Raw genomic sequence first — 60,948 nt, 5'->3', positions numbered from 1 at the left:
TTATCCAGGTAACTCATTTTAGAGGTTAAAATAAATACAAATAAAATATGTGTAAAATAAACGCGATAATTTAAAATATAATTAAATATAACTAACGACATGCTTTCCAAATACGGTTGACTGGAAGAGATGTCAAACAGAGATAAGTCCACCCTTGCTGACAACATTCATAAATGCATTAACAATGTAATTTACAAATATATACAATATAAGTAACATTATGTGGTAGTTCGAGTCATATTTTTTTATTTATTTCTTTTTTTTTTTAAAAAAAAATATGAATACATGGTATCAACCTGGTTGTCGCAATGCCAAACGCCTATATCAGTGGGTAAAGATGAGCCCGATGAATTAACAAGACAAATCTAACATACAGACATTCCCTATGAGGCTGGCATAGTCACCCAGATGTGTTTACTGACGCCTCAGCAAAAATTAGATTAAAAAAATAAGTACTTTGTAAAACACTAGCTTTTACCTGCTACTTCGTCTGTGTGACTGGGATACGTTATTGACCGAGATAAAAAGTAGCCTATGTTCTGCTCCATCCCATATAGTATGTGTGTACCAAATTTAATACAATGATTTTAAGTAGTTAAGGCGATATCAGGTGACAAACAAACTCACTTTTACATTTATAATATTAGTAAAGATTCTAACCTATATTTAAAAAAAAAATAAAGATATTATAACTCAAATTAACACATAATGTTCCTTATAACACGAAATTTAGTAAGCCAATGTGAATACGAATGTGTTTAGACTTATTATTGTGTATCCTGAGTAAATCTCTAGATCCTAAAAAAAATCTGCCAAATTACAGGTTCATAGATAAATTCTGTTATGTTAATGGAAACTTAAATAAACGGACGGTATGCAGTCAGCTACAGTTAGCTTCATAATACAAATACGAAACAAATATTTAACAGGCAATAGGTGTCACGAAAGAAAATCATTGTGACAAAAAAAGAACATCATAATCAATTCAAAATTGGAAATTAAAAAAAAACACACACACACATAAGAAAAAAATACAGATGTTAAAATTCAAATTGAGAATGTCATAAAATATATTATTAAAATTCAAATAAAGAACAATTTAATTTTTTTTTTCACTGCAGAAGCAACTGTACCTTTACAGAGTAAGTTACCAAATCAACAATTAATTAAAAAAACTTATGACTAATTAACATTCATGCCTGTCACACAGTAATTACTTGTACACGTGCCAACATTGACAACACCGTTAATCCTATAAGTGGCTACACAATCTTTGCTGTTTCTCCTCCTCACTATCTCGTCTATACATTCCAAGAGATGCTCGAAGAAATTGGGGAAACTATCGTAACTGGGGAACACGTTTATATCTATGACCGCATGGTGACCAGTTTGATTGTCTATGACCACATCGAAACCGGCCAATAGGAGACCGATCTCTTTTCTTAAAACTCTGATTATGGTTTTAATGACATCTTCGTTTATGGACATTGTGACGTCGGCTTTGTCGTGCGGATCTAATATTGAGAGTGTGGACTGACTATCGGCTTTGCACACTTCACCAGTACTGTAGAATATTGGTTCCAATTCCTCTGAGGCGTAGAAGTTCTTGAGACTCGGTCGTTTGCAAATGTGGTATCTGGAAAACGAAAGAACACGGTACAGAGGCATAACATTGTCATCATCATTTTTTTATACAACTTAGAATGGCAAACAAGCTGACGGCCCACCTGATGGAAAGTGGCAATCGTCATCTATAGACATGAGCAGTACCATGGACATAATAGAGCACACCGTTTCGCCCATGATACCCCCCATGCATTGTCTTTCCTGAGGACTCAGGTGTTATTCTTGTGTACCCTGTAAATTCACGCCATATATCGCCCTTCAAACCGAAACACAGCCATGCAAACAACTGCTTCACGATTGAAACACAAATGGGTCAGAGGTGCCCAAGCAAACCACTTGTACAAAGTCACCACAGGGTGACAAAAAATACATAATATACATAAAAAACACCCAAACCGATACAAGCAGATATATTCATGAATACAAATGTTTATATTACGAGGGGATCGAACCCGGGACCGTCAAGGAAAGTGAAGCGAAGCGTTAAACCACTAAACGCCCAAGGTCAAAGCGAAACAACAAAGCCAACAATCAACCCAAGGTGCTATTCAAATCATTAAATGGAAATAATTACGAAGCAAAAATTGCTGTTTAATACTGATTTGCGTAAATAGGCTTTAAGTTGTACTTAGATTTTTTGCACTAAAAGAAACACCGTCTTCAATTGTGGCAAAAACCAGTTATTTCTGATGGAAAGTGGTAACCGTCGCCTATAGACATGAGACCATGGACCTAACAGAGTATACTGTTTCGCGCATGATACCCCCCATGCGTTGCCATTCCTGAGGACTCGGGTGTTATTCCTCTGTACCCAATAAATTCACACCATATCCCAACCTTCAAATCGAAACACAGCCATGCAAACACAACTGTTTCACGGTTGAAACACGAATGGGGCAGAGGTACCCAAGCAATCGACTTTTGTACAAAGTCTCCCTCTGGTCTAGCTGATATGATGACAATGATGAAATAAATAAAGAAATTATGGTACACACCTGTTGCCTATTAAGAACACTTTATGCAACACTGCATTGTGGTTGACAAAGGTCTGAACAACACACGGCGGCTTGCTCGCCGACAGGCCTTTCTCGTTAAATATGACAACCATCTCGTGGGCCGACTTGGAGCCGTGTGCAATCGTCGGCTTACATATAACGGGGAACTTCACGCCCCTCGACTTCATGATTTCAATATTTACTTCTACATCGTTCGTTGTAAACTCCGCAAATGTTGGTGTGAATATGCCTTGATTTTGGAATGTCGCCTCGTTTTGCAGTATGGAGTAATAGCAGTATCTGAAATGGTAGAGCATTAATTTGTTTGATGTCATCTCGTGAACGCTAATCCGTCATACTCGTGAACGGGTGCTACTTGTAGGAAGTGATTTGTACTGTGATAAACACTATAATTAATTTTAGTCTTAATAATATGCAATTTCGGGGGAAAGGGATTGTTAGCAATGGAGTTTGACAGCCCCATTGCTAGCAATATGCCCTATTAGGTCGACCTCCACGCGGTTCACCTGGAAACCATCTTGAACAATTCTTGTTGAATTCGTCACGATGGGCTAACTGACCTGCTTCATCCTCACCTATCATCCTTCACTGGTGCCCCGCAGATGTATTATATACCAATAGCGTGGGTGTGTTTACCATTCCATTATCACCCATTAAAAAAATATGCAATTTCAAATAATCATTCTTTATTCTTTATCGTATACAAAAATTAATTGTATCTGAAAAACAACCATAATAGCGCACAAAGGCGAGCTTATCTCTTAAAAAGATTTCTTGCAGCAAACCCAATATAAGCTGACAGATTATTGTATTCAAGGTCACGTTATCAAATTTTTTATAACTTGTAAAACCGTTCTATTCCCAAATTTTGGCTATTTTAGTTATTTTGATAGACATTATCGCATCGAAACAGCTTTAGAATTAAAAATTTAAACTGTATAAAAACTTACCTATTCAATAACATTCTGACATTATCTAAGGGATCGATAACAGCTATGTTTGGGTGATTCGACAGGTACTGCTCCACGTGGCCGATAATGGTTGATGCCTGTAGGACAATATAAATGAGTACAAAGTAAATGAATATAAAATAACTGAGTACAAACTAAGTAAGTATAAAGAAAATAAGTACAAAGTAAATGAGTATAAAATAACTGAGTAAAAACTAAGTAAGTATAAAGAAAATAAGTACAAAGTAAATGAGTATAAAATAACTGAGTAAAAACTAAGTAAGTATAAAGAAAATAAGTACAAAGTAAATGAGTACAAAGTAAATAAGTATAAAATAACTGAATAGAATAGAATAGAAAATCATTTATTCAAATAAACTTACATTGAAGCACTTTTGAATAGTCATTACATTTTTTTTAATCTGAGTGAAAACTAAGTAAGTATAAAGAAAATAAGTACAAAGTAAAGAAGTACAAAGTAAATAAGTATAAAATAACTGAGTAAAAACTAAGTAAGTACAAAGTAAATGAGAATAAAATAAATAAAGAACATAAAACACATTGCCATCCATTTTCAAACGTAAATAACGAAAGACAGCAGAACGTGTATATAAATTATGTATAATTATCATAATCGATTCAGAAGTAACGATCGCTTACAAAAATATAAACATCAAAATCGGTTAAAGAATTGATGACGTAATTGTATAACATAGTCACACAAAAAATACAAGATGTGTTGAATAATTTATTTTGGAATTGTCTTAAGTTTTATAAAGATAAAACGAAATGCAACAAATTGAGCGTGGGGTCATAGAGTCGTATGCATTATGCCATTATCGCTTACCTTCGGGTCGCCTTGGTCAGCCGCCGCGATGATATCGGTCAACTTGTGAAGGAACACATCGATACGGGCCTGTTCCTCGAGTGGTCTTTCCAGATCTAACTGTAAAAAGATATTCCTTACACTCCACTAAAAGTGAAAAAACAATATAGGAATTATAAATAACTAGCTTTTATCCGCGACTTCGTCCGCGTGATCAAAATAATTGAAAAATATTTTCTTTCCTAGAAGGTCCAATAGAAAATCTGAGTTCCTTTCACCTCCTAACCTCATCTCTAAAATCTGTGAGGTAAAAAAACTTTAATAATAACAGTTTATAAAGCTATATGTGAATATTACAGGAAAAATAAAAACATATTTCTAACTACTGTACAGAGGAATAACATCCGAGTCCTCAGGAATGGCAACGCATAGGGCGTATCATAGGTAAAACAGTATACTCTGTTATATCCATGGTACTGCTTATATCTATAGGTGACGGTTATCACTTTCCATCAGGTGAGCCGTCAGCTTGTTTGCCATTCTAAGTTTCATAGCACCGTTTTTGAGGGATTATCAAAAAACCCTCCAAAAACAAACTCAATTATGTGGTCCAGTTTTTAACCACAATTACGGCCCAAAATAAGAAATCACGAATTGTAGTAACCACAATAGTAACTATCAAGTGTCTATTTCGTATGAGAAATGCAATTAAAGGTCATTTTTCTCATATTTAAGTATTTATGCATACATTCAGTGTGTGATTCAAATTGCACCTGACCAGTTTATTTCTTTTATTATAATATCATTCAACCAATGAGAAAGGAAGAGTGGCGACCCTGTACGGGCAAATGCAGTGTAGGACGATCCCGCACTAGATGGAGTGACAACCTCAAATGCATTGCAGTAAGTCAGTGGATGCAGGTGGCTCAGGACCGTTCCTTATGGTAGTCTATGGGGGAGGCCTATGTCCAGCAGTGGACAGATAATGGCTGAGACGATAATGATAAATATCATTAACATTATCACTGTAACAGGAGTCTTAAATAGTTTTTTTTAGTATCGATGGAACACTTGATGTGCAACTGTGATTCGTTAGCGAGCATGCGCATGAGGCTACTGGGAACGGCTTATCCAAAGCCAGAGGACTACAGAGATCTTAAACCGCGGGATATCGTTAAGGTAACACAAAGGATCTATGAAATTATGGTATAAGGCAGGGGGAAGTACAAAAGATCCCGATGGGTCGACATGCAACAGCTTAGCTGACCCCATATGCGAATATAAGATAAGGGACAGTGAGGGATGGGCAGTAGCGTCCCTCTTAAAACATCTCTAAAGTTTAAATGCGGTTTTGGTAACCGAATTTAGGCTTGCCTGCCAAGCATGACAACTACTAGCAAAATCTTCTAATGGGGAGACTTCTGTTCAGCAGTAAAAAATTAAAAGCTAATATGATGGTGTACACATGATGTTAGAGGAGGCCTATGTTCAACACTAAACAATTGGGGGGAAAGGGATTGTTAGTGATGGAGACTGAGAATCCCATTGCTAGCAATATACCCAACCAGGTCGACCTCCTTGCAGTTCCCCCTGGAAACTATCATGGTTGATTCCTGATGAATTCATCATGATGGGCTAACTGACCTGTTTTCATTCTCATCTATCATCCTTCACTGGTGCTCTGCCAGCGTATCCCGTTAGCGCAGGCAAGGCTACCATACCATTTTCACCCATCAAAAAAAAAAAAACGATTAACTATTAAAATAATGATAATTTAGCAAAAACACATCCATTATCTAAAATGAAACATTGTTGTTTGTAGGCACTCTGTATGCTTTTACAAATTAAAATTCATAATTGCTACATTAGTCTTGAAAGTTAATTATAACTACATACCTATGACTTGCACAAGAAAATCCATTTACTGATTATATCCAAATATAAATAATAATGAGTGATAGGCAACATGTTAAAGATAACACTGCATAAAAATATGTCAATATTTTTTATGTTATACAAGTATTTGCCTGCAACTTTGTATGTGGATTTTGGAAGTAGATAAACATTCTATATGATATGTAAAGACAAAACATACATCAGATTTTTAAGTCAGACCTTTACGAGCAGAACTATTGCTTGTATATATGTACAGTAGCTTCTGAGCGGAACTAGGTTGGCTGTACTAGCCACGACTCATACGTACAATGGCTCAAATGATAGGCTAAGCACGGAAAATAGAGACCTACTATACACATTACATATGTATAGTATTAATAATAATATATAAATAATTCTTTATGTAACATTATTACCAGGACCCACTTTATATTATAATTATAGTTAGGTTCTTTCAACATGCAAAGCAACACAATAGTTCATGTAGAAAGAATGCAGCCTATTTGCTAACATGGCCAGAATGCAGTTGGGGCTAGCCCGCACTCTGCAGAGCAATGATGCAATCATTTACAAATAATAATGTACATACAATCCACATGCATTTTTGCAAACATTCACTACTACTACACTAGTACTGCAAACATGAGTAAGAAAGCCTCTGTTTTCCGCACTTAGCTTCTCATTTGGGCCGTTGTGCATTGCAAACGTGAGTAAGAAAGACTCTGTTTTCCGCACTTAGCCTCTCATTTGGGCCGTTGTGCGTTGCAAACGTGAGTGTAGTGCAGTACTTTGTAGCTTTCCAAAACAAGTTCACCCTCACACTACCTACAGCCTAAATGGTTGCGTACAACGGAGTTTCAGAGATGTTTTCTCCCACGAACACTCAGGTTATGGAATGAGCTCCCTGCCGAGGTTTTCCCAAGAGACTACAGCATGGAGTTCTTCAAAGGGGGGTACAGAGGTTTCTTCAGGGTCGGCAACGCACAGGTAATACCTCTGGTATTGCAGGCGTTCATAGGCTATGGTAACCGCTTACAATCAGGTGGGCCGTATGCTTGTTTGCCACCTCAGTGGTATAAAAAAAAAACAAACATACAGACAGACAAATAAAAAATAATAAAATTGTAGTTTTAGCTACTATTTCTCTCATTGAGACTACTCAAATATTTTTTTCTTAAATATATCCCATGTACAACCATTGTTCAGTTACAATTTTATTATATTAATAAATTGAGATGCACTGGCTAATTGCTATGCAATTATATTTATAAGAAGCATTAAGTACAAAGTGTTATCTATAAATAAAATAATGAAATTTGTAAAGTGATGGTGATCATCCTAATCCTACCATAATGGCATATAACATTGTGTTGATATCTGTTATCTCATATTCTTCCATAATTTTTTTTTTTAAACAACTTAAATAGCAAATAGCAAACATTTAAGAGAGTTGACTGGCTGGCTGGCTTAACTGGTTTGCCTTAACAGGAGGGAACAACAAGCTCCTCCCATAAAGCCCATTTGGAGAGAGAGGTTACTAATGAGACCTGTGTTATAATATTCATTTCATTAATTTAAAAAAATACAAATTTTATTTTTAAGGAAACCTCATTTTTTTTCCATTCTATGTTTGACTTATGCATTTAAAAACAAAAAAAATAGGTAAATCAACATCTAATATTTAATTATTACCACATTTTTTTAATTATGAAAGTTTATAAAGATCTTTGGATATTTGAATGTTTATTGCTCAAAGAAATATGAAAATTTATACAAAGACATAAGACAAATTTTATATATTTTAACATAAATTCAAACAAACAAAACCGAAAAGGAAATAGCTTCTTTCTTAATAATATTAGCTTAATAAATAGGTTCTTCTTCTTCTTCTTCTTTTTTAAAATATGGCTTCCACCGTAGAAGCAACGGTGATTTTTAATAAATAGGTTTTTATATTTATATTAGTTAGTCACATTGTTTGAAAAATAAAATACAAAAACATTGCCTTACCTTAACAAGATTGTATCCATGTGAAGCGCATGTGTTAATTAATTCTTTCCAATTAAGTTTCTGACTTTTTTTATCCGACATCCAAATGCCAATAGTTTTACAAAGTCCGTCGTTCATTGTAAAATCTGTTGATTAGGCTGTTATTAGTATTAGTAGTCTCAAGAACGACTTCTCGAGCCGCGATCACACACAGAATGGCATTGGCTGTGAGTATATAGTGATTCATTTAATATTAGAATACAGAATATTGAACAATGGAATTCTTTAGACTGCGACTGGATACCTGCTTTAAAAAAGACTAATTAACGATAAGTTAAAAAGCTGCACTTGTAAGTAATTATTTAAATCACTTCACTTCATGTATACAGTGTTGTTTTAAAGGTATTCTTGTCAACACTTTGAAATCAAGAAACTCAACAGTCAAAAGTATTTACTTGACGGCATAGATAGACTACTCAGTGATCTATCCACAAACTACAGAAGTATTATATTTTCTATCTTACGCATTACCAATTTATATACTTAGTCTATGACACTAACCTAACAAAGAGGCCTCTTGCCTTCATAGGCGGTATCTATATACATTTTAAAATAATTATATTATTTCTTCGTTTTGTTTATTATTTACAAACGAATAGTGTAATCCTTTTTTTACAGAAATTATAATTAATTACTGAGATGTCGGACGATACTTTGATACATATCAAAAGCAGAATTTTGGAATTGTTTTCCGAATTGGACGAAGGCGAAATGGATTACATTGATAAATGGATTTCTAGTCATTCTTACAAAAAAGGTAAATATGGAAAACATTTTTTTAGGTTAAGAATAACTACTAATAATGTTTTGTCTTCTACAATTATAAATACTTATCTCACTTATAATTATGATAAATACAGCACCTACAACAAGAAAATAAGTAGTAACATTACTAACAATAGAATAAAATTAAAAATTGCTCCAAAAATATATTCATTCATTTCAGCCATTATCTGTCCACTGCTGGACATTAACTTCCATAAAGAACTTCTTTCCCATCGGTTGTAGGTTCTTCAAACTATGTGACCACTTCAGCTTGCTTATCCTTCTTCAGGCTATGTCAGTTATTTTAGTTCTTTTGCGGATATCCACTTTTCAGATTCTGTCATGCAAAGAAACTCTGAACCTCTCCATATACCAAAATACATATATTTAATAAAAATAATACTTTATTTAAATTATTTTTTTAACATTAACAATCATGTACACAATTCTTTATTCATAATATTGGACATTATTTACTTTTATGTTCTAATTTTAAATTAATATAATTTAATTATATATACACTTATTTTATAGATTTGCAAAATAAAGTAACACTTGATAGTGCTGAGAAATGTTTAATTAAAATTGCAAAGACTATTAAAAAATTAGTGCCTTTCGAAGCTGAAATGCCATCAGAGAATATTGTACCACCCACTGTTGGGAACCAGGCCGACTGTACAAAAGAATCCACCTGCCATATTGATGAGTTTCTTTATGACCATAAAGATCTAGAAGATCTCACTAAACAAGGGAAAATTAAAAGACATTATTGTTTGGATTGTAACTCACGTAATATTCAGGTATTTATAATGAAAATACTATTAGAATCTGTTTCAGTAGAACTTTAAAAAAGGGATTTGTTATCAGTCGTTAACTCTCTACTCCAGAACATAGACCTACTCCATAAGGGAGGTTTTGCCAGTAGTTGCCACGTTCGGCAAGCAGGTTGTCAACCACAGTTAGGCTTTGTTGATGTTTTAAAAGGAGCATTGCTTTTTCTCTCTCTCGACTATTGTTTCCTTAGTCATCTCTAATGACACCATCGGGAAAGGAAAAGCTGCCTAATTTTATGCCAGAAACACATGGCACAGAAAAGTATACAAACAAATAATTGACTTGATTAAAAGACAGTCTGATGTCCAATTGGAGTACAAACAAAAAATAATTTACTTAAGATAAAGAACATAGGCTACATTTTATATCAAACATGCTGATAAAGTCATAGGTAAAAAGGAGTGTGTATATATATACTTAATAAAATATTAAAATGTTTATCTGTTATCCTCAATTCAAACTCTGTTTAGTCATAGATAATGTAAAATACTGTATTAGAAGATAGATGGCGCTGTGTTATACTTATTATGACAAAATCTACAACTATTAAATATTAATAATTTATATATATTTTTTGTATTTATTTCAGGAATTAACTTTAATATCACATTCATTGTCTAGACAGACTTTATTGTATATTTTCAAATTTCTTCTGCCAAAAGACTTGGAAAACAAACAAATTCTGGATTTGGGGTCTAGACTAGGTGCAGTACTTTATGGGGTAAGTGTATTAATTTTTGTATCTTTTATAAGCACAGAATAGTAATTTCTATATCATCATCATCATATTAGCCTTGGGGGGGGGGGGTGCCAGTAGTTGTCACGCTTGTCTGTTTGTATGTACATTTGTACTAGTACCAGTAGCATGCAATAACTATTGCTCCAAATTGGATGTGGTTTACACAGTTATTCATGAAGTTAAATTTTGGTATATGTTTAATCTTGATACATCTTCTAAGGTTATATTTATTTACTTCCAAAATCTATGCATATAAAATTGTGGCAAAAAGCTAATTCCATTAAATAAGTAAACATATTACCTACTTAATTATAATTATTCTTTTGTTTCAGGCTTACTACTTTTCTAATGTGGGAAACATTGTGGGAGTTGAAATAAATAAAGAATGTTGTGATCTGCAAGAAACTATTATTGGCCAATATGCAATGGATACTGACAGGATAAAAGTTATCCACACAGACATTCTAGATAGAAGTGATGTAGTACAGAATTCCGACATCATAGTGGTCAACTGTCTAGATCATTTTGTGGATGTAGATAAACATAAACAAATATGGTATTTCCTTAAGAAACACATTAAAAAAGGAAGTTACTTGATCACAGTCAGAAGTATGGCTGATACATTGATTGCTCTGGATATGTTTGAAGAGCTGTCCAATTGGCTTAACATTTGTAAACCAAATCAATTGGAAAATGAAATATTTTTTGATATTGAAGATTGTAATGAAATATATTTATATACTGTGAATTAAATAATAAACCAGATTTTGTACTGTTCTGAATGTTTAATTCGAATGTAACAAAGCAACATAGTAGCTATATTTAGTAAATTTTTTATTAACTAAAAACTATGTTGAAACAGTTTTAAATGTGTGAGAATGAAATAATAATCTCTCCTATACTATTGATATACTCTGGTATTACAGGTGTTCATAGGCTACAGTAACCACTTACCATCAGGTGGGCCGTATGCTTGTTTGCCACCTCAGTAGTATAAAAAAAAATACCTGGCGAGGCACCATTGGGATATGACGGATGTGAATAAAAAACATGTCAGTTAGCCTGTCATGACGAATTGCACAATAAATAACAACACGTAGAGGTCGACTTGATATATTATGTTGCTAGCAATCGGTTTATTAGACCTCGTTACTAACCATAGATTGAGTATAACATATAAGTTACTAATAATCTCTTTCCTCCGCGTTCATGATATATAGTAATTTATGCTGCAATTATCATTTATATACTTTTTATAAACTACATGCCCGTAGCTAGGAGAGCGGGGGGAGGCATTGAGGGGCAATGCCTTAAAGGGTCCAATGCCCTACCTTAAAATGAAAAGCCTCAGGAAAATTAATAAGTTTCGCTTTTTCGAATTCAGTTATGGCTTCTGCTCTACCAAAACGTTCTTTTGCTCTATCTTAAATATGGGTCTAGCTACGGCCTGATCAACTACCATACATTCATACATACACATTGGATATAAGTGAGAACAGCACATGGCGCTAACATTTTGCAAACCATTACTTATTATTAAAAAAATAATATTACGTATTACGATCGCTTGTTAATCGCTAAATGTGTTTAATTATTTTTCTGCGATAGACAACACTATTTAGTATAATTTTACGATCAAAAGCTAAAACATGGAATTAATTCATTATACTAATTTTAATTCCTAAATCGTTCTGCAAAGGCAACAATATTGCCGTAGCAGTGTTCGTTCAATTATTAATAAATTTTATATGTATCTATATAATATAATAAGTACTTATTTTGAGTTACCTACAATCTACCTCGTACCTTAGGGTACGCGATTAGGGTATGCGCGAAATACATTTGTAAGGAAAGTAAAAGTACAGTAAGGAACGTAGACTTAGTATAAATACAAACATTTTTAAATCGTCATTTTTTTGTGAATGTAGGATTCGGAAAGTTGTTGTCTATCGAGAAGAGACCGCAAGTTACTCTTTTAAACCTTTGTTAACATTATGTATATTTATTTAAATGTACTATGTCTAAAATTATATCGTCATAGTCGTAGAATACTGACGGTTCTATATATGTAATATTTGTCAAATCCGTCAGTATTCTACGACTATGACGATATGGTCGTTAAAAGTCTGAGCATGATCGATTAACACCATGTACATTTGTAATTCAAGTAATCGTTTAGTGTGTAATAGTCTTTGTTCAATAAGTGTTATTTAATAAGAGTTTTAAATTAAAAGGCAGATCCAAAATATGCTTCGGTATCTTATTGTAACATTTAATGTCCATTCCCATAAAATATCTATGAACATTTTCTAAACGAGATTTATATATTGCGAACTGTGATTGCGAAATAAGTATTAGATACTTGACCGTCTACGAATCATTAACTACGCAACTGTAGTTATTCTAATCTTTAATTTATCTAACAATCGTCGTGTTGCCAACCTAAATAATTTTGGTTAGTATTTAGCTTTTTTTTATTTCGTCCAGTATTGCAAACTAAATAGTAGCATTACGCATTTTAATAACATTTAGTCCCCAATCTTACAATTTATTAGTATATATTGCTAATATATACTGATACATTTCATATATTCTCCTTGAAGAGCATCTTGATTAATTTTCAATGAATTAGCTACGATGGGCCAACTCACTTGTTATAATCAATATACAATTAACACATAAAAACAAAATAATGTTAAATTCATAATAAATTTGTGCCCTTTTTTATGAATATAAGAACGTCTATATTCATAAGAAATGGCACAAAAGACTTCGCTATTATTTAATAAATTATATTTCTTAGTTTTATTATAAATTATTGCTATTTGGAAAATTTTTTCACGTAAATATACATTAACGGTTCTGCATTTTATTTAATTAATAAGAGACAGCAATTTAATTTTTTTTTTTATTCTTAGACAAAGCTCTCTAAAATTCAATTTAGCCTGAAAGTTTGGTATTGAGTTGGCAATACCTCCATAGTCTTTTAATTTTATTCTTTCATTTAATTGTAATTTTGAGTTATTCTCATTTGTTTGTTAATTTTATCGGAAATCTTTTTAAATAAATGCGTAAAGAAAAGAATGTGAACGTTATTATTTGTTATTGATTTATCCAGTTTCTATTAAAAAGATGTGGCATGAAGCAAGAAAACAAGAGAGAATGATACGCGGTATGATAGTGGACTATCGACGTAGGGCCGAGCGTCGAAAGGATTTCTATGAAAGAATTGTAAGCACTAATTAAATAAATCGTTTTATATCTCATAAGCTATATTGCTGATTATTTGATTGATACAATATTGCTCAATTCTATTTGTGTTTCAGAAAACCGAGCCCACGCAGTTCTTGCAGTTACACGGGCGACCATGTAGAATTCACCTGGACCCTGCTATCGCCGCAGCTGGCGAAGGCCCTGCTATAATGTTAGTTTTAATTTATTTCATTCTAAGCAATTGATTATAAACAATAAGATCGATTCTAAAGTGCCGTTTCTCTAAACTTCTAAAAACACCAGATGGAGACTACAAAAGTCGTTTGCTTGGGCACCTCTGTCCCATTCGTTTTTCTAATGCGAAACTTTTTTGTTTGTATGGCTGTGTTTCCGTTTGAAAGGTTAGATATGGCAGTGAATTTATATGGTACAGAGGAATAACACCCTAATCCTCAGGAATTGCAATGCATGGGTGGTATTATGAGTGAAACAGTATACTCTGTTATGTGCATGTTACTGCTTATCTTTATAAACTACGGTTACCACTTTCCATCAAGTAAGCCGTCAGCTTGTTTACCATTCTAAGCTTTATAAAAAAAACTTGTCTTTAAAATATTCAAATAGACATCACAGCAGAATCTGTCTTGTAAGGCACAAATTGAACAAAATATTAAGTCAAAATTATTATAATTTTATGTTTATAGTGATCCATAAAACAGTAATTTTGTGAAATTTATAAATTAGATTATAATATTAAGGAATAAGTAAATGATTATTTGATTTACTAAGATAATTTTTTTTTTATATGCAACTTAGAATGCCAAACAAGCTGACGGCCCACCTGATGGAAAGTAATAACCGTCGCCTATAGACATGAGCAGTACCAGGGACATAACAGAGTATACTGTTTCACCCATGATACCCCCCATGTGTTGCCATTCCTGAGGACTCAGATGTTATTCCTCTGTACCCAGTAAATTCACACCATATCCCACCCTTCAAACCGAAACACAGTCATGCAAACACAACTGCTTCACAGTTGAAACACGAATGGGACAGAGGTACCCAAACAATCGATTACCATTTATGTCTGTGACTGCTAACATTTAAATATTGACCAACACTATTACTACCAGAGGCTCCAAAACTATCCATATTAGCCATCAACCTCAGACTGCTAATTTATGAAATATTACAGTTTGGATGTCAAATGATTAACATTGCACTTTGAGCAGCGATCTATTAATTCGTCTGAAGATGTCTCATATAGAGGTATAACATATTTTGCAAAACATACATGAACAAAATTGCAGTCGGAGATAGATAGCTAGAAGCTGGCCATCTCCGACTAGCTAGAAGGTTGTGGAACTTCTAGTAGTAATAGGGGTGATCAGTTTTCAAGTGTTGACATTCTAATGGTAGTAGAAGTAAATAAAATAATTCTAATCATATAACTATTGATATGGACTTCTGCAAGATAATATCTAATTCAGTAAAATCTTTGAAGAAATTAAACCTCAGAATTGCTCCAACATCTTTGGAAAAATTATATACCTACCATTAATATATGTACTTGCGTATTAGTAATATTTTATTAACAGAAGCACTTAAGTAAAATGTCTGACACCATATTAGACTTTAGGTGAAGCAGTGAAAGCATAGAGTATAAAACCATAAGACTCATAGTCCTCAGGAATGACAATACATGAGGTGTATTATGAGTATCACATATGTTCTGTGATGTCTGTTTGTTTACACTTACAATTTTCTAAGTTTCTAAGTTTATTTTATTTTCTAGTCATGTAAAAGAAGCTTAATATTAAAATAAAATATTTTTTATTTTCAATTAAACCTCATTATAGTCTTGATTACATTTTTATAAATAAAAAATCTATTTAAATAAAAGAATATCATCTAAACTAATATTATAAAGATTAAAAAAAAAACTAATATTATAAAAATATGTGATTTTTTGTTTCTTTAAAAATGTCTAAATGATTTTAAAAATAGAAAGTTACATTTTCAGCCAGTAACATTAGCTTTGTTTTATTACAAAAGAAAACCTACCTATTTACCCATGTGAAGCAGGGCTAAGTTATTAACTATAACCAGTCTGTTTTAAAATTAATGTTTGTTTAATTAATAATATTATAGGATGCAGTGGCAAGGTGACCCCAGCAATTTGATAGATCGTTTTGACGTGCGAGCACACTTAGACTACATCCCGGATGTGAAGAATCCAGATATACCACTAGAAGAGCTCAGCCCTGAAGAAAGGCAGTGTAACTATGAGAGGTATAGAATACTGGCACAAAATGCGTTTCTAGGAATAGGTGAGTTGCAACAAAATAATTATAATTTAATTATAATATTTGGAAGGATATTGGAGGAGACTCCAGACAGTTGTTGGATGCAAATGGTGCAAGATCATACTTTGTAGCGTAATATGGGACAAGGAGACACTAGATGGCTTGAAATAAATAAATGAATTTGGTATAATTCTACAATGTTAAGAAGAATAAAATAATTTTGTCATAGACAATATCAGAGGAAGATTTTGTACAAAATCATCTTTATGGATTCCTCTATTTCAAACCTGATGGGAAGTGGTAACCGTCGCCTATATACATGAACAGATCCTTAACTACTTGCGAAACTTAAAAAAGCTGTGCTTGTATGAAGAGTCATCTCGATTGATACACTTGCCTGTTTTGTTCCCAGGTGAAGACAAATTCCTCCAACAGCTGGCAATAGAAGAGCAATTTGGAGTAACAATCGAAGAGAAGGAAATGCAGAAGGAGAAGCTAAATGAAAAGAAAGGCACTGGTGCCGCGATAGGCTACAATTATAACGATCCAGGCGCGCAACCCTCTAGCTCTAACGGTAGATTCAGCATTACTGTTAAACTGCAAGTGATTGAAGGATAGTCGGGGTTATGGGGTAGTTTATGGGGACAATGGTTGGATAATTTCATGGCACTGAGTATTCAATTACAGGCCCGGAAGTTAAGAAAGTGGAGCAACAAAAAGATTCAGATGATGATTCCGATTTCGAAATCATTGATGTGGATTTAAGTATTGATGTCAACAAGATGGAGGCTTCACAGGTCAGTTTCAGTCTTTCTATTTGTTTTTTTTTGTTTGTTATTTTTTGTTAAGATTTTAATACACCTGGGTGATTATGCTAGTCTCATAGGAGACGTCTGCACATAAGGTGCTATTTAATTATAAACCAATATTCCTGATCTTTAATGTAGTCATACATCATCAGTAACACATAAGTTGTCAATTTATTATCTTAGATTCAATAAATAATCTCTTCATTATCTCAGCATTCTCAGCCTTTTTTTTACATTTTGGGGGGAAAGGAAAAGGAAATATACCCAACCAGGTCGACCTCCTCGCGGTTCCCCCTGGAAACTATCATGGTTAATTCCTGATGAATTCATCATGACGGGCTGACTGACCTGTTTTCATTCTCATCGATCACCCTTCACTGGTGCTCCGCCAGCGTATCCCGTTAGCGCAGGCGGGGTTACCATACCATTTTCACCCATAAAAAAAATACCGCATCAAGGTTGACCTAAACATGATTACATAAATCATGAGGGCAGAAGGGATTAGACCCATAAAAAAAGCCCTTATTTACAGATATAAAAAAATAAAGACATTTTATAGTTATAAAAATATAGTCTTTAACATTAAGTTTCTGAAGCGCTATTTCTCTAAACCAATCTCTTAACTTATAATTTTATTTTTCATAGTTTCACGAAATCACTATTTTACGAACCACCATATGTTTATAATAATCTTGACTTAAATTTGTTAGAAATTTAGTTCATATTGGTTCTTAGAATAAAGAATTAAATATCAAATTGATATTTTAATTTACAAATATTTTACCATATTATGTCCACCATGAACACAGAAGAACTAAAGTAACTAATTCAATTTCGATTTCAAAGCCAAATATTTGTTAACCAGAAATTATAAATAAACTATTACTAGTTACGTTGCACACCAGTCACTGGGTCAACATATCCTTTCTACATAAAGGCCTCCTCCAGCGTCTTTCATATTTTTCTATGTCTTACTTTTTTTTTATATTAATGGATAATAATGGAATACTAACTAACCCCACCCGCGCTATCGGTATACACCGGCGGGGCACCAGTGAAGGATGATAGATGAGGATGAAGCAGGTCAGTTAGCCCATCGTGATGTATTCAACAAGAATTGTTCACGATGGTTTCCAAAGGGAACCACGTGGAGGTCGACCTAATAAGGTATATTGCTAGCAATGGGGCTGTCAAACTCCATTGCTAACAATCCTTTTTCCCCCTCTATCTCTTACTGTCCTCAGCCATAATGTACTCGCAACACTTGATCTCATCCGATCATCAAGTCAAGTCAATCATTTATTTGCATAAACGTAGGTCACAAATTACATGATATTATATATAGAAACAGTTAAGATTGCTATGTTCCGTTATTGGGCATACAAATATAAATCCTTTACCATCTTTTATATTGGCGGCGTCTTTTCCTTTTAATTCTGTAACGAGGAATCCATTCTTTTACAGTATTAGTAAATTTTTTTTTATACAACTTAGAATGGCAAACAAGCTGACGGCCCACCTGATGGAAAGTGGTAACCGTCGCCATGCAAACACAACTGCTTCACGGTTGAAACACGAATGGGACAGAGGTACCCAAGCAAACGACTTTTGTACAGTCTTCCTCTTAATATATGACCTACCTATCTCAGCTTCAGTCTTTTGATTTTAGTTGTGGCCTCTTTTCATCTTGTTCTAGATCTTAGCTCTATAGCTCTTTTTTTTGTCTATTCTTGTGTAACTTAATATGCTCTTTTCAATGCTCCTTTGGCATGTTAAAAGTTTTTGAATATTTTCGAATGGTCAAGCATGTTTGACTGCCAATGTTAGTAACTAATAGGGGTGGGTAATTAATTAATAAATAGCAATATCAGATATATATTTTAGTTACAATATTTATATACTAATCCAATAAATTGAAAGTCTTATCTGAAAAAAATATTGGATAACAGACTTTTAACATATTCGAAAATAGATACCCGACCTATATGGGCGATATCAAAATGGGTAACCTTTTACCTGCTACTAATATCCAGAGAAAAGAGGATAGGTACCTATCCATATCACCCATATCTAATAACTAAAGTGGTATAGTCTAAAGCAGGGGTTACCAAACTTATTTTGTCTACTGCCCACTTTGAGAATAAATTATTTTTTAGCGCCCACATTTTTTCACCTACTTAAAAACCACTGTTACTTCAAAATCAACAAATCACCCCTCAAGCCTCTACACAATGCCCCCATTTTTTTTCTGGGTCCTTACCATTTAGGCCTGCAGCGCCCACATCGTCCTTCACTGACGTCAGCTATCATAAATCAGTGCAGGGTTAATTTTATATGGGAAATAATGAAATGCTGGTGGAACACCAGTGATGAATTCTGGTGAATTGGCCTTCGTGATGATTAACAATAATTAAGATTGTTTTCCACAAAAAAAAAATCGACTTCGAACTTGGCAAAACCCTCTATTTTTATATAAAACTAAAACTGAACCGATTTTAATAAAATTTCTATGGGACCAATTTAAAAGTACATACTTTCAGTTAAAAAAAAAAGAATTTTCCAAATCAGTTTGTAAATGGCGGAATTATGAGGTAACAACAGAATTGAGAACCTCCTTTTTTGATGTCGGTTGAAAATCAACCATATGATTTTTAGGGGATGTACATACCGATGGATTGTTATGTGGCCCCGATATAGAATGAGCCGCCCATTGCTTTTTTTTTTGGGATCGTAACAGGCGACTAACGTCGAGGGACAGGCAGGAGCGACCCTCTTAAAACATCATCGAGGCCTAACTGTGGTTGCTAATTCGTCTGCCAAGCGTGGCAACTACTGGCAAAATTTTTCTTTTGGATATCCTTGTGTCCAGCAGTGGACAGTTAACGGCTGATATAATGATTGTGATGAGAAAGAATACATATATTGAAGTAAACCTGATTTTTAACTGGTAACAATGAGGCTGCTAGATCCTTGTAGCAGCATCTCCTCCCCTCCTCCGCTAACGAGGTTATCATTCCATTATTTATTATTCATTAAACGAATGGTAGTAACATGTAAATAAGTACAGGCGCACGAGCTGAACGCGGTGGGCCCTCAATTCGGCATGGCGGGCTGCGACCTGTTCTCATTTCTGACCGGCGACGCGGACGACGCCGAGCACCAGAAGCAGTTGCTGCGCGAGGAGAAGGAGAAGGCAATGTTCTCTGGACGGAAGAGTAGGAGGGAGAGGCGAGCTCATCGGTGAGTGTACAGTTGTATGAGATTAGAGTTTTTTTTAATACTACTATGATGGCAAATAAGCATACGGCCCGTCTGATTGTAAACGGGGATACCCTAGCCTCTAGACGTCTGTAACCACCAGGAGTGTTATGCATGTGTTGGCGACCCTAAAGAGAACTTAATACGCCCTTTTTGAAGAACTCCATATTGTAATCAGAGTTCCACTCTGAGTTTGTTACACGCGTCCGTGTAGCCTAACTTCAGGCTGTAGCTGAAAATCAGTGCTTTGCTGTTAAGCAAAATTATCACTGAGCTATCAAAGTCGATGGCTTGGGTACCTCTGTCCCATTCGTGTTTCAACCGTGAAGCAGTTGTGTTTGCATGACTGTGTTTCGGTTTAAAGGGTGGGATATGGCGTGAATTTACTGGGTACAGAGGAATAACACCTGAGTCCTCAGGAATGGCAACGCATGGGGGGTATCATGGGTGAAACAGTATACTCTGTTATGTCCATGGTACTGCTCATGTCTATAGGCGACGGTCACCACTTTCCATAAGGTGGGCCGTCAGCTTGTTTGCCATTCTAAGTTGTAATAAAAAGTCAAATAGATGGGCCCAAAGAGTAGAAAACGATAAAGTATATATCACATTAAAATCAATACGATTGTCACTCTAAAATAAAGGAATACATTATAGAAGCTTGATTTTAAACGTTTTTTCATCTGTAAAGCTGTTAGTTGCCATGCGTATCCGGCATAAAATGGGCCACTTCTTCCTTTCCGGTAGGTGTCGAAAGAGGCGACTAAGGCTATTTAATAGTAGAGGGATGGTCAGTAGCGTTTCTCTTAAAACATCACCAAAATCTAACTGCGGTTACCAACTCACTTGCCAAACGTGGCAACTACTGGTAAAACCCCTCTTATTGAGAAGGCTTTTAGGCCCAATTATTAATAATCCCTTCATCCTTAGCGACAAGAAGTTAGCGACCCGCGTGGCTAGTCCGCCTCACTACGCGGCGCCGGGCGGCAGCGTGACGGGCGTGGCGAGCGTGGCGAGTGTGGCACACGGCGCTCGCAGCCGCAGCGCCAGCAGCGGCTCCCCAGAGCCACCCGGGGACATACAGTTCATCACCTCCTTCGGTGGAGATGATGAAGAAACCAAGCCAGGTGATAAACAACCCTTTGATAACATTGTATTTAGTGATTATAACAACCGTATTAATGTAGCGGTTTATAGCACCACATGTTACAAAGGTCGCAGGTTCGATTCCCATTTGTATTTGTGATTGTCTTTTATATATACATATATTCCTTATTGCACTAGAACAAAAGATACAGTGATTAGTTTAACAGTTTGTTAGCAAGGGTGGGTTATTATTATTTTTTTATGGATGACAAGAGAACGGTAACCCCGCCCGCATTAACGGTATACGCCGGCAGGGCACCAGTGAAGGGTAATAGATGAGAATGAAAACAGGCCAGTTAGCCCATCATGATGAATTCATCAGGAATTAACCATGATAGTTTCCAGGGGGAACCGCGAGGCGGTCGACCTGGTTGGGTATATTGCTAGCAATGGGATTCTCAGTCTCCAATACTAACAATCCCTTTATATGTACATTGGCGTATTTAATGATCTTATGGTTAATTAATAAAGGCGTCATATGTACTCTTAAGACATGTCTTTGGGAAGTTTCGCTTGTATCCTATAATCCAGTTGTGGGCACCAGACAATTCTAAGGTGGGCACGACCTATTCGGCCCCCATTTACATACACTATGATCGTAACTCTTGACAGCGATGTTGTAATTAAAAAAAAAAAAAGTGTATTGTGCTTTTTTTTCTACATAATCAAACAACTTCAAAAAGTAGCAGGTTTTGAAATCGGTTGTATTCTTTATTATGTTTGTTATCCAATAGTTCCATCAATTGTAAACTGATGGAAAAACAAATCTTTTTATATATGATATAACTGCTTTATATTATTCTCAATTTCGTGTATAATATAGTATATATCATATATGTGTAAGTATATTTGTTATTCATATATATTTATTCGTTTATATATGTAATTTTAGTATGTATGTATATCAATAATTAGTAGTGCCGCATTCGAGTATTCTGACACTTCCCTACGGTTGACTGGGAGAGAATGCTTTTAGCATTAAGTCCGCTATGTACATATACATGTACTAATGAATAAATAATAAATAATAATAATATTTTTAAGGATATAATATAAGATTGGTCTAATAGAAATTTTATCAAAATAAGCGATTTTGAGTAGTTTAGTTTTTAAAATAAAATAACTGGTGTGGCCACAATTTAAGTCGGTTTTTGTTTGTTCAATACAATTATAATATGACAAATACATAATATTATTAATACATTTATATGAACATTTTGATAGTTTTTTATATTTTTTCTTTTTGTCTTTATAGTCGCGCCACCAAAACCGCTGTACGCCGATAAATTGAAGCAAAATTTGAAGAAAGAAATGCTGTACTCTGAAGTTGCTCGGAGATCAAAACCGAGGTAAATACATATAATTATTACTAATATTTTTCCTTTCCTATTAATTCATATGTGTGTTAGCTTTCATTATCATCATCATCATCATCATATCAGCCTTTAACTGTCCTCTGCTGAGTATCAGCCTCTCCATTGGGGAGTTTTGCTAATAATTGCCACACTTTTTTATACAACTTAGAATGGCAAACAAGCTGACGGCCCACCTGATAGAAAGTGGTAACCGTAGCCTATAGACATGAGCAGTACCATGGACGTAACAGAGTATACTGTTTCGCCCATGATACCCCCCATGCGTTGCCATTCCTGAGGACTCGGGTGTTATTCCTATGCACCCTGTAAATTCACGCCATATCCCACCCTTCAAACCGAAACAGCCATGTAAACACAACTGCTTTGGCAGATGGATTGGCAAATGCAGTTAGGCTTTGGAGATATTTTAGGAGGCATGTTGCTGCCCATCCCTCGCTCTCCCTTAGTCACCTCTTACAATACCCACAAGAAAGGAAGGGATGGCCTATTCTATGCCGGAACCACACGGGGAAGCAATGCAAAGTGGCAACAAGACAAAGTGTAAACTATAATAAAGGAAAAAAAACAAATAAAATAGATATTTTATAAAAATTACACCAAATTTTAAATTAAAACTTAAGGAACACAACTGTAAATATGTAGCTATAGTAGTTTCTGGGACAAATATATAATAGATAAATGGAAAAATAACATTTCAAAAAAATATTGAATGTCTCAGAGAAAATGATTGTTGACCCCTTAAAGAAAGATAAAAATATGTACAGGAAGAAATCAGAAATCTTGTAATTGTGAATAATTAATTCAGCATAACAGACATCTGCCCGTTACTGAACATAGAACTCCTACAAATTGTTTTTTTTTTTTTTTTAATGGATGGTAATGGTAACTCCGCCTGCGCTAACGAGCATACATAAAGTATATGCTGGCGAGGCACCCGGTAGGAATGATAGGTGAGAATAAAAATCAAATCAAATCATATTTATTCGCTTGCTAAATGGTACAATAATAAGTTACATATACAGGTACATAACATGCAGCACCCCCCAGAGGTATGCAAATGTTAAACTGTATTTAGTCTACATTATATTACAATTATAAAAGTCCAAACATTTTCCAAATTACAATATTCTTTATGTCAGATTCTCATATAAAATTATGGTTTATATTTTAAGACAGATTAGTTAGCCCGTCGTGATGAATACACTTGGAATTCAGCACCAATTTCAAGGGGGACCATGCGAAGGTCGACCTGACTGAGTATATTGCTAGAATGGGACTAGTAGTCCGCATTACTAACAATCCCTTCCCCCCATATAATGTTAGATTAAGAGAAGTTTAGAGAAATAGCGTCTCAGAATCGGCCTCAAAATATGTAGATAATACCGTTCTATCTATAATAAATATATGGATTGATATGTATTGGTGTATGTAGGCAATCATCGTACGAAGAGAGATTCCAAGTTCGGCCGCAAATGGGACCGCACGGGCCGCCGGCGCGGTCGCGGTCACGCTCGAACACGCGCCTGCGATCGCGTTCTCGATCGCTGTCGCGTTCGCGGAGAAGGTCCCGTTCGCGCTCGCGGTCCCGGGCCATGTCGAGATCACGATCGCGGTCGTACACTCCGTACCGGTCGATGTCGAGGTCGAGATCAAGGTCAAGGTCGCGGACGACGTCAAGCTCAAGGTCACACAATCACAGGGACAAACGGTCTCGCAGCCCGCAAAAGTTTGTATTTTCAAATTAATAAAGGCTTAGAGAAAATGGCAATTTGCTCATTTCTAAAACGTTTCAAAATCTATAATAGTCTGTGAAATAATTTCTTTCAAAAGTGTATTTTAGAAATAATTTATTAAAAAACACAATTAAAAGTAACAACTATTTATTCTAATTATGACCTTGACACTTTTATTACATGCAATTTTTTTTATACAAAAATGTGTATTCTAAAAATTGTTGTGTCAGCCGTTGATTTTTTTTTTTTAATCTCGAAGTAAGCATACTCGTTATTACGAGTCATATCATATATTTATGATTTTCATATTTTAATATTTCAACCCCAATATTTTATTTTGACTTTTTTGAGTCATGATTTTTTATTAAAACGAAAATTGCTTATATATATTGAGTTTCTCTGGACATTAGTGCCGGAAAAAAGGAAATCACCCTTTTCGATATCGCCAATATCGGTCGGTTATCTATTTTCGAATATGTAAAAAGATTTTTAACATATTTGTTGTTGGACCAGCATGTTTTTTTTATTTTTTTACAACTTAGAATGGCAAACAAGCTGACGGCCCACCTGATGGAAAGTGGTAACCGTCGCCTATAGACATGAGCACTAGCATGGACATAACAGCGTATACTGTTTCGCCCATGATACCCCCCATGCGTTGCCATTACTGAGGACTCAGGATAGATATTGTAACTAAAATATAAAGATATTGCTATATATATATCTCACCCTTAATACATAAAACTTAAATATCTCTTTCTATAAATTATATTTATTATATTGAATTTTTTATTGTATTACAAGTGCTTAGTAAGTAACCCTGCGGAGTGAGACCCTGGTGACCTGTAATACAGGTATTCCTATACCTATCTCAGGCACCGGTCTCTCACAATTATATTTATAATTTGTTTAATACGAGGTTTGTCCGGAAAGTACGTATAAAAGTTTTTTAAAAATTTTATTTTACAATTATTCAGGTAAATCAATTTTATCCCCTTCAAAGTACTCCCCCTGTGACATAATGCACTTGTGCCAACGCCGTTTCCACTGTGAGAAGGCTCCTTGAAAGTCCTCTGGTTGTAGGTTTCTCAGCTGCCCCGTCGTAGCTTTTTTTATCTCATTTATGTCCCCCAAATGCCGCCCCCGAAGTACCAATTTGGTTTTTGGGAACAAGAAGAAGTCACACGGGGCCAAATCCGGCGAATAGGGGGGTGTTCGGTCACCGTAATGGAATTTTTACTCAAAAACTCACGGACAACAAGAGAGGTGTGGGCAGGGGCATTGTCGTGGTGAAGAATCCAACGCCCCTCTCGCGCCAATTCTGGACGAACTCGTGCCACACGAGCTTTGAGGCGTCTGAGCACATCGACGTAGAATTTTCCATCAACTGTCTGGCCTGGAGGGACGAATTCTTGATGGACAATCCCCCGAACATCGAAAAAAACAATCAACATTGTCTTGACATTTGAGCGGGATTTTCTTGATTTTTTTGTTCGTGGTTCCCCGGATGTCTTATCGAATTAGATCGGCAAAAATTTCACGGCCATTCTTGCCGAGTTTCGAGAGAAACTTGATTACGACGCGCTGCTCTTCGACGGAAGCGGGCTCCATGCCGACGGGGTTTCGTTAAGAGGTAACTTCACAGATGGCGTGACAAGCCAGTTCGCACCGCACGGCGGTCAGACCAGAACTGAAGCATTGTTAGGGACATAAGGAAGGGGTCCTGCGCTTACCTGGCCTCCCCACTCCTCTTTCTCGCATTCCAGAACACTTTTATACGAACTTTCCGGACAGACCTCGTATAAGCATTGTATTTCACTGTAATGAATTGTGAAGAGAAATAAATCTGTTTATTATTATTATTATTATTATTATACATAACTAATAATATTGTATTTGCTATTTGCAGCCAAGCCAGTGGCTATAACAACCGTAATTACTCCAGATCGATGTCATTCGAAAGGTAAGCCGTTTGGCCAGTTTTATATGGGAGCTAGCTGACCCGGCAAACGTTGGTTTTGCTCCCTACTGCCACCTACCGGGTCGATTCTTTTTTATCGGGATAAAATTATCCTCTCTCTTGAGAGACTGCACTCTCTCTGTCTTGAGACAGTGCACATTTACAAAATTTTAATTGAAATCGGTCGAGCGATTTCGAAGATTAACGTGATTTACCTAATATGTATATATATATATATATATATACATACATTATAAATTTTTATAAATATTTTTATTTCTGGACACTTGGCTATGTTTTTTTTTTATATTTTCAACCAACTTCAAAAAGAAAGTTCTCAGTTTGTTTGTATATTTTTTTATGTTTGTTACCTCATAATTCTGTCAGTTGTCTGTCGATTTAAAAACTTTTTTTTTGTCTAAAAGGATAGACTTACTGATTTGTTCAATCAAAACAATTAAAGTTGGATTTTTTTTGTGGAACACCATCTCATTAAGTATATGTATGTATATAATATATTCCATTTTGTATACTTTTGTTTTTACTTTATCTATACGGTTTTAATATATGATTTATCAAAACAACGAGTTTAATTTTAACAAACGAAATTTTTGGCGAATTTAAGTTTAATTGCATAAAAGTGAGTGTATACAATGATCTCGTGTAAATCCATTGCTTGTTTATGTGTACAGCGGTGTTGGTGGCGGGGGTGGTGACCGCAGCGAACAGCGGGCGGCGGTGCCGCGCTACTACGGCCGCAGGAAGGAGGACCAGTCATCCAGCGAGCTGTCCGAGTCCGACTCCAGCGGCTCGCCCGCTGACGACAAAGACAGGTAGTGGCATCTGTCTTATACTAAATGTCATTAATACAGGCCAAGGTTAAGGTCAAGGTCACACAACCACATGAACATATTGTACCAGTGTAGTAACGGAAGCAATTCCAAACCAACAAGTGTAAACCAGTAAATATACTGTGTTGGGGAGGGGAGCGGGAGGGGCGAGGGGGGAAGATAGTAATGGATCTATGTTGTTTTATATTGCGGGGCATTATATATATATATATATATATATATATATATATATATATATATATATATATATATATATATATATATATATATATATACATATATATATATATATATATACATATATACACCTATCCCCCGATTTACACGGTAGATACGTTCCTGAGAAAAACGTGTAAATCGAAAATAAAAATTTTCAAGTTAAAACCGTGTAAATCGAAAAGCTTGCAGAAAATGCATAATTTTGCTATTTAACAGTTGTGATTTTTTTCAATATTTTTATTGTAGGTGATTTTTTTCAATATTTTTATTGTAATAGTTCTTATTGTAGCTTCGTTCATGTTACATGATTTTGCAACATCTACTACTCTATCTCCCTTTCGTAAGCGATCCAAAATTTCGATTTTAGTTTCTAAAGAAATAACTTTTCTTTTAACTTCTTTCGACATTATAAGCCTATAATTTTTTTTTATTTATGTTTATTTATAAAAATCTTAATTATGCACTCACTTGTAATTTACGAATATGAAAAATTAAATCTTTCTGACACTGTGAAACTTTCACTCAAATACAATTTTCCGTAGATAAAACTTTAATTTTATACGAAGAAATACAGACACATGTGCAGCAAGTCAGCACATAAGCTCGGGATTCCCCGTGAGATGTGTACACAGCGCACGTGTTCAAACACAGTAGCATTTAGTAGAGTGCGATAAAAACAAAAAAAAAAAAACTTATTTGGAAAACCGTGTAAAAGCGAAAACGTCTAAAACAAGTACCGTGTAAATCGGGGGATAGGTGTATATATACACAATGCTCCACTAGTGTATACCTATAAGGCAAGGCGAAGTTACCATTCCATTTTCATCCATTAAAAAAATACTACTCTTTTCCAAGTCCCAAACCACAGTTCGATAGGCAGTTTCAGCTGAGAAGAACGGACAAGTAACACAGCTGTAGTTTTTTTTTTTCTCAAATATAAGTTTACAAGAAAAAAATATGAATGGATAAAATAAATATGTTATATTATGACGATGAACTTTAGATCAAATCCACCTGCCTAGAATCCTTAGAATCCAGCATAAGTAGAGTACGAGCGACACGAACTCAAGTACCGCCAGTATAAGTAGTATATTTGTTCGTTTGATATTTAAACACACATGTCGCCGGTCGGCGCGAAAATTTGAATTAGATTTATTATTAAGTTAATGGGGATATATTATTACTAATATAATAATTTATCAAAAAAAAAATGATTTTTTAATAATATTCCAGAAAATATTATAAATATAAAGACACTGAGACAATTTAAGAGCACATTGTACAAATGACTTTTGGACAAGTGTCATTACTCAATTAAGGACTTGTTGGATTAGAAAATAATTCCACTTTATAAGCACATATTTTGTCATTACTTTAAAAAAAATTACCATAAATATTAAAATTGTGCATGCCATTGTTTTGGCAAAACACGCCTGTTCCTAACATATTATTACTTTTTAGGTGGAATGGGATTGTTAGTAATGGAGACTGAGAATCCCATTGCTAGCAATATACCCAACCAGGTCGACCTCCTCGCGGTTCTCCCTGGAAACTATCATGGTTAATTCCTGATGAATTCATCATGATGGGCTAACTTTCCTGTTTTCATTCTCATCTATCACCCTTCACTGGTGCTCCGTCAGCGTATCCCGTTAGCGCAGGCGGGGTTATTATACCATTTTCACCCATCAAAAAAAAAAAACATATTATTACTACCATCTGTATACTGTGTTTTTCAGCAAATAAATTATATTTTTATATTATAATGGATAAAGAATTTTTTTTTAATCCCACCCGTGCTATTGGTATACACCGGCGGGGCACCAGTGGAGGATGATAGGTGAGGATGAAGTAGGTCAGTCAGCCCATCGTGACTAATTGTTCACAACAAGAATTGTTCACAATGGTTTCCAGGGGGAACCACGTGGAGGTCGACCTAATAAGGTATATTGCTAGCAATGGGGCTGTCAAACTCCATTGCTAACAATCCTTTTCCCCCCGAATAAAGAAATTAGGAGAAGAAGTCAGAACTCACTATAACAAACATTGTATTTATTTAATTTTATTTTAATTTAATTTACAGTATTAATTTGGATATTGTTTCTCGCATTTCAGATCGGGGGTTGGCAATAAATGCAACACAAACCAGAATCAGTTACGATTGTGTGGACCCAGCTCCAAAGTCAGTAAGAATCATTTGTTTACACACTGTATGCTTACGTTTTAGCACTTTTTTGCAAGTAGTTGGTCCGTAACGGCAGCGACCGCCCGCCGCTTACTTTACAATGTTGGTATTGTTTGCCATTCTAATATATATATATATAAAAAAGAAAAACTATACTATACTAGAGATCCGACCAGAATTTGCACGAATAGACAGAAATTTCGAACATCAATACAATGAAAAAAAAAAAAAAAGATTTCAGCCAATTTAACTGATCGGTTATTTATGAGGTTCTATGAGGCTATCAACACAAACAAGGCTTCCTGATTAGTTCGTATCAATTCGCAAATTCAGGTTCCAACAGTCATAGTTGATTAAAAATTTTTGGACACTACATCTGTATTCTTGATATTGGAATTTAATCACTAAGATTGTTTATTTAAAATTGAATTTAGTAAAATCCTTAATTTGTCTTTGAAAAACAAATTTATATACATTTATATACCATATTGAAGTACAATGGAGTTACAAATAATTAGTTTTAATTATAAATTACAATAATACAACTGAGATTATATTATTTATTGTATTTATTTCATTTCTTATTTGTAAATTAATGTATTAGTGAATAATGGTAATTATAAAGTTTAATTTTTAAATGTTTCATAAGCACACGTTATATTTTAATGTAACAACTACTAGTTTAACTTATGTGTAATTAGATCGATAAGGCTCGACTAGTTTCGGGATTAATTCGTGATACTTAGTCATGGGTAGCTGTAACGCGAGCGCGAGTCTGACTATGTCGAGCTTTCTCGATCCAATTACACGTATGTTAAACCGATAGTTATTATTTTAATAATTATTATATTAAAATATAATTATTAAAATTGTCTTTCTGATATTTTTTTTTAAATTCTTTTAAATTATTCCTAGTACTTATTAAAATATAGATAAATTATATTTTTTTTTTATAAAATTCATTTTAATAAGACATTTAAGTAATCAGTAATAAATATTATCGAATATATCCCTTATCAAATTTAGTTAAAGTAACCCACCATATGATTAAGTTTACACTTCTACAATATTACACTTTCCAAATACAAATTTAATTATCTATATGTTTTAATATATGTTATATACATATATAATATTGTATTATATGTCTGTATTTGATCATAACCACAAGTATACAGGGCCGCACTCGGTAGAATGGGCTCTATAAGTGATATGGGTTATAAACTTGACATATTTCGACAGGGCCCTTCGCGTGAGACGCTGACGCTGAAAGAGAAACTGAAGAGGAAAATGCAGGCACAGTTGACAAAGCAGTGTGAGTTGTATAAATTGCTTTTAAACTATCTTTATATTTGCTCGTTACTTGGTCATCAGACTATCAGTGTTTTGCTCTTTTGAGAGCAAAGCAATAAACTGAGTTGTGACCATTTTGTGTTACTGTGACACATGCATGAAGGAAATAAAAGGAAATTGTTGTTTTATATATTTTGCTTTTTTTTTATTTTCATTCTTTTATCTCTTTTACTGTGTATTATGTGTATGTTTGTATTTTTTTTAATGGATGATAATGGAATGGTAACCCCACCCGCGCTATCGGTATACACCGGCGGTGCACCAGTGAGGGATGATAGATGAGGATGAAGCAGGTCAGTTAGCCCATCGTGACGAATTCAACAAGAATTAGGTAATTAGTTAGACCTTTAGGAACACAGCTGTGAAAGTCGCGTCCAATTTGGTGCAGTAGTTTTTGCTTGATGTTAGAACAAACACACAGATAGACAAAACTTCTAAAAGTTGTTTTAGTTTCTTTTTTTTTATTGTAGTAAAATTGTTTACGTCAATATTTTAAATCTCTTATATATATATAAATGTTGTCAAATTACGATTGTATTATTATATTTGAGAACCGTCATAACGTTAGTTTGATGCAGTGTGGCAACTTTGCAATTCATTGTCAATTTTCCTAAATAATTTAATATTTTTTTAACATTTCTAATTAATTATATAAAATGTTCTCTGCTAGAGATTTATGAAACGTTAATTTATGTAAGATAGTATTTCTATTAAGTTGTAGCTAAAACTTGGGATTTTGCGCGTGAAAGAGCGGTAGACAAATTCCAAAGCAAAATCTAAAGTGGGTGCAAAGTTTTTAGTGGTAGGTTTATATGTAATGATGGGGGGTAAAGTTTTAGTTCGGTGGCTGTGCACTGTTTGCGTTTTTTTTTTATACAACTTAGAATGGCAAACAAGCTGACGGTCCACCTGATGGAAAGTGGTAATCGTCGCCTATAGACATGAGCAGTACCATGGACATAACAGAGTATACTGTTTCGCCCACGATACCCCCCATGCGTTGCCATTCCTGAGGACTCAGGTGTTATTCCTCTATACCTTGTAAAATCACGCCATATCGCCCCATATACCCTTCAAACCGAAACAGCCATGCAAACACAACTGCTTCGCGATAGAAACACGAATGGGACAGAGGTGGCCAAGCAATCGATTTTTATACAAAGTGTTCCTCTGGTAAAACGTGTGTATGTCGTGATGTTACAGTGCGGCGCGACCAGCGCGCGGCGGCAGCGCGCGCAGGCCGCGAGGCGCGGCGGCGGGCGGCGCGCGACCGCGACATGCGCCAGCTGGCCATCAAGCTGCGGCGCCGGTACGTAACACTCTTACTGCTCCTCACTCACTCCCTCTCACTCCCCTCTCTCTTTTTCTCTCTCTTCTCTCCGCCCTCCCGTCATTCCATCTCTTTCTTCTTCCCTCTCTTACTCTTCCCCTTCTCGTACACTCCCTCCTCTGTCTCCTCTCCCTCTCTTCCCCGCTCTAACAACCTTTCTCTCCCTATCTCCCCCCCTCTCTTTATCAACTGTAGGCGACGCACTACGATTTTAGTTTATTTTATTATTATTTGTACTTTTTTACTTGTATACCAATATAAATGTACCCACTTATTTAATACAGTCCATTATAAATAAAAATTTAAAATACTGAGGGTACACACTATACTTATAAAACTAGAGTAACCTTTTCCTTGCTTAGTGCGTGCTCTGTCAGTGCATAGGCAGCATCTGAAAATCGGTTTTTTTATTTTGCATCCTTTATAATCAGCATTTCTTTTTCCCCTCCATATCTCTCTCCTTTCGCACCCTCTTCATTCAACTATCTAATCTTTCCATTTCTCTAAAATAAAATAATCTTGAAATGTATAATACAATTCTATAACTAAATTTTAATTCCATTGTCTACTTGAAGGAACCCACAAGAAACTACAGACTACTCAAGGAAATTGACGAAATAAATTTTAATTTTATTCAAATACAGTAATGATAATTGATATACAAGTGAAAGCAAAATTGTTTATGTTCTTTTAATACAATGTTCAGTCCAATGAAACTGAACATCTCATGTCAATATTTTAGTATAGAAAACACTAAGTTTATATCGTTATTTGATCCATACTTCTTTAGGAATAATATTTAATTACACTGGTGAAGCACTACCTTAGAAAGATTACATTTATATTTCACCCTGGTGAAGTCTACCAAAATTATTACACATATATATAAAAGGTTTCTAACTTGTAGCCTAACTTCAGGCTGCAGCCGGAAATCAGTGCTTTGCTGTTAAGCAAAACTATCACTGAGCTGTAGCCTATTCGGGTCACTGCAACACACTTGGCGAAAACATATTTTCGTATTTTATCTTTTGTTTTATATTTAAAAATGTGTATTTAATTTGATTGTATGAACTCATCTGTTGATTTACGTGTGTCATAAATGGCTCAAATATAGTGTTTATCTATCTATCTATTCTATATAATAATCACTACATAGTATAAAACAAAGTCGCTGTCGCTGTCTGTCCGTCCCTATATAATTCAAATGAAAATTTCCGAAGATATTACAGATTTAAAATGCAGGGACATAGCGTTTTGGCGGTACCAGCCCGGCCGGCGGCGCGTGCCGCACTTTGCCCTATAGAACTTTATCTTGTTTATATTGTCTAATGATAAAAAAGCTGTAAACGTTGTTTATAAGGACATTCTGTAGTAGGTAGGTATATTTAGTATCAGCATTGCACCCGTGCGAAGCCGGGGCGGGTCGCTAGTAAATAAATAAATACTAACAATATCCTTCACTAGACGATTTAATTAGATATCATTCCGTTTCATCGTGTTTTAGAGAGCTTTCTCCACGAAATATGTACTATGTAGTCAATCAGCAGTTTGTACCAATTCAGATTATTTGTAACTCTGTTGCAGACAACGCGAGATGAGGCACCAGCAGAATAGGAGGTCGAGCGACGAGTTATCGGACCGCAGTCGCAGTAGGTCGTCGTCAAGGTACTTGTATACACCACAAATCTTTTTGTAACACGGGGGGCAAACAAGCATGCGGCTCACCTGATGATAAGTGACTACCGCCTCCCGTGATCACCCACAATACCAGAGGCATTGCAGGTGTGCTGCCGGCGTTTTATAAAATAATATGCTTCTTTTCTTGATTGTTTTTTTTTTTATTTTTTTTTTATACAACTTAGAATGGCGAACAAGCTAACGGCCAACCTGATGGAAAGTGGTAACCGTCGCCTATAGACATGAGTAGTACCATGAACATAGCAGAGTATACTGTTTCGCCCATGATACCCCCCATGCATTCCCATTCCTGAGGACTCAGGTGTTATTCCTCTGTACCCAGTAAATTCACACCATATCCCACCTTTCAAATCGAAACACAGCCATGCAAACACAACTGCTTCACGGATGAAACATTAATGGAACAGAGGTAGCCAAGCAATCGACTTTTGTACAAAGTCTCCCTCTGGTGAGGGAGAAAGGTTATGAGGTCGTATATAACGTATATAAGGGGAAACCATAGGCGTATTTAGAGGGGGGTTAGGCTTATCCAATCCGAAATCGTCAGATGTCTACTCCAGAATGCGAGACTTCATAAAGTTATATCTTATATGACATATTGCACCTTCTTAAACGGTTTTTTTTTTAATGGATGATAATGAAATGGTGGTCCCGCCTGCGCTATCGATAAACACTGGCGGGGCACCAGTGAGGGATGATAGATGAGTATGAAAACAGGTCAGTTAGCCCATCGTGATGAATGCAAAAAGTATTAATCACAATGGTTTCCAGGGGGAACTGCGTGGAGGTTAATCTAACACATTACTGACAATCTCTTTCCCCCCTCTTAAAGGGATAAGGCTTATACTTCTAAAAATAGTCTATGTTTACTCTACTTCAATGCCCATACATTTACTTTCAGAGAATCTCTTCACACAGAGAAGAAGAGAGAAAATCGTAGCAGATCAAAGAGTCAGTCGCCAGAGAAACGGATACCGGTTTGGGAGAATAACAAGGAATTCGCTTCGGTACCGTACCGACCTAGGGGCGAAACTGGTGAAAATTCGTACCAGAAACCCAAAAGACGGGACTTCAGACCGTATCAACAGCCTGGGGACTATAGAGATGAGAGGAAGGATGAGGAAAGGCAGAATTACTACCCGAATAGATTTGATAGGTACCCCAACAGAGAGTATGCGGGCCGACAGGAAGACAACTACAATCGGCCGGATTATAACAGGTGGGAGCAGGACAAAACATATCCGGCGGGAAGAAGACGGCCGTACGGGTACAGAGGAGGGTACAGGGGAGACCATAGGGGTGATTACAGGAGTGAATATAGAGATGACTATAGGGGTGAATTCAGGGGTGACAGAAGTCAAAGTTTTGGCGATGGACCCTCAGGATCGTACTCCAAAAACGAGGATGTTGTTGGTACCCCTGAAAGTTTTCCGAAAAAAGTTAAACTTGTAGATTATTAAGTGTAATTAGATGTTTACATGCCAAATTAAAAAGAAATGTATAATATCGGTTAAACAAACATTGGTGAGGAGTGCGTGACTAGAACTTGACAATTCGGATTTGTATTTGATAAATATATATAAAATTAATTTATGAACAAGTCACGTCATTATGTAAATTCATCATAGACTTTCATAATTTACAGATAAAAATTAAATATTCAATTGTATACTTAATATGATATATATGTATAAATCAAAACATGGATGTGATGTTACAATTGGTAACGGAAATTTTAAATTCACTTGTGATACTGAAATGCAGAATATTCACAACAAAATAGTATTATTTTGTCTTGTTCACGATATCATGCGATGTACATTTTTAGAGATTACTGGTGTCTTCTAAAAAAAGTATAGATAAGAAGTAAAAATATTTATCTTTTCTATATCCTTTGCGGGTAGAGAGAGAGAGGAAAGAGAGAGAGCTAAGTTTCAAAGACCTTTAGTTTTACATTTTGCTTCGTCTACTATCATCAAATATAGCTTACTTATTCACATCTATGCACCGATAAAAATAAAAGAGGTACATGTAAGTACTACTTCTAATCATGTGAGGATGGTCACCCTCTAGTTTGGAAAGCTTCTACGGTACTGTCAATATACACAAAGACTTCTGACGTTGCTTACCTGAAGACTGCTTTACTTCCCTCCGGAGCCTCCTTTCCTTTTGGAGCTTAGAGCATGACAATTTTAAAATTATCCAAACGTCAAATATTCCGGGGTTTAGACTGGGATTTGATTTTAGACTAAAGTCATGTCCAACTGAGCTATCACTGTTTTATGTAAATAAAATAAAATCTTACATTTATGTGTCATACAGAACAAAGAACTAGTTCATAGTATAGCAGTTTTATTATTCCCTAACCTCTAACGTTTAATAAAAAAAAAAGAACAAAGTTGGCATTCACATGTTTACTACCATAGATATGGTACAACAATATGCTTTATAGATAGCAATAATAAAAGGTTTAAAACCCAGTAAATAAAGACTGTAGATAATTGTTGGTAAACCGTTGTATTTCTATACCTAGTCTGGCGATAGAGTGGGAAATTTGAAGAATAGTATTTTTTTTTTTTAATAATTATAGTGCATTATAGATATTATAGTGATTATAATATATAGAATAGTTGAGCCACTACTTTTTTTTTTAATAGATTGCTTCTTCTGTAAGTTTAAAATACATTTTTATTTTACTATCACTTTGTTCTCGTATTGTAACGATTAATTTCTGTTGAATTAATCATGAGCCAATTAATTTCTGACTCCATTCTTACCTATCGTTTACTGGTAACCTGTCAAAGTATAATGTATTTTTTTAATGGATGATAATGGAATGGTAACCACCCGCGCCATCGGTATACACCGGCGGGGCACCAGTGAAGGATGATAAGTGAGGATGAAGTAGGTCAGTCAGCCCATCGTGATGAATTCAACAAGAATTGTTCACGATGGTTTATAGGGGGAGCCACGTGGACGTCGACCTAATAGGGCATATTGCTAGCAATGGCGCTGTCAAACTCCATTGCTAACAATCCTTTTCCCTCCAGTATAATGTATTAATTAATGCACACGCAAGGTTACCATTCCATTTTCATCCCATTAAAAAGTTATAAATTTGAAATGATAGGTGGTAGTGAAAGTTACAATAGTTAAAGGGAGTGGGGGGGGGGAGGGTAAGGTCAGGTGTATATATTGCTAGCACTAGGTCTTTGTTTCTAACAATCCCTTGTCTCCTAACAAACATGTTTTAGTGTAATATATTTAAACTACGTTACACAAAATAGTGTAAATATTATGAATTTACTTTAGACACTTATATAAACGCAGCTTGTATTTGTATATTGCTTTATTATGTTACATCAGTCTTAAATAAATAAGTATATAATATAAAAAATATTGTTTTATTTGTTTAAAATCCAGGAAAGGATTTTTTTGTCTTAAATAAATAAGTGCTAAATATATGAAAAATATAGTTTTATTTGTTTAAAATTTAGGAAAGAATTTTTTTAGTTATTTGAGTTCACAATTAGCATTATTCATGTACCGAAGTCGGATAGAACGGATTACTTCTTCCTTTCCCGTGGATGTTGTAAGAGGTGACTATGGGAACTTAATGGTCGAAAGATGGACAACAGCGTTCTTCTTAAAATATTACAAAAACCTAACTACAGTTACCAAAAAAAAAAAATTATTTGAAAATAAGCCACAATAAGTAGTATGACGCAAAATGTAGATTTTTAAAGAAATGTCAAATTTGAAAAACTGCAGATTCGTAAATTTGCCATAGAGGTAACGATATATCAATGTTTCTATTTTCTAATATATGTACACAGATATTGTCTAAAATTTCTTTATTATTATTAAGATATTCATTGATTTATCGGTAGCTAGCTTTAATCCTGTGACTTTGTCCGCGTGATCGGTTTATGCTTACTGTCCATAATAAGAAGTACCTACCTTACCTATGTCCTTCTCCATCTCATATATAAGTGTATACCAAATTTCACAGTCATTAGTTAAATGGTTAAGACGCTATAAGGTAAACAAACTCATTTTCATATAACATTCGTAAAGATAAAGAATAAATAATTCCATATCTAAGTAAATAACCTTACACATAGTTAATTTTACACTTTCACGTTGTTTACACATATTTTAAATACACAATCGGCACTTAACGCGATATAAAAGTTTACAGGTAAATAGGTACCTAAATACCTGCTTCTTTATTGCTGACGTTTCAAAGAAGTAAGTATGTAGGTACTTTTTCTTTTAATTTAAAAGTTTCCTCTTGTCGGTGCAACTAATTCATGCATCTTCTTCCAGCCAGCTCTATCCCAGGCCATATCCTTGACCTCCCTATACGACATGACACCTAGTATTTCCTTTATCTGTCCCATGTAGTTATTCCTCGGTCATCCCCTTTCTCTTTTGCCTTCTACTATATTCTTTAAAAAGTCGTATGTTGTATAAGAAGACCCAGCATTTTGTCTCTTCCATTCTCTATTGTTTTTATTAATGTTCTTTTCTCCTTCACCCTTTTTAAGACTTCCTCATTCGTTACTTTTTCTGTCCAACTTATCCTTGTAAGTAGGAACAATTTACATGTAAAAGATTTTACATCGCGTTAAATCTCGATTGTGTATTTAAAACCTTATACATATTTATTGTTTTCTCATTGTGATTATTTCTTGTAATTGTTTATATTTATAATAAGTTTACTATTGTAATCTCTTGGAGGAAACAATAAATAGTATCTATCTATCTATCTATCTATAATTACAGAGCACCTATATTAGTAGATACAAGCAAGTATCTAATTGGTACGATGTCAGTCAGTAAGCGTAATTATTTGTACGTATTTTAATAATATATATGGCACACAAATGATCTATTTATACGTGTAAATTCATCAACAATCCTCATTAAACCAGCATACCTCCTAACTTGACTTTTCTATTTTTTTTTTTAATTAATGATAAAATGGAATAATAACCCCGACTGTGATATTTTTTTTAATGGATGACAGTGGAGTGGTAACCCTGCCTGCGTTAACGATATATCGTTCGTCACCTATCATCATTCACTGATGCTAGCGGAGAATGATGACAGGTGAGATGAAAAGGCAGGTCAATAAGCCCATCGTGATGAATACACCAGGAATTCAGCACGATAGTTTCCAGGGGGGAGGGGGGGGGCACGTGGAAGTCGACCTGACAGGACTTGCTAGCAAGGACCATTAGTCCCCATAGTAATGGGCTTATCTATGCTGGGGGCAAGGGATATTTTACTAAATATCCCTTAGATAAGTACACCATATCATCTTTCATAAAAAAGAATGCCGGTAACAGGAAAACGTGAAAAGGCACCAACTGCGTTATATCCGAGAGGCTAAGTTAGGCTAGACCGAAATAGTTCGTAGTCAGTCGCTGAGCGTGTCCACGTCTATGTCCTCGTTGTCGTCGGTCTCGAGGTCGGCCCCGGGGGGGCGCGGCGGGGGCGGCGCGGCGCCTCTTCCCTCCTTCGTGTGCCTCCACTTCATGCGGCGATTTTGGAACCATACCTTCACCTGGTGAAGAAATATTATTTGGTTTATGTATTGTATGTATATATGGTATTGTAACGTCTATCCTAAGCTTCAAGCTATCTACCAAGAGTGCCTACTAAGGGCGGGGGGAGGCATTATTAATAATATAGTCAGACTCCCTATTATACTAGCTTCTTAATAGCTAGTGAAGTGGGGAAAGGGATTGTTAGTAATAGAGTTTGACAGTATTTGGAGTTAGGTCGACCTCCACATGGTTTCCCCTGGAAACCAGCGTGAACAATTCTTGTTGAATTCGTCACGATGGGCCAACTGACCTGTTTCATCCTCACCTATCACCCTTCACTGGTGCCCCGCCGGTGTATAACTATAATCCATCCAGGGGAATCACTGAACCTATTAGACCCATTACTAACAATATATTTTTCTTGCCCCATTGCTAGGCCACGCAGGCCGCTCCGAAAAATATCGATATTTTTTTTTATTTATCACAATGACTTAACCGACCGACTTTAGGGAGGGAGGGATTGTTAGTAATGGGGAGGTTAGTCCCCATTGCTATCAATATACGCTATCAGGTCGACCTCCACGCGGTTCCGCCTGGAAACTATTGTGACTAATTTATCGAATAATATTTATGAATTCGTCACGATGGGCTAACTGACTTGCCTTTTCATTCTTACCTATCACCTTTTACTGGTACCCAGCCAGTGTATACCGATAGCGCAGGCGGGGTTTCATTTTCGCCCATTAAAAAAACCGACCGACTTTTATGCTACCATCTCTTACTGGTACTTGGCCAACATATACCGATAGCGAAGGCGGGGTTCTCGTTTCATTATAATCCGTATCGCCTTAACTGCCTCATTGCTAGCAATATACTGTCATGTCGACTTTCTCGCGGTTCTTCCAGGGAACTATTATGATTCATAGTAAGTCTGTCACGATTGCCTAACTGATCTGAGAGCTGATTTTTTATTAAATCGAATAAACATTTATTTATTTATTTATAAAAGACACACCAACAATATGCTCACAGCAATTAAGCAGACAATATACAATATTATAAGTAAGTAAAAGAGAAAAACTACTAAAAAAAATGCTTAAATCTAAGTTTACTTGAACAAAAAGATCTCACTCCTCTCTACCAAGCTTAAGGCCATATGAACACATCAATTAAAGGTGTATACAGCTCTCACAGATAAACGTCAATGTATACTAAGTAACAATTTCAATTTATCATCATAATAACATCAAATATAAGGTAAAATAACCTTTTGATTTCATGATTATTCGATTCGATCCCGATTCGATGGCTTCATTCTCATCTGCCATCCTTTACCGGTAATATGGATCTAGATGAAGACTATGTATGAAAAGTTACATATACCTGCTATGCAACGTTGTGCCTCTGTTCCATCCTAATCTTGGGGGTCTACCATAAAATGAAATTCCGAATTTTAGGACTCGACTTCGTGTTTTCATGCATACCGAAATTGGCTCCTGGCGTAAAATGAGCCACCCCTTAATTTTTCATGGGTCTCGTAAGAGGCCTAAGGGAATTTATTGGTCAAGGGATGGGCAGCAGCGACCCTCTTAAAACATCTCTAAAGCCTAATCACGGTTGCCAATTTACCTGTCAAGCGTGGCAACTACTGGCAAAACCCTCCAATAAGGGGAGGCAGCAATGCATAGCTAATGGCTGATATTAATTCTGCCAATAACTGTCCACTGCTGATAATTTGATACCAATTTTTTTATGTCGAGGTGACGGTTGCTTTACCTCCTCATATAAAAAAGTCTAAGCTGTATAACCTGAGCATCAGTGAGTCCTAAGGTAGCGGCGAGCTGCCGCCGGTCCGGCTTCGTTATATACTTCTGTATTTGGAAGCGCCTCTCGAGGCCTTTCCTCTGCAGGTTACTGAACACCGCCCGGGACCAGGAGCGCTTCCTCTTGCCGCTGGAGGAGACGTCACACCGCGGCGCCGGCTGCTGCTGAGGTGGCGGCGACGATATAGGAAGGCGGTACACTGGAAATTTGTAGAGATCAAATTTTGCCATGGGTGTATTTAAGGGGCAGCTGAGTGGGCTGTGCCCACCCCATAATTGTCTAGTTCCTACCCCAGAATGCAGGCAGAGCTTTTCGTTATATGCAAAGTTCTGTCTGAGACTTAATAATGGAAGTTTTGAAGGACTGGTCGTCTTTGAAAATAATCTTAAATACATCAATGGATTGCAAGAATAAAACGCTGGATAAGAGCATTATGGTCCACATTAGTTTATACATCTCAAAGGTCTCGAGTTTGAATCTAGTCTACACTAGTTTTACCAGAGGGAGACTTTGTACAAAAGTCGTTTGCTTGGCCACCTCTGTCCCATTCGTATTTCTACCGTGAAGCAGTTGTTTTTTTTATACAACTTAGAATGGCAAACAAGCTGACGGCCCATCTGATGAAAAGTGGTAACCGTCGCCTATAGACATGAGGAGTACCATGGACATAACAGAGTATACTGTTTCGCCCTGATACCCCCATGTGTTGCCATTCCTGAGGACTCAGGTGTTATTCCTCTGTACCCAGTAAATTCACTGCTATATCCCACCCATCAAAACGAAACACATCCATGTAAATATAATTGCTTTACGTTAGAAACATGAATAAGACAGAGGTGCCCAAGCAAACGACTTTTGTACAAAGTCTCCCTCTAGTATAGGCATACGGTATATGTATAGGTATATTGGGTTCCTCTGGACGCTAATGGTGGAATAATACAGGTTAATGTAAGTGCGAGTATATAATTGTAAATATTATAATCATTGCCGTGTGGTCCCGGCATAGAATAAGCCACCCCTTCCTTTCCTGTAAGTGTCATAAGAGGCGATTAAGAAAATTTAATGGTCGAGAAATGGGCAGCAGTGTCCTTTTAAAAACATTACCAAAGCCTAAGTGCAGTTGCCAACTCGCCTACCAAACGTGGCAACTACCGGCAAACCCAAATGGGGGAGGGTTACGTTCAAATATTAAAAGGTTAGTAGGTATATATATATATATATATATATATATATATATATATATATATATATATATATATATATATATATATATATATATATATATATATATATATATATATATATATAGGCGGTGTATTATTAAATTGTAGGAATATAATAGTACATTACTGCAGCGGCCAGCAACTGAGGCATTGGTGGACGAAAGTGCAAATGTGGGCCGAGGCGTAGCCGAGGCACACATACGTGAGTCTATCAATGCCAAGTTGTGGCCAAGGCTTGTATAGTACTTTTCTCAAACAATGCGCGGAAATCAAAAACACAATTTTACTTTTTAAGTTCAATGACGAATAACGAACAATAATAATTTTTCTCGCGCCATAATGTTCCTTTGTTTTTTTTTTTCAATAAACAGTTTTCTATTTACAAGCCAGTTCAAAATTTAAATAAAACCTTTTATTAGATACCTCCTTGGTAGCCATGTTTCGAAGTACAAGGTCATTCCATTTTTAAATTACAGGACAGATATGAGTTTACATAGTAATTTATCTGGCCGCAAAACACGACAGATATGGATTTTCATACAATTTTTGCCGTCCGCTGCCCGCATGTATCTGGCCAGTACGGCAATTTTTATTTATCTCGAAGAAGATTGTCAAAATAATGCTCACATTTCCAAGCATGTTGGAGAAAAAAATCATACTTAATATATTTTTATATTATAAACATATAATTAGACAAACAACAGACAAAAAACAGAAGTCGGTTAAACTTAGGGGGGATTTTTTTTAATGGGTTAAAATGGTATGGTAACCCCGCCTGCGCTAACGAGATACGCTGGCGGAGCACCAGTGAAGGGTGATTGATGAGAATGAAAACAGGCCAGTTAGCCCATCATGATGGATTCATCAGGAATTAACCATGATAGTTTCCAGTGGGAACCGCGAGGAGGTCGACCTGGTTGGGTATATTACTAGCAATAGGATTCTCAGTCTCCATTACTAACAATCCCTTTTCCCCCAACTTAAGTGGGATTGAGTGGATCTTAATAGCTGTGTAGAGATTTACACCCAGTGGGTGACTACTGATGAACAGTGTCGCCGAGGCCGGCCCGGGACATACAGGTACATGGTAAGATTGCCTCTAACATGAATTTATTTTTCTTGTCCATACACAAGTAATTAAATTTTAAAACTGAGTTATGCAAGTGGCTGGTCGATAAATGTTCGTATTCTTTGGGAGAACTCGAAAATATTATGTGACACTCACATAATAATAATAATTATAAGCTAGTAAGTTAGGTATATAGGTAGATACCTAGGTATAGTAAGTAAGTAGTAATATAGGATTTGAAAGATTATTATTAAGATGGGCGTTCCACAAGGGTCAATCTTAGGCCCCTTTCTCTTTTTAATTTACATAAATGACCTTCCCTTTATGGTAGAGAAAATTGCAGATATAGTGCTGTTTGCGGATGATACTTCGTTAGTGTTTAAAATTGGACGTCAAAGTAATCAATTAGACGATGTAAATTGTGCTATGTCTGCAATATTAAATTGGTTTACATGTAATAACCTATTATTAAATTCCAGCAAAACAAAGTGTATAAAATTTACACTTCCTAATGTAAGACTAATAAATACACAGTTATTGCTTAATGACGAAATAGTAAATTTTGTTAATGATACAGTTTTTTTAGGTATAACAGTGGACTCGAAATTACAATGGGGGTCCCATATTTCAAAATTGGCCAGTAGACTCAGTTCTGCTGCATATGCAATTAGAAGAATTAGGCAATTAACAGACGTGGCGACGGCTAAACTTGTATATTTTAGTTATTTCCATAGCATAATGTCTTATGGCATACTGCTGTGGGGTAAAGCAGCCGATATAAATACTATATTTGTTTTACAAAAGAGAGCCATACGTTCTATTTATGGTATGGGTTCAAGAGAGTCATTACGTCAGTGCTTTAAAGACTCAAATATCCTCACAGTTACTTCACAATACATTTATGAAAATATTATGTATACACGGAAGAACTTAGCGAGTTTTAAAAAACTCAAAGACTGTACAAGTAGAAACTTACGCAATATAAATAAGCTTATTTTACCTAAATGCCGTCTGCACAAAATCAGTAATTCATTCTATGGTAATTGCATAAGATTTTATAATAAACTGCCGGAATCTGCATTAAATCTGACAGAGAGGCAATTCAAATCTTATATTAAACAATTTTTATGTAAGAAAGCCTATTACAGGATAGACGAATTCATAGATGACAACATATCAAGTAAATAATTAGTTTATTAGCATACAACGTTATAATTTTATTTTCTCATTGCTTTCTTGATTTAATTGATTAATTTTAGAAATATGAAAGCGTAGCGGTTTTTTGTATTAATTGCCGCATGCATTCTTATGTAAAATGTGAATACTATAACTATCAGATGGCAATTGTGAGTAGCTTTGACGTGGTCTAGTGTTTTGAGTAGTCATGCTCACTAAAATGTCCAGACTTGTGGCGGCGTGGTGGGCCGGGTCATTGGGCTCCCTAAAATATGGTCGAGCGCAGTGATGGCTGGCTCATCCGTCATACTCGTGAACGGGTGCTGCTTGTAGGGACTGGTCTGCTCTAATCACTATGACTGATTTCCTCTTATTAATTGTTTAACCAGTTGGTTATGTATTCAATTTTTTTTTTTTTTTTGAGTATTTAATTGAATTAGTGCTAATTGGTGGTTTGTATTCACACAATTAAACTTAAAAATGTAAAATAATAATAAAATTATTTAAAAGAGCATCACGCAAGTTTCTTGCTCGTTCTTCTTGTGATGAGACAGCTTTCCGAACGAGCGGTAAATTAAAAAAAATGTAATGACTTTTCAAAAGTGCTTCAATGTAAGTTTATTTGAATAAATGATTTCTATTCTATTCTATATTCTATTCTGAAAGAAAGTATGACTATTTACTTTCTTATTCGAAAAGTGTTAGTGATAGAAACGTCTTGCGTTTAAATGTAACAAATGAAGCAGTACAATAAATACAGTAAATTTAACGATTGTTAAACGTTTGGGTTTAATCTGTTTTTCTTCAAATAAGAGTGGCTTCAATCGTTACAAAATTAATATGGGATTTAACTTAAATAAATTGGTCTTATTCAATCTATATTAGCTGAACCTAAACTAGAAATTTTTGAACATTTCTGTAAATTATTGATGCACATTAATTCCTCTCTTTCCGTGTCTAGGGAAAGTAGATAAGGCTTTATTAGAAAAATCTCAGGGTACGATAGGGCTGATATACCTGAAGAAGGTAAAAGCCCTTAAAAATATTTTAAAAAAAGCAAAAAATGGGACTAAAGTAACTTATGGCGATTGCAAATAAAATGTGAAAATGGATTTACAATCAACGATATTATCGCGTAATACAAGTAACAAATTGTGGATCTTCACGTTTAAAAAATAACATGCCATACGTTTGTAGACTGTCTATTTGTTTTCTTCTTGCCGCATTCACAGAGATCAGCTTTCTTATAATTTGTCACAATTTTTATCGTAAGCGGGTATCTTTTCAACATAGACTCGCCCACTTGGACATTCGAGAATCATTTGGATTTTGGAGCCCTAACCTTAGACCTGATATCTACGTAAGAATTTATTTTATTTTGACTGCATTTAATACATTAAATATATACATTTCATTTCGTACAGGTAATAAAAGAATACAAAAATTATTTTATATACCGATTTGTAACAATATATCACAATATATAAAATGCAGAAAATATAACAATGTATGCAAGGACCTTGATATCTTCCATTGCAATGTTACATTAAGGCTGCCAATTTGTTACTTTAAATTTATAGCCGTCATTCTTTTAATGTATATAGTATCGAATGTTATGCAGAGCAGTTATTGGAGTGCAAATTTAATGTCGTTTCATGTAATATTTATTTTATAAATGTATTAATTTGTAATCTGTTGCCTTGCTATAAATAAATAAATAAATAAATAAATAAATACATATATATAAAATGAGAAATATAGAAAATATAATTAAAAATATGTCCCACAAAAAACTACTTTAATTGTGATAAAACCAGTTATTTTGATCTGAAAATTAAACTACTATACTCGTTTTGATAATATTTGTTTGGAACCAATCCTTAATAAGTATAATTCTTTTTTTTTTATATCCTTTTAGATATAAAAAAAGAATTTTTCAAATTAGTTTATAACTGACGGAGTTATGAGGCAATAAATATAAAAAAAAAAACCGAATAGAAAACATCCTTCTTTTTTAAAGCCGTTTAATAAAATTACAAATAATGAATAAATGAGTATACTTTATTTGCATTATACAATATAGGAAATAAGCAAGACAATTTACAAACACAACGATACAATTGTATAAGTACAGTAAGGCGGTCTTATTGCTGAGAGCAATCTTTTCAAGACAACCTTAAGAATGGCAATGAAAATCGTGGTTCTGTTGTAAAGCAACTGTGTAATAGATGTACTTCAGTTTAAAGGATCATCATCATTACCCTATCAGCCATTAATTGTTCGCTGCTGAACATAAGGCTCTCTATTGGGGGGTTTTGCCAGTAGTTGCCACGCTTGGCAGTTAGATCTTGGAAATGTTTAAGAAGGACGCTGCTGCCCATCCCTCGACTATTAAGTTCCCTTAGTCGCTTCTTAAGACACCCACAGGAATGGAAGGGGTTGCCTAATTTATGTCGGAATCACACGGCAGGAAGGGTAGAATACAGCAGTGAAATAATAGGGTACGAAGACATAATACTATAGTCCTCAGTGTAACGTATGAGGGGCACCATAGTCGTTATAGAGTACTCTGTTATGTCCATGGTGCCGTTCATGTCTACAGACGAGGGTTACCACTTTCCATAAGGTCAAACATCCGATTATTTACCATTCTCAGTGTTATAAAAAAATGAATGAATGAAATCATTTGTATATATGTATTTGTTTAAGAAGAAAATATAAAAAAAGATATGTATGTATGTAGGTATTCCTTCATGTCGTGGATCTGATAATGGGATTTTACTGTTTCCTTTCAAGCGATCTTATGATCACCAAATTATTTTGGTAATTTTCATAGATGACTATGAATATTTATATCAATTATTGCTTTTCGAAATTTAATTAGCCCGTCTTGGTACAGCATCACAGGTAGTTACAATTCTTAAACAATATTTTGTAATAAAACCGTATTGTATTGTAAAAAATTTATTGTGCATAATTTACATTATAGATACATAAATAAGATCTAGTATACAATGGCGGACTTATCTCATAAAAGGATCTTTTAAGTAATACTTTTGTTGACATATTAATGTATTTACCTGTATAATAAAGTCGATTTACCATACAAATGCGAGTAAGACATTTTATTACATTTGTTCTCTCTTTGCTCATTCATCCCCTAAATAAGTGTTTTGTTTATCTGAGTATTGATTAGTAAGCATGAGTAGTATGGATATAGATTCGATATTTTTTTTTATACAACTTAGAATGGCAAACAAGCTGACGGCACACCTGATGGAAAGTGGTAACCGTCGCCTATAGACATGAGCAGTACCATGGACATAACAGAGTATACTGTTTCGCCCATGATACCCCCAATGCGTTGCCATTCATGAGGACTCAGGTGTTATTCCTCTGTACCCTGTAAATTTACGCCATACCTATCCCACCCTTCAAACCGAAACACAGCCATGCAAACACAACTGCTTCACGCTTGAAACACGAATGGGACAGAGGTACCCAAGCAAACGACTTTTGTACAAAGTCTCCCTCTGGTATAGGTATATTGGGTTCCTCTGGACGCTGATGGTGGAGAAAGGTCATCACCCATTTCGATAACGTCCATATCGGTCGGATATTTATTTTCAAATACGTTAAAAGTCTGTTATCCAATATTTTTTTTTTTAATTTCAGTTCATGGAATTCCATAATGTTTTTGCTAACGGATTACAAAAACAGTCTGAAACTGAGTTCTATGGAGTGGTAGCCCTGAATGTGTCGTTGGCTGAACTGGTTTTTATTGCCGACGTTATTATGTTATCCAATATAATTTTTCATATAACACACTTTTAATATAATCGTTATTGCACCAATATATACACATTGTAACTAAAAATATATAGATATTGCTATATCCTATTACCCACCCCAATAGGTAGGTACATACCAGTTGTAGGCCTTAGTGCTGGATGTAAATGTGTGTATGATAGAGGCAGAGGCAGCTGCAGTATAGGTGGTTCATCCCTACAGCACCTATATAGAGCTGCTACACAGCCCGCGCACGGGGGCTCCTGTCGGGGCGGTTCGACCACTGACGCACTTCTGTTCTCATTGCTCAATATACTCTCCACACTGAACTTCAACTTAGTCGAATTGACTTCACCACTCAATGACGTCATCGCACAAACAGGACCTCCTCCGACGAGAGTGTTTGAGTAACTGACTAGGACCGCGCGCGCACCCGTCGCAGGCGCTGCCTGTGGGCGTGTCTCAATAAATACGGCCCTCTGATTGGCCGATTGGCATTGGGCGTTGCTTAATGTTGCGTATGCGCACCGTTAATGGAGTCAGCCAGCATGGACTGGTAGAAGTACAGTGCTTGTTTACAATAAATTGTCAGTTTCATGTTTTATACGAATTCGTGTGTTGGATACAGTTTTATTACATCACCTCGTTAAGGGTTAAGAACGGTTGCCATACTTTGGTTACAGTCAATGATTTTTTTTGTGTGTGGCTCCCCCTTAGTAGCACGCTTTTTCCCGGATATTAAGTTCCAGGTTATGCATCTATTACTTTTAATTATTTAGCTAGTTTCCTTAGTTTTCTTCCTTTCCATCCATTCTTTCATTCCGTTTATACTTTATTTCCTGTCAGTTCTATTTATTTCTTAGTGGAGTTCCTTATTCCTTTGTTCATAGGTTTTCCGGTAGTCGTTGGATCACAATCCTTTGGCGTTGATGTTTATACGTCCCCCATCCCACTGTCTGTGCATCAGTTTGTTTTTGGTTTTGTCATGTTTTACAATCAATGAGAGAGGAGGAATTGTCTTTGAACATACGTATTTAATTTTGGCCGAGAGATTAACCGACGAATCCAACTTAGGTGGGCAGGGGGGAAAGGGATTGTTAGTAATGGATAGTTAGTAAATTTCTATTAGTTAATTATTTCCATCCGAAATATCAAAATTTCTAAATTGGACCCTATGTATTTGCGTTTTGTTTCAGATCCTGATTTTAAATATGGATGCAAGCAAATCAATTCACTATATGTATAATGTAGTATAGGTATATGTATAATATATCACTATAAGTATTATGAGATATTATGCTATTGTGACCTGAGACAGGTGATATCACTTACTAGAAGGTCCCCACAACGATCTTTGTATTGTACTAATTTTAATTTAATTTTAATTTAATAAATACCGCTTTAACTTACGTGTAATTAGATCGAAAAAGCTCCACTAGTTTCGTTATCAATTCGTGATCCTTAGTCACGAGTAACTGTGACGTCAGGACGAGTCTGACTGCGTGCCTCGGCCCAAACCAATTTTGTTATGAAAATAAATATTTTACATTTTCATTTTTCAAGTAGTAGCTATGCCGGGTCTAAATTAAGCTTTGGGTATTTTAGTTGATTCGAAGAATAACATAAAATATTCAGTCTTCGCATGAGTTGAATTGTGATACAAGAGACACCTTCCTATATCTATTTCTATGGTTTTGGCGACAGATCTTTCACCAGAGAGAGACTTTGTACAAAAGTCGTTTGCTTAGGTACCTCTGTTCCATTCGTGTTTCAACCGTGAAGCAGTTGTGTTTGCATGGCTGTGTTTAGGTTTGAAGGGTGGGATATGGCGTGAATTTACTGAGTACAGAGGAATAACATCTGAGTCCTCAGAAATGGCAACGCATGGGGGCGAAACATGGATCATGGACGAAACAGTATACTCTGTTACGTCCTTGGTACTGCTCATGTCTATAGGCGACGGTTACCACTTTCCATTTAGGTGGACCGTCAGCTTGTTTGCCATTCGAAGTTGTATAAAAAAAAGATACCGAGTGCGCAGTAGGTATATACTTTATTACGTGGATGGTATTACTCATGCCTATACACGTTGGTTACCTACCATTCACCATCAGGTGGGCCGTCAGTTTGTTTGCCATACCGTATAATAAAAAGCACACTTTAAAGAAAAAACTCACTCAAAAATAACTAAAACCAACTAATATATTCGGCGTCCGTGTTACTAAACACTACAACAAAATGTTTACGCAGCAAGCGTTTATCGATTCGTTAGTTCGTATGTAAAGTGGTCGGCTATTAATCGACGAACAACTGTTGGCTTTAAAACACCTAAATCGATTACTGTTCAGTTTATTTTGCCTGTCAGAGAGCACCTGTGCTGTATCAGCGCCACCAAATATAGATCCAGTGATTGGCCGAGCACAATGTTGCCATATGCAAGTTTTTATTCCTACCCAAATTTCATATTTTCTTTCAAGTTGATACGACTTCCTTCATGTTTGTGATCAACCGTCGAGAGTAGAATATTCTCTTTGCGATCAACTCACATTCATGGTCCGTATTGTACCTGTTTTACCTCAGGATGGTGTGGGCCACATATTAAATTATTGTAAAAAAAGTAAATTTAAACTACTCAAAAACTTATACATTTTTATTTAGATTTATTTATTTAAATTATATTTAATGCACAGTAAAATTCTTTGTATATTTGGCTAAGTTAACACCGGACGGTATTCTCTACCAGTCAACCATTGGGTAAACTGAGAAATATTTATTTATTATTTATTTATGTACACTTTATTGCACCATTTATAGAATAGTAAACACATTTAACTGTAATAAGAAATGATACAAAAGGCGGTCTTATCGCTAAGTAATCTCTTCCAGACAACCTTTGGGTAGAGAACATTGAGAAAACAAAGAAAAATAAAGGGTAGGTGGCGCACTATTATATTAGTACATATAAATTATAAATTAGTATATATAAACAAATATATACAAAGATATATACATATACATGTATATACATATACATACATAAACAAATACATACATAAACATACACAAACTTAAAAGTACACATACAACAGGAGAGAGTGACACTGGAAGATGAAGATAGAACATGGGAAAAAATAGTTACTTAAAGGGAGAGATAATGGGCTTTAACAGAGGTTTTGAAACTAGCGAGAGATTGAGCGCACAATAGAGGTAGGTAGTGAAAATACGTTACCATACGATTTTGTCCGGAAAGTTTATAAAAGTTTTTTAAAAATTTTATTTAAATTATTCAGGTAAATCAATTTTATCCCCTTCAAAGTACTCCCCCTGTGACATAATGCACTTGTGCCAACGCCGTTTCCACTGTGAGAAGGCTCCTTGAAAGTCCTCTGGTTGTAGGTTTCTCAGCTGCCCCGTCGTAACTTTTTTTATCTCATTTATGTCCCCCAAATGCCGCCCCCGAAGTACCAATTTGGTTTTTGGGAACAAGAAGAAGTCACACGGGAAATCCGGCGAATTACCAATGGAATTTTTACTCAAAAACTCACGGACAACAAGAGAGGTGTGGGCAATTGTCGTGGTGAAGAATCCATTCGTGCCACACGAGCTTTGAGGCGTCTGAGCACATCGACGTAGAATTTTCCATCAACTGTCTGGCCTGGAGGGACGAAATGGACAATCCCCCGAACATCGAACTCTTTCTCGGCCCTCTCTGAATCTTTTTAGCAACTTGTGGACGGTTGGTTCCTTCACAGCATCATCCCCATAAACTGTTCTGAGATCGGCAAAAATTTCATTCTTGCCGAGTTTCGAGAGAAACTTGATTACGACGCGCTGCTCTTCAACGGAAGCGGGCTCCATGCCGACGGGGTTTCGTTAAGAGGTAACTTCACAGATGGCGTGACAAGCCATTCGCACCGCATGAAGCATTGTTAGGGACATAAGGAAGGGATCCTGCGCTTACCTGGCCTCCCCACTCCTCTTTCTCGCATTCCAGAACACTTTTATACGAACTTTCCGGACAGACCTCGTATAGCAAAAAAATTACCATATAATTACTACGCAAACAACGAAAAAGAAATTCCTTTCTCAACGGCGACTTTTCTCATATTACTACCTTCATTGGTATAATATTTATATATCTATCTAATTTAAAATACACAAATTTCTCAAAACATTTATTTTGCTCCATAAATTTCTACAACAATATCTATAATATCTCCAGAATCTTACATACAACACACAAACATTTTTACCGAAAATTGTGGAAAAAAATCGTAATCTGGCAACACTAGTCGAGTACCAATCATTAGGTTTACTTATATCTGGTAGCGTTGATTACGGATATACGGATGAATAGACAAAAGATATTTTACATCAATCCTACGCAGAATTAATTAGGTAGATACCTACATATAAAAAGTTTTTTTTACGTAAATTCGATGGAGAATTACATGTCTGACTGATTTGTTTGGGAAAATTTTTAGACGAAAAACATATAATTTTAACAGCTTCATGCAACCAAACTAGAGTAGATAGAAAAATTAAAGATTGTCCCACAATAAAAAATGACTTCAATTCTGATAAAAACCAGTTATTTTTAATCGACTTTAAAAATAAGGAGATCCTTAATTCGATTCTTTCTCCCCATTTATTTGGGTAATCGAATAATGACAAAAAAGGAATAATAGAAAAAAAAACAAACATTAATAAAGGAAAATAATGGGTAAAGTTGTCATCAACACCGTTTACCATAGTTTCGTTTCAAACATTATATAAATAATACAAACATTGAAAAAACAGTGAAACTTATGAAAGTCTTTCAGAGATTAGTTTTTTAAAAGTTCTGGGGCGTTCATTAATAATATCAACGTCATTAAAAAAAAGAGGTATATGTTTATTACCTCATAACTTCGTCAATTCTAAACCGATTTGGAAAACTCTTTTTTTTATCTGAAAGTCACGAATTAGTCCTGTAGAAACGTCAAAATCAGTGTAGTATTTTAATTCAAAATAACTGTTTTTGTCACAACTGATATCGGTTTTTTGTGAGATACAAAAAAAAAAAGAATAAAGTTAAATAATAAAAAACAAAAAAAGGAAAATAAAAATAAAAAAAACTGTTTAACTTTACTCTTATTGATTATTAAATCTTTCATTCATTATTAAAACAGTGTTTTTTTTTAATTAAACTTTAAATCAAACCGTAATTGTTAAAATATGATTTTGAATTGTCAAAAGAACGTTTCAAATTAAAGATTCCTATACATATCTATATTATAATATATATTAATATTTTCACGCCAGATGCTAACAGAGTAGACAGAGATAACTGAGTACCAAAGCCCTGAATAACTATTATAAAAAAAGACATGCCTACATTTCGCTCATTAACACTCGAAAAGGTGTCGTAAATCACGACCAATAACGTCGAATCCCCGCCATAATTCACGCGGCGGTATTATACGACTTTCAACCACATACCGTCGTGAGTAGTTATTATAAATATTACTAGTATTTACCCGCGGACTCGGCCGTGTACAGACTAAATAATATTTCTCACGACAATTAGATTCGTCATCGTCATCATATCAGATTTTACTGTCGACTGATGAACATAAGCCTCTCCCTTGGGGTGTTTTGCCAATAGTTTCCACGCTTAGCAGGCGGATTGGCAACCGCAGTTAGGCTTTGGAGATGTTTTAAGAAGGATGCGCCCATCCCTCCACCATAAGCTCCTTTAGTCGCCTCTTATGAAACCCACGGGATAGGAAGGGGTGGCCTATTCTATGTCAGGACTTACACGGTTTAGACAAGAATACTATTTATAAATATACCCTGTCAGGTCGACCTCCACGTGGTCCTCCCTGGAAACCAACGTGCCGATTTTCAGATGTACTCATCACGATTGGCTAATTGACTTCTTTTTATTCTCGCCTATCATCCCTCACTGGTAACCCCGCCAGCGTATACCGTTAACGCAGACGGGGTTACCATTCCATATAACCCATTGAAAAATGACATAAAAACAGACAGACAGACATTCAATTGATTTTTATTAACAACGATAAACTATAGATAAATGTCGAATAAATTTAAATCGTTACAAATTGTGACCAGCATTACTATGATGCAAATCTCATGAGGTGAGGAACGATGAAAGAGGGTCGCTTTACTACAGAGCCTGCACACTACACGAAGCACCTTTTATCAATACGAATAAAATTATTAAAAAAATAAAAAAAATATTTATTTACATTAGTACATACATATATTTGTACAAGGCAGACTTAATGCTAAAAGCATTCTCTCCCAGTCGACCTTAGGGAAGTTTCGGAACACACGTAGGAAACACTAGGTGGTATGTCGTACAGGGAGGTCAAGGATATAGCCTGGGATAGAGCTGGCTGGAAGAAGATGCATGAATTAGTTGCACCGACAAGAGGAAACTTTTAAATGAAAAAAAAAATACTCTTGACAATTATTCGTTTATTTATTTATTTATTTTATTTATTCTTTATTGTACACAAATAATTACAACATATAATATATATAAAATAAAGATGTACAACAGGCGAGCTTAACTCTGTAAGAGTTCTCTTCAACCCTGCAAGCAAACCCTGAGTGGAAAGGAGCATTAATTATTTACATTTCCACTAAATCCTATTGAGACAAACTATATAGGTATGTAATTCCTGTCCGGTCTCCATTTTTCTCACACATGCGTTATACCAACAAAATTAAATGTATAATGGATTATAACATTTATTATTATATGCGTATTACCACCGCCACATGTTAACCATCAGCCAGAGTCGACTCTAAATCATGGCGCGATATATTTTGCGCTCCCCTTATAGATACTTCATATTGCTTTGCAATTTGTTAATAGCATTCAAAATTTCAAACGTATGTTTCTTTAATGATTTATTTTATATTTCATGTATGTATATATATGTCGATGAACAATTTTAAAAGTAACAAAGGTAGTAATGTAACTTTTATAAAATATAATATATATATATAAAATAAATAAATATATATATATATATATATATATATATATATATATATATATATATATATATATATATATATATATATATATATATATATATATATATATATATGGGGGGAAAGGGATTGTTAGCAATGGAGTTTAACAGCCCCATTGCTAGCAATATGCCTTATTTGGTCGACCTCCACGTGGTTCCCCCTGGAAACCATCGTGAACAATTCTTGTTGAATTCGCCACGATGGGCTAACTGACCTACTTCATCCTCATCTATCATACTTCAAATGTAACCCCGCCGGTGTATACCGATAGCGCAGGTGGAGTTACCATTCCAATATCATCCATTAATATATATATATATATATATATATATATATATATATATATATATATATATATATATATATATATATATATATATATATATATATACCTACGCCATTATGTAGTTGGAAATATACCTAATTTTTGCAGTGAGCCAAGAGATTCTTAGTATAGGTTTTTACAGCCCCATTGCTAGCAATATGTCAGAGCGACTTCAGCGCGGTTCTCCCTGAAAACCATCGTGGTTAACTTTTGGCTTTATAAACGGTTCGATCGATTCTTATAAAATTTTTACGTATATTTGGTAGGTATGAGAATAGGTCGTTAAATATATTTCACTAGGTGATTTTTTTTAATGCGTGAAAATGGAATGGTAACTCCGCCCGCGCTATCGCTATACACCGACGAGGCACCAGTGAAAGATGATAGGTGAGAATGAATGCAGATCAGTTGGCCCACCATGATGAATTAGACAAGAATTAAACATGATGGTTTCCAGGGGGAACGGCGAGGAGGTCGATCTTGTAGGGTATATTGCTAGCAATGGGACTCTTAGTCTCCATTACTAACAATCCCTTTCCCCCACCGATAGGTGATTAGGGTGTCCCTATTCCTAATTTAGATGCCAAAACAACTTTTGCCGTGTCAGCTAGTATTTTATTTTATAGTATTTATATAGATTGGTATTAATCACACTTAGAACGTGATAAAAAAGAATATATGAACAAATTTTTGGTTAAAAAATATAATATGCTGATACTTGTTATCTGGATCTTACGGAAGACCAAACAAACTTAAAACCAGTAGTTGCCACGTTCGACAGGCAGTTTGGCAACTGCTTTTAGAAATGTTTTAAGAGGAACGCTGCTGCCCATCCCTCGCTCTCCCTTAGTCGCCTCTTCCGACACCCACAGAAAAGGTAGGGGCAACCCATTCTATGCCGGGACCACACGGCGATTTTTCTGTGCTATTCTATTATTATAATGTATATATAAGTAAATAATTTACATAGTGTTTTTATTTTATACAACTTAGAATGGCAAACAAGCTGACGGCCCACCTGATAGAAAGTGGTAACCGTCGCCTATAGACATGAGCAGTACCGTGGACATAACAGAGTATACTGTTTCGCCCATGATATCCCTCATGTGTTGCCATTCCTGAGGACTGAGGTGTTATTTCTCTGTACCCAGTAAATTCACGCCATATCCCACCCTTCAAACCGAAACACAGCCATGCAAACACAACTGCTTCACGGTTGAAACACGAATGGGACAGAGGTAGCCAAGCGATCGACTTTTGTACAAAGTCTCCCACTTGGTATAAACTAAAACTAAACTTGGTTTCAACTAAAAGATATATTTTTCAAATCTCTTCAGAGCTAATCGACATTTTAATTTAAGACACAATAAAACTGAAGCTAATTTATCGTATTGTAATCAAACGGACGGGTGTTCCCAACGACTTCCTTACTCGGCTCGATTCGTACGCATTTCAGGAAATCAACTATTCGGGAGATTTATTGACTGCGTCTGTTTGTTTTACAGTGAAGTGGCTGTAAACGTGCCGTCCGTACCACCGCGTTACGCTGCCCGCCATCTGAACGTTATATAAGTAGCATTAATCGGATAAACAACATCTCTTCAGGCCATTTAATGACCGCACCAGACAAATTTTAATTTGCGATGAAAGAGACGAAAAACATTTCGATTTCATGACCAGTCTTATTTGACTTGGCTAAATCGAAGTTTAAAAACATTTTTTTTGCAAATAGGTTCGAATTCATTTTTTTTATACCACTGAAGTGGCAAAAAAGCATACGGCCCACCTGATGGTAAGTGGTTACCGTAGCCTATGAACACCTGCAACACCAAAGGTATTACGCGCGCGTTGCCATCCCAGAAGAAACCTCTTTACCCCCCTTTTGAAGAACCCCATGCTGTAGGTAAACATACTTATATATTTAAAAATTAAAAATTATTAAAAGATAAAAAAATTCTTTGAGATCACTGCCAGCTGGTAGGGTACCTAGGATACTTGCTGCATTTCCACGCTGAATAGCAATGGAAATGCGTAATAATATATAATATATTTTTCTAAAAATGAAAATGTATAGAAAAAGTAATGCATGTATAGAGACAAATGTACCTGACAAGGGGTTTGATGTAAAGATTCAAAAAGAAACATAGATAGATAAGTACAAATTAATATTTAATTTTAGAAAAAAAGTAATCTCGTATAAAATATTATAGGACGATAAGGTGGACACTTTGTAAATAAAAAAAAAAAAAAATCACCAAAATCAATTTAGAAACAGCAAAGATATCTCGTGGCTTACTGATTTTTCTATCAGCTTGGTCGATTTTTAGAAATTATTTTAAAAATAATAAGTGGAGAAATTAAATAAATTAAGGCAATTTAATATCTGCAATTTGGTAAGTATGGTATGGTAGTTGATGATAAGTAATAATCATCGACTATAGACATCTACCACCGTGCACATCGTAGAATACACTGTGATACCCATTGACACTATGAATTCCTGAGAATTGTAGTACGGTGTCCCTATCACAGAGTAAAGATTTTCAATGATATTAAAAAATTTAAGTGAAATACAGCAGCATAAAGTACAGTCAAAATATAGACTTACCTAAAAGTATAAAAGGCAGTTTTATAATATAATAATCAAGTGTATTTATATTTAATTGATTAAAAACGTGAATTTTTATAAATAACGATGAAAGTATTTTAATAAACAGTATCCTTATGCTAAAAGGAAGTTGCTACCGCGTACTTTGACCATCTGATCGGAATAAAGTCATGTAAACAGAATAACATGATATCGGGGCGACGGCCCTTCGACCGGCGTTTGTACTGCAGGCCTTTTTAGTAATAAGGTAAACAAAAACATAAACAATAACGTTTCATTAGAAGAAAAAATAAATATCTCTTTTAAAAGAAGATCAAGAATAACGAATGAATTTATTATTATGGTATAAATAATAGTAAAGTATTTTATCTGCTAAAGCAGACAGAGAGAGAGAGGTAATAAATTACCTCAATATTTTCTTGTTTTTGCTTAAAGAGGTGATGATTTTTTTATGATAATATATATAATTAGTTTCGTATTTGTATTATAATACGTATGAGTAATAGTAAATACAGTATTAATATATTTTTTATAAATTTAAGTTAATAGCTTTACGTCCTTATTTATAAAAACGATAAACTTATTATTTACTTATTGAAATGTTTTGTCTTTTTTTTTTTTTTGCGCAAATTGCTCGATTAAAAAGATAGTGACTATATTCAAAAAATTCAAAATTCAAAAATCATTTATTCATGTAGGACATTTTAGCCGCTTATGAACGTCAAATTTAAACATTATAAAATATACTTTCATAGTTGAATTAGGTCTCTGGGGTGTTAAAGTTTTAATGAATAAGGGGTACTTTAACACAAGATTTTTCATACACTGATTAATGCAGGCAAAGCCGGAAGAAACAGTATTAAATGTCTCCCATGTACTCTTACTCTCTCTGCAATCGTACACTCTTGACAGAGCAGTCGTGGTTTTCATGATTATAGTGGATTGTCGATGAAGCTGTTCTTCACGATTGCAGTCTTCGCAATGTATTTCCATCTATCTTCCTTATGTACCTTACCTTTTTATTATATTAACATTTATCCTTTCACATGTTATTTGCAGTAAGCTATTTATATACACACATGATGTACCATTTTCCATCGCCCGAAATATCACCGGAATACCAGTAGCTTAAAAAAGTTATTTCAATATGCACGCACAGGTGTTAGAAATCAAATTGTCCATCTTAACAATTCTATCGGATCTTTTGATTATGGAAGATTAAAGAAATGTTAGAGTAACAGTGTCCGTGCACGCTGCGTGTCCATCAATCGTCACTTTTTAATTTTTCTTTTGAACATTACTTAGGCAGAATATGCGAACATTATATGAAGAATTGAGATGCATTACAATTGGTAGCTAATTGTACAAGTGGCAAATAAATCTAACACGTCACACATCTAAGAAAGAACAAGATGAATGACATTCCTGTCTTGTACATTTAGATAGATATGTTTGACACTCGTTTATTGGTCTGATTATTATTATTGTTTTAATTTTCATAAAATTCATATCTTCCCTCTTAGGGAGAGGAAATGGCAAACTAACCCCTGGTAAAGTACAATTGGTCGAGGTTCAAAGCACCAAAAAGAGAAACCAGTGTACTATGCGGGCAGTATCTAAGAGCACTACTTTCTGCATCTTTCCCGGGAATGAGCTTTCTCGGAATCTCAACCATCTGAGGTTCCAAACTGATTGGGATAAGACCGTTGACCGACAGAACGACTGGGATGATTTCAGTAATATTAACTCCCCACATTTCGGTCATCTCGTGATCTAAGTCAAGATAATTCCTCTTCTTCTCGGTTTTGGCTTTCAGGAGGTTCTCGTCATGCGATATGGTGACATTTGCCAAAATCACTTTCGAAAGTGTCTGATTCCACGATATCAGGTTTGTTCGCAGAGTTTGTCTTGTCCGTGATAAAGAATCGGCCCCAATAGAGCCTGATGCTGTCGCTTTATTATTATAGCTTTATTTTCCATAATTTACAATTTTTTTTATAATATTTGGTGTATTTTGATGTAAGACTCCCCCCCTCCCCCAAAGGTAAAAGACTTCAAGATCATATCCCATTCATCTCTATCTGAAGTAACATCCACAGAACTTTTAGCTGCTATTTTTATAATTTCATCAATTTATCTTTTTCTCTGTCTTCCAACACATATTTTACCTTTAAGGCTCAGTGTC

General features: G+C 35.2%; 4 protein-coding genes across 6 annotated transcripts; 2 read left to right on the top strand and 2 right to left on the bottom strand.

Moving 5' to 3' along the window:
- Window positions 1–273: 273 nt before the first annotated feature.
- On the bottom strand, window positions 274–8,718 carry LOC113512807 (inositol-tetrakisphosphate 1-kinase-like). Its single transcript, XM_031911022.2, has 6 exons — window positions 8,608–8,718; window positions 8,325–8,449; window positions 4,440–4,538; window positions 3,593–3,690; window positions 2,622–2,921; window positions 274–1,636 (listed from the first exon to the last, which is right to left on the bottom strand). The coding sequence occupies exons 2-6, from the start codon at window positions 8,439–8,441 to the stop codon at window positions 1,183–1,185; spliced, it is 1,068 nt and encodes a 355-aa protein (XP_031766882.2). The 5' UTR covers window positions 8,442–8,449; window positions 8,608–8,718; the 3' UTR covers window positions 274–1,182.
- Window positions 8,403–11,478, top strand: LOC113512809 (uncharacterized). 3 transcript variants are annotated; one of them, XM_031911024.2, is made up of 5 exons: window positions 8,403–8,530; window positions 8,982–9,120; window positions 9,663–9,928; window positions 10,552–10,683; window positions 11,034–11,478. In XM_031911024.2, the coding sequence occupies exons 2-5, from the start codon at window positions 9,003–9,005 to the stop codon at window positions 11,451–11,453; spliced, it is 936 nt and encodes a 311-aa protein (XP_031766884.1). In that variant the 5' UTR covers window positions 8,403–8,530; window positions 8,982–9,002; the 3' UTR covers window positions 11,454–11,478. The 3 variants fall into 3 exon arrangements, with proteins under 3 accessions (XP_031766884.1, XP_031766883.1, XP_026752537.1); XM_031911023.2 differs by having other exon boundaries at window positions 8,403–8,653; XM_026896736.3 differs by lacking the exon at window positions 8,403–8,530 and adding an exon at window positions 8,800–8,895.
- A 2,192-nt stretch (window positions 11,479–13,670) lies between these two features.
- LOC113513067 (CLK4-associating serine/arginine rich protein) lies at window positions 13,671–36,482 on the top strand. Its single transcript, XM_052894333.1, has 16 exons — window positions 13,671–13,932; window positions 14,028–14,125; window positions 16,069–16,247; window positions 16,636–16,797; window positions 16,911–17,020; window positions 20,100–20,272; window positions 21,221–21,417; window positions 22,692–22,785; window positions 24,245–24,538; window positions 26,455–26,508; window positions 27,198–27,338; window positions 29,691–29,757; window positions 31,003–31,075; window positions 32,317–32,422; window positions 34,028–34,108; window positions 35,043–36,482. The coding sequence occupies exons 1-16, from the start codon at window positions 13,834–13,836 to the stop codon at window positions 35,599–35,601; spliced, it is 2,487 nt and encodes an 828-aa protein (XP_052750293.1). The 5' UTR covers window positions 13,671–13,833; the 3' UTR covers window positions 35,602–36,482.
- Window positions 36,483–39,452: 2,970 nt separating this feature from the next.
- On the bottom strand, window positions 39,453–49,175 carry LOC113510448 (homeobox protein DBX1-B-like). The gene is made up of 3 exons (XM_031911045.2): window positions 48,917–49,175; window positions 41,505–41,719; window positions 39,453–39,713 (listed from the first exon to the last, which is right to left on the bottom strand). The coding sequence occupies exons 1-3, from the start codon at window positions 49,146–49,148 to the stop codon at window positions 39,567–39,569; spliced, it is 594 nt and encodes a 197-aa protein (XP_031766905.1). The 5' UTR covers window positions 49,149–49,175; the 3' UTR covers window positions 39,453–39,566.
- Window positions 49,176–60,948: the final 11,773 nt, after the last annotated feature.

This window comes from Galleria mellonella, unplaced genomic scaffold, assembly GCF_026898425.1.
Source record: "Galleria mellonella isolate WM207_F2 unplaced genomic scaffold, CSIRO_AGI_GalMel_v1 utg21, whole genome shotgun sequence".
Taxonomy (NCBI): domain Eukaryota; kingdom Metazoa; phylum Arthropoda; class Insecta; order Lepidoptera; family Pyralidae; genus Galleria; species Galleria mellonella.
The sequence above is the reverse complement of the archived record's forward strand: the minus strand, read 5'-3'. Positions and strand labels throughout refer to the sequence as shown.

Bases quoted from the DNA above. Each gene is read 5' to 3' on its own strand.
- LOC113513067 (XM_052894333.1), top strand. From the start codon at position 13,834: ATGTGGCATGAAGCAAGAAAACAAGAGAGAATGATACGCGGTATGATA. The intron at 16,798-16,910 runs GTAGATTCAGCA...ATTCAATTACAG, and splicing joins GCAACCCTCTAGCTCTAACG to GCCCGGAAGTTAAGAAAGTG. The intron at 24,539-26,454 runs GTTTGTATTTTC...TGCTATTTGCAG, and splicing joins CGGTCTCGCAGCCCGCAAAA to CCAAGCCAGTGGCTATAACA.
- LOC113512809 (XM_031911024.2), top strand. From the start codon at position 9,003: ATGTCGGACGATACTTTGATACATATCAAAAGCAGAATTTTGGAATTG. The intron at 9,929-10,551 runs GTATTTATAATG...TATTTATTTCAG, and splicing joins GTAACTCACGTAATATTCAG to GAATTAACTTTAATATCACA. The intron at 10,684-11,033 runs GTAAGTGTATTA...CTTTTGTTTCAG, and splicing joins TAGGTGCAGTACTTTATGGG to GCTTACTACTTTTCTAATGT.
- LOC113510448 (XM_031911045.2), bottom strand. From the start codon at position 49,148: ATGACGTCATTGAGTGGTGAAGTCAATTCGACTAAGTTGAAGTTCAGT. The intron at 41,720-48,916 runs GTATGTACCTAC...ACAAATTTCCAG, and splicing joins AGCACTAAGGCCTACAACTG to TGTACCGCCTTCCTATATCG. The intron at 39,714-41,504 runs GTTATACAGCTT...TTTCTTCACCAG, and splicing joins TAGGACTCACTGATGCTCAG to GTGAAGGTATGGTTCCAAAA.
- LOC113512807 (XM_031911022.2), bottom strand. From the start codon at position 8,441: ATGAACGACGGACTTTGTAAAACTATTGGCATTTGGATGTCGGATAAA. The intron at 3,691-4,439 runs GTAAGCGATAAT...ATTGTCCTACAG, and splicing joins CTGACCAAGGCGACCCGAAG to GCATCAACCATTATCGGCCA. The intron at 2,922-3,592 runs GTAAGTTTTTAT...CTACCATTTCAG, and splicing joins GTCAGAATGTTATTGAATAG to ATACTGCTATTACTCCATAC.